This window comes from Canis lupus, chromosome 16, assembly GCF_003254725.2.
Source record: "Canis lupus dingo isolate Sandy chromosome 16, ASM325472v2, whole genome shotgun sequence".
Classification (NCBI taxonomy): Eukaryota; Metazoa; Chordata; class Mammalia; order Carnivora; family Canidae; genus Canis; species Canis lupus.
The window spans coordinates 36,801,140-36,873,228 of record NC_064258.1 but is presented as its reverse complement, the minus strand read 5'-3'; the positions used below and the strand labels follow the sequence as shown (position 1 = coordinate 36,873,228).

The 72,089-nt window shown below is 41.2% G+C and overlaps 2 long non-coding RNA genes and 1 other non-coding gene across 3 annotated transcripts; 1 reads left to right on the top strand and 2 right to left on the bottom strand.

Annotated features, from left to right (window-relative positions):
• Positions 1 to 21,731: 21,731 nt before the first annotated feature.
• LOC112664471 (uncharacterized) lies at positions 21,732 to 23,760 on the bottom strand. Its single transcript, XR_007402561.1, has 2 exons — positions 23,646 to 23,760; positions 21,732 to 21,927 (listed from the first exon to the last, which is right to left on the bottom strand). It is a non-coding gene; the product is annotated as an uncharacterized LOC112664471 (long non-coding RNA).
• Positions 23,761 to 31,058: 7,298 nt separating this feature from the next.
• On the top strand, positions 31,059 to 39,666 carry LOC125752610 (uncharacterized). The gene is made up of 3 exons (XR_007402560.1): positions 31,059 to 31,607; positions 31,742 to 31,881; positions 39,334 to 39,666. It is a non-coding gene; the product is annotated as an uncharacterized LOC125752610 (long non-coding RNA).
• On the bottom strand, positions 37,300 to 37,372 carry TRNAM-CAU (transfer RNA methionine (anticodon CAU)). Its single transcript has one exon. It is a non-coding gene; the product is annotated as a tRNA-Met (tRNA).
• Positions 39,667 to 72,089: the final 32,423 nt, after the last annotated feature.

Here is a 72,089-nt window from a genome sequence, read left to right as displayed (position 1 = left end):
TTATGTTCTCAATTATTATTTAATGACATGGGTAAGTGTCAATAATCAGTGAGAACTGAGGTCTGTGAAAAAAGCATGGATACAAACTATATATACATTATTTCCAATTTACTAAATAAATGTGTAGAAGTTAGCCTGGGAACAATACTGTGGCCTATTTCTGAGGGACATGGGAATTTTCATGATGGGTCAGATCCAAATTCAAAAGTCCAAGGATGGGGGATCCCTGAGTGGCGCAGCGGTTTAGTGCCTGCCTTTGGCCCAGGGAGCGATCCTAGAGACCTGGGATCGAATCCCACGTCAGGCTCCCGGTGCATGGAGCCTGCTTCTCCCTCTGCCTGTGTCTCTGCCTCTCTCTCTCTCTCTCTCTCTCTCTGTGACTATCATAAATAAAATTAAAAAAATAAAAAATTAAAAAAAAAATTTCAAAAGTCCAAGGATGCCCCAGGCCCCATTTCAGGAGGACAGAATTATCCTCCCTAATAAATGTCTTCCAAACAGTTTAGGTTTGTAACCACAGCAAAACAACTTCTTATTCTTGTGAAACTGTTTCAGTTTACAAAATTTTTCAGATATATTTTCTCTCTGGATCCTCAAAGCAGTCCTTTGAGGTTGGCCAAATAACATTATCTCCATTTTATAGATGAGAAGACAGAGGTTCAGAAAGTTGCAGAGCTGGCAAGTGATGGAGTTCCCAGCTTTACCATTACCCCTCCCTGTCTCCATTAGCCACTTTGTCTAGAGATGTGACTCATAAATGCCTTCCATCACTTTTGGCATTCATTTCTATTTCCGACATGTACTGCCTCTTGAGAAGGTGCTTGATTGCAGATAGCCTGCCCTATTTGTTCTCAGATTGCCTAGTTTCAGTGTCAATGGGTAGAAAATAGTTATATAATGTATGATTAGACATGAAGTATGATAAGGACGGGCCCGATCACACCAACCACCACCACCAGCAAACACGTTTGTAACCACCTTTTGCAGGACAGTAAGTTCAGTGTCAGGAAAAGCACCATTCAGGGCACTTCCCTGGGGTCAGGAGCATTTCTGGGGCAGCACTGAGAATCAAGTCATGAAGATATCCCAGCTAAAAGAGTCATAAGCAAAGGCTGAACATGGCCTCTGTATGAGGCCTATAGGAGGCATTTCCCACCCATAGTTATTCTGCTCCACCCTTTGGCTATCTAGGTCAGGCTTCTCAAGCCTCACTGTACAGATGAATCATTTGGGGATTTGGTTGAAACACAGACTGGTTCAGTAGAACTGAGACTTTGCATTTTTAGCAAATTCCCAGGTGACGCTGGTGCTGCTGGCCCAATCCAAACTTGAAGTAGCAGAATCTAGAAAACCACCAACTAGTGGGTTGAGACAGAGGTTCCACTTGATCCTCATTCCATAGGTTGCTCTTCTGTAGCTGAGTCAGTGAAAAACTCACTTCTGTGTTTCTTCCTCAGCCACTGTTCTGTGTATCATGAATATCATTCCCTTATACATAAACTCTTGATCTTGGCTCTTTATTATAATCACCTGGGAGGCTTTTTAAAACTTGATTCCCAGGTCACACATGAGTAAAACCAAATCAGAATCTCTGTGGGTGTGAGCAAAATGTTTAACCTCTTATTGGTTGGGTAATGAAGGCTGAGAAGATCCCCATAAATCTGGCTCCAAGCTATGCTGCTGACATTTTAAGTCTGGACCTGTCCTTTGCCTTTAAAGCTAACCTGAAAGTCGGCTGGAAAGAATTCCCTCAGAAGCCTATTTGCAAAGAAAAGTCACGTTGTCTGGAAACAGAGAAGGTAATTTCAAGGAGACACAGTGGAAGAAAGTCCATACAGTAGCTAAAGACTGAGTTTTTCCTTGATTTCTCTGAGATGGAATTATATCATAAGTTCATTCAGGATTTTACCTTTCACTTCTGTATCTTATAGACCTGTTCTTTGAATCATTTTTGAAGAAATGAATGCTTTTTTTCCTTTGAGAAGGTACAACACTTTAAGACAAAAATCCAACTAATAATCGAGATAATTAAATAATCACAACCCTTATCAGTACTGGAAGTGATGGCACCATGAAACCGGAGTTTCAAATAGATGAACTATTAAAAAAAGAAAAGCCTTTTTCCACTGCGTTGGCTCATTCAAGCAAACTAAAACAACTGAAACCACGTTATTACAAAAGCCAAACTGAGATGAAAAGAGTTTTAAAAAATATAAAAAATGATCTTCAGGGCACCTGAGTGGCTCAGTCAGTTAAGAGTCTGACTCTTGGTTTTGGCTCAAGTCATGATCTTAGGGTTGTAAGATAGAGCCCCACATCAGGCTCCACGCTCAGGACAGAGTCTGCTCTAGATTCTTTCTCTCTCTCCCAGCTTCTCTCCCTGCTCATGCTCTCTCTCTCTCTCTCTCTCTCAAACAAATAAAAATAAAATCTCTTTTAAAAATACATGATATTCATTACAGTTTTCAGTTTTTCATTCATCTTTTCAAGTATGAATGATTACTGGGATTATGATTCCTAGCAAAAACAAAACAAAACAAAATAACTCCTTTACTACAAATCAACTCATTTGTGATATATATTTTGAATTCCTGTAATTCATTTAAAACTTTTTATTCTTGGGGCATCCGGGTGGCTCAATGGTTGAGCATCTGCCTTTGGCTCAGGTCATAATCTTGGGGTCCTTGGGATCGAGTCTTGAATCAGGCTCACTGCAGGGAGACTGTCCCTCTCCCTATGTCTCTGCCTCTCTCTGTGTGTCTCTCATGAATAAATAAATAAAATCTTTAAATAAATAAACAAATAAAACTTTTTATTCTTATGATCCTCCAATATTTTCATAATGTCCTCATGGTATAGGTTGCTAGTACATTCGTCCTCACTCAACAGGAAAAAAAAAAAAAAAAAGAAAGCAAGACAGGGAAACAGCCACACCCAGGCTGAATAAAATAGCCTCATCTCAGGAAATTAGAGGAAGGTTCACAGTTCTGAGCCAATGTATTGTTCAGCCCACTGAGCATGTCTAGCAATGACATTCACCTGATACCTGAAAATTAAGTTTTCAGAACTGCCCCAGAACATTCATCCATACATTCATTCAGCAGGTATTTATTGAGGGCCTGTTTCAGGAATTATTCTTAGGTGCAAAATATGGAAGTCATGGCTCTTGGCATCAAGAACTTAGAGGCCATTGGAAGAAGTCAACTTATAAACAAAGAGCTATAAAGATGAACTCAGAAGCAGGAGTCAGGCAGATGAAGATCTGAATCCTACCTCTGCCACTTTCTTAGCTGTATGATCTTAAGTTCTTTACAGCCTCAGTTTTCACATCTATAAAACTGGGATAACAGTACCTATGTCAGAGGGTTGTTGTGTAGGGTCAATGAAATCTTCCATGTAAAGCCACCTAGCCCAGTGCCAGAAGTCAGGAATGTGAGGCCACGTGCAGTTCAGTGCAGCTCAGTGGTAGCACAAAGAGGAGAATTTGGTCTGACAGGGTGGACAGAGGAACTTCTGTTTCAGGACCTTATGAATATAAATAATACTGTGTTAAAGTCCATTAGCCAAGAACAGAGGGGGCATATATCTAGAGTAGCTCTGAAACCACAGAACATCCAACTTATGAAGGACAGAGATACCCAACTATCTGTGGGGCTGATATCAGAGAGACTCTTGATTAGCCTTAGCATGTGCAATAAGATTTGATTCTTCCTAACTGTCTCCTAGCATATTTCTCCTAGAAAATAGCATATATTTCCTGTATATGCATATCCTGTTACAAAATAGATATCATAATAAGGGTCTCATCAGAGTGTCATTACTGTCAAATAAGAAAATGCATGTGAAATTTTAAACAGAAAAAAAAAAAGAAATTTTAAACAGTAAAGCATTGTACAAAATACATGACTGCACTAATTATGCAAGACAAGACAAAGTGCTTTCTCCAAGAAGCACGCCAGGCAACCCTGGTTGTGGTGGCCCTGATAGCCTTTCCAGAGCCATCTAGCTGACCTCTGCTTTTCCCTGCCCCCAATTCCCCACCCCATCCAAAATGAGTCTAAAAAAATCAGTCTTCCCACCTAGGGGAACTGGGCACAGCTGATGAAAAAAAGGCCCTGAGAATAATGAGAAAATTGAGTGAGTAAGAAAGAATGAGTCAAGCAAATTCCACAGATGGTCAGAAGTTAGAAAGGTCTTAGTATGCAAGGACCCATCCCCCTGGAGAGAAAGGGAAAATATTCAAGGCAGATGGCACCTCCATTTGCCTCAGGAGGATGAGTCAAAGATTAGAAGATTAAAAATACACTTGCCCAGGGACGCCTGGGTGGCTTGGTTGGTTAAGCGTCTGATTCTTGATTTCGGCTCAGGTCATGATCTCAGGGTCATGAGACGGAGCAGCACACGGGGCTTCATGCTGGGCGTGGAGCCTGCTTAATTTTCTCTTTCTCCTTCTGCCCCCCTCCCTTCCCAGCATTCTCTCTCTCTCTCTTTCTCTCTCAAAAAAAATTAATTAATTAATAAAAATTAAAATACACTCACCTGAAAATGTAAGATGGGCAAATAATAGCCAGAGTTACAGTGAGCTAGGGCAGATGGGAACCCCAACCAAAGAGCATATGTTAAATGGCTCCAAAGCTAGTACTATGCCAGGACTCAAACACAGACTGGAATCAGAGAGTTGACAGCCCCCCATGCATGGACACTGTCATGTTTGCCGGCCCGCCAACTGAGTACCTGTGAGAAATCCACCATTCCATGAGTCCTGGTAAAGGGAGAGCCTAGGGTTTGGAGTTTGGAGCAAGCAGGAACAAAGCAACAGGAATCTGTTCCCTGCCCCAGTGCAGTAACATCCAGTGGCCAGTGGCAATAAGAGCGTGTCCTAACCAGCCTACCTCTTTGGCTTGGCCTTCGCAGAGCTTCTGGACATCAGCTGTCATCTGACCTGACATGGGGATCTTGCCTGCTCAAGGATTCAGATTCTAATAGCTGGCTGCTTGCTTCCTCGACCTTTCACCAGCACCCCTTCACCTCTAGAGGGCTTTTTTAGACATTTTTGTCTTGATCATTCCCCTGACCCCATGAAATTTTAATACCACAGATATTCAGTATATGTGTTTACATACTATGGCCCTTTCTAGAGCGTCTAAAGGCCATTATAATATCTAAGCTTTTGTTTGCTTGGCTAAAAATAATCTTCACCTGTTTTCTGGTGGCCACCTGTTTTCAAGATTGCCCCCCCCGCCAAAAAAAGACATGGAGCCCTTTCTGTTTCTGCTTGGACCAGAGTCAGTCGCATTTTGCAGCCATGAGCCCCATCTCTTTGCTGTTATACCCAAATACATAAAGTTAATGTTATTCTCATGTAACCTACATCAGAGCTTTATAGAATTCCATTAAAATTCAAAAATTTGGAAAAAATTAGTACTTAAAAAATGCCAATAACAGCTCCCCTCTATGTATATGTCCCAAGTATTTTACACACTAGCTAGTTCAATCCCCACACCACTCTTTGTACATATCACTAGCTCTGCTTTACAGATCAGGACCCGAGAGTTCAGGCAGGGCACTAACTGGGACAAGGTTACCCTGCTTGTCAGTGGCCTGAGGGAGAAGGTGGGCTTTATATGACAGTGCAGAATAAGACACACTCCCTGCTCATGTTGACTCACCGGGTTTGCTTAGGAGCTTGAAATGGAGTTCTGCTGGCAGAGCAATAGTTGTTTTAAAAATATTCATCGGTGGAGTGCCTAGGTGGCTTGGTGCATTGAGTGTGGGGCTCTTGATTTCAGCTCAGGTCCTGATCTCAGGGTGGTAGGGTCTAGCCTTTGTTCCACCCTCAACAGGAGTCTCCTTCTCTCCCTCTCCCTCTGCTTCTCCCTCATCTCTCTCTCTCTCTCTCTTCTCTTTCTCTAATAAATAAATAAATCTTTTTAAAAAAATATTCAGTTGCTTTACCATTTGCAGTCCTGTGGGTCTTACCTTCCCCTCTAATCAGTGTGAGATAGGGAAATGGTGTAGGGGTGAAATTTCATTCACTAAGTAGTACAGTGCATGTACCTGCCAAACAGAACAGATTGGGCATCAGCCAATCACAACAGCCCAGACATCAGCCAATTACAATAGTCCAGGCCAGGCACTGAAAAAGAAGAGTCCTGGTGGCCCCTGGTGTGCCCTCTCCTACCCTTGCCTCTTCCTCCTGAGGTAAAGGCCTGTGTGGGGCACATTCTGGGAGCTTAGGGCAGCAGCTAGTCAGCTACCACTGTGGAAGCATTTTATTTTATTTATTTATTCATGAGAGACACAGAGAGAGAGTCAGAGACACAGGCAGAGGGAGAAGCAGGCTCCATGCAGGGAGCCCGACGTGAGACTCGATTCCGGGTCTCCAGGATCACACCCTGGGCCAAAGGATCACTAAACCACTGAGCCACCCGGGCTGCCCACTGTGAAAGTATTTGAATATTTACCAGCCGATAGAGTCATACCTGGCATACATGGTTATGTGTGTATGTGGCATTTGTATGAGGACACTAGGAAAGTTACAGAAGCATGCAAAGAAAGTTAAGAGAAAGAAAGCAAATATTCAACCTCTAACTTCAAAATGGCATTCTGAAGTAAGGAGATAGACTTGAAAACCAAAATCTGTTGAGGGAGATTAGATTTTCTAAATGTCTTCCTCAATAATAGGGAGAACCCAGCAGCCCAGCCAGGGTGGCTCAGCAGGTTAGTGCTGCCTTCAGCCCAGGGTGTGATCCTGGAGACTTGGGATGGAGTCCCATATCAGGTTCCCTGCATGGGAACCTCTTCTCCCTCTTCTTGTGTCTCTGCCTGCTTCTCCCTCTGCTTGTGTCTCTGCCTCTCTCTCTGTGTCTCTCGTGAGTAAATAAAAGTCTTTAAAAAAAAGAAATAGGGAGAACCGAATCTACGGGACTCAGGGACTATGTTTCCTGGTGTCGAAAGTATCTGGGTTATGAAGGACATCGCCCTAGGGTAGGAGGACAGTAGCACCTACTGAGAGGAAAAGAGACCGAAGCCCAACCTGTCTGATCCAGAAGGGCTTGAGGAAGGGACAGGAGACAAAGGGAAAGCAAAGAAGGCAAAAGCCAGAATATTCATCCACACTTTACTCTTTTCACCTTACCTGCAGGTGGGGTATTTAGAAACATCAGTCTGAGTAAAGTAAAGGTTTTCTCTGCTTCCCCTGCCTTAGCCTTGGCATCTCTGAAATGGCCCAGGAGTAATACTCAGGAGATGGCCGTGGAAGAAAGGTAGATAAATAGCTTTGAGGCATTCCTCTTGCCTCTTCCCATGGTCTAAGGTGGCCCAGAGGGGATCCAGAAACTCTAGGGCTAGAGGCCTCACAGAGGCCTGGCATTAAGACAGAGAAGCTGATAAAGGCAGCATCTTTTAAGACGTGGAACAAATATTCAGAATCATGGGTGGTGGGTGTAGTTCCTTGTGGACATGGATGAAGATCACTCAAAGGAGAACAAGCAGAGGCTATTTATCAGAGCTTGCTGTAGCAAGAAGTCAGCTACCGTCACTTGCGTTTTTGCAAAGCCTAGAAGACAAACCTAGGAGTGGGGAAGTTTTATAGTGGGGGAAAAAGGGAAGGCTTCAAGTATTCCCTAATTGGAAGCTGTGAGCTTGGGGATGCCGTAGGCAGACGAACTAGAAGAAAGGCATCACATGTGATTGGCTAGGAGTCCACATTTGGCTTTCTCTGGTCGGTCCTAAGTTGGAAGCAGAGACAAAAATTAGAGAAGCTGTCAGTTATTAATCAAGCCCTGGCCATTTGGGGCGGATTCTTTAGGAAGCTTTTTTTTTTTTTTTTTTTACATATTCTTTTTAATTGGAGTTCAATTTGTCAACATATAGCATAACACCCAGTGATCCCATCAAGTGCCCCCCTCAGTGCCCGTCACCCAGTCACCCCCACCCTCCACCCACCTCCCTTTCCACCACCCCTTGTTCGTTTCCCAGGGTTAGGAGTCTTTCATGTTCTGTCTCCCTTTCTGATATTTCCCACTCAGTTTTCTCCTTTCCCCTTTATTCCCTTTCACTATTTTTTATATTCACCAAATGAATGAGACCATATAATGTTTGTCCTTCTCTGATTGACTTATTTCACTCAGCATAATACCCTCCAGTTCCATCCATGGAAGCTTTTTTTTTTGCCTCCTGGATTATTATTAGAGATAGCAGTCTGACCTCCTTCAAGTCTGACTTCTAGCAGACTGGCTTCCTGGGCTGATTATTATATATAGGAAGTTTCCTGGGTGGTTCGTTGCAGGTGGTGGGTCAGAACTCTATTTTTATAAATGGCCTGGCCATTGTCCATTTGTGTGTTCTGTCTCTCAGCCTCAACTCTGAAAGGCACATAGGACCAGTCATGTCTTCTGGTCATGAGTTTGGATGAGCAGTAATCCACCTCTCCCCAGCAGAGATCAGTGAAGAGACAGTGGAAGAGAGAACACCCCTCTTTAGCCAATATAAGACTATCATGTGGAACAGTTCCTTTTCAGAGAGGGAAACACCATAGGGTTGGCAAAATTGTTACAGAGACTCTGCAGAGGACAGACCACCCCTCTGCATGCCCCTCCACCTCTGCCCACCACCCCCTTTCAGCCATTGGGGTCCTGCTGTTTGCCTGCCTCTTTTAGCCCAAAGGAAGGACTGATGTTGGTCATTTGTACTTTTTTTTTAAGACTTTATTTATTTATTCATGAGAGACACACAGAAAGAAGCAGAGACACAGGCAGAGGGAGAAGCAGGCTCCCTGCAAGGAGCCCAATGCAAGACCCAATCCTGGACCCCAGGATCATGTCCAGAGCCAAAGGCAGATGCTCAACCCCTGAGCCACTCAGGCATCCTGGTCGTTTGTATTTTATTTCAAATTAGGGTAGGCATTGTCCTTAATAATTATCTATATACTGTTTACTATTTGTTATTTTATAATTATTATTTAGTTATGAAACAGGAAGTTTGTTGTTTTTATTTGTTTTTTAAACAGGAGGTTTTATATCATTTTAAAGCTATGGGTCTTTTTTCAGAGCTCCTGAAATCATCATACACAAGCAATCATCAGGCTCCTTGCTAATTTATTGGGTTGACCCTTATGAAATTGCTGATATTCAATAGTATTTGTCCCACAAAATAGCAATTGCACAGAATCCAACTGAAAAACAAACTAGTGTCATGAGTCTTACTTCTAGGAACCTACTGGGTAACTAGAAAATACTTTTAAAAAATCATAAGACCAATTTAAAATGTTCACTTTTACTTAAGAAAATTGCCGATATGTTGCATCCCTTCCCCCTTCAAAAACACACACAATGGTGACTGACTGCTCCTATTATTTGCTGAAAGTGTGGAGGGAGAAACTAAAAGCACATCCCTTTCTAATTCAGCAGCAGGACTTAACCATTACAGGGGAACAATTTTCTGAACCATATTTTACTTCTTTCATTTATCCACTCTGGAGTAGGAACCTTTTTTTAGGCCTCAGAGTGATACATTTGAATTTCTCTTCAGGATGTGATAATGAATAAAATTAAATGTAATCTCCTCTGCAGAGAGCTGGCGAAGGGAAGGCAGAGGGAGGTTGGAAACCGCGTTGTTAGCCTGTAAAGAAATATAGATGCCAATATTAAGTAAACCACAAGTAGTTACACGTTCCTCCCTGGCTATCAATTAAGGGGAAGCCATCACAACTCCCTGATGTTGAAAAGTGGGCTTGTCATTGATTTTCTAATGTGCTGGTGGAAATTTTGTCAGCCACTGTCAATTTAAAGCCCCATGTAATTACACTTCTTGCAAGAGAGATTCTGATTGTATTTTCTGTGCCAAAGCCTTGTCCCCAAATACTGTTTCATGGTAAATCAAAGGGAAGGCTGCAGCAATTGGTATCACAAGGACCACATAAAGCTCCCTGAAGAATTTTTCTTTAATTAATGAATTAGACACTATATCCCTCCGATGGAGACCATCTCAGTCATTTCTCTTTCCTACTGGAGTGAAAACCTTTCACATGTGGGACAAGTTCAAGGTCAGGGAGTACTGTCAGTGAAATTCCTGAAGCAAAAGAGCTGTCTGCGAGATTACATCACATTTTTCTTTATAGATAATAAGGATACTCCGTTGACATAATGATGAAGTTTCGATTTCTCTGGACCCTGATTGTTTCAGAGATCACACTTAGCATAGACTACCATTTCTTCCACTCCCTTGATATTTAAAAGCAGTCTTATGATGTATTAGGTTGTTAGTTTTCCTAATTTCTCTTACATTGTGAATCCAGTGAGAAAAGCCATGTGCTCCACCCCAGAGCACCCATTTCAACGCTGGCCGTAATACATATCTGTTGAGTAATAAGTGGATCTTCACCTACACAAGTAGGACTCCATGCAAGTCTAAGAACCCAGGATAGACCACAAGTTAGCACTGTTGCTGAAAGGTATTGATTTGAACCCTGAATTCAAATTCTAGGCATTAAAGTTTGATATTTTTCTCACGATAATGGGGGATGTTGAGAAGCAAGTAGGAAGAAAGCCATTCTATGCATGGACATTAAAGAGAAGCACACAGGGGCCTCAGCCAAGGTTAGATGATTTTCAAGTGCAAGAGCCAAAGGAAAGCAGATAACTAGCACAGTCTCCTGTGTCCTCAGAAAGGAGCCCTGGGGTTCTGGCCTTTCTATGTCTCTCCCACTCACAATGCCTGCTGTGTGCTACAAAACGGATTTTGCTCTGGCCCCTTGGCAAGATCTCTGCACTCTGAATTCTCTAATAATGTCTCTACAAGATTTCTGTACACCAAAAAAATATAAAACCAAAGATATCACAGGAACAGTTAGAAAAACCTCACCCTCAGCTTCACCTCTGGGGGCCAAACATTCATTTTGAGAGTTTGGTGCTGAAAAAAAAAAAAAAAAAAAAAATCATGTAAATCAAAAACAAAACAAACAAAGCCAGCCCCTTGATTCTTTGTTCCTGTTTGTTCTCTTTGTTTGAAATGAAAATTTCACCTTGGAAATTGGGAACAAAGCAAATGGCCAGAAAACATAAAATTCTACACACACACACACGCACAGCCCCCCACCCCCCGGCCCCGTCTGCTTCTGGCACTGAGCCTCCCTCCACTGCCCATTGCTGCATCTGCCAGATAACCCATTACAGGCATAAAAACCTCCAAACCCTGGCAAATACATCATTCTGAAAGCTGGGGCTTCCCGAGGGTAACTTCAGAGATTATCAGTCAGGCAGAAATGTTAACATCCATTTTCCCATCGTTGTGAAGGCTTTTGTTGATGCAGGGTTTGTGTGTGTGTGTGTGTGTGTGTGTGTGTGTCTGTGTTTTCTTTGCAGGAAAGGCACAATGCCCTGCATTATGGGAACATTTTATGCAAAGCAGTTAGACTGTGTGAAGCTGCTCTGTGTTGGTCACTGTCCCCCAAGTAAACACCCATTCTGGAGGGATTGGAGTCCAGTGCAGTCACCTCACATTAAAGGGTTGACACGCCTTGTCTCCACTCCCAGGTGAAAGGATCAGGCTTTGAGCCAACTGAGCTCCCGGTGGTGGCCCAGGCAAGGGGAGGCTCTACCCAACAGCAGGCAAGGGAAGCTTCCCCATCTCCACTCCTGAGACTGAAAAGCAGATGAGACCCTGGGTCAGTTGAACACTAGGAATCACGGGATTTCTGAGCTAGCAGCAACATCTCAATTCATCTACTTTTGTTCACAGAAAAACTGAAGCCTAAAAAGGGGATGGGGCTTGTCCAAGGCCAGAGGGCCCATTCATAGTGAATCAGAATCTAGACTGACTGGGCCGCATACAGTCTATAATCGTTCCTTTCCTTAATTAGTAAAAATACTAAGGCTGGATCCCTGTGCAGGGTTCTGAAGAGCTAATAGTAAATAAGCTACAACCTATGCCTGCAAAAGACACTCACAGTCCAGAAGGGGAGGCAGAAGTAAAGGGATGCATTGAACAACCTCAATGCCTCATATCAGGGAAGTGGTTAAATCAATTGTGGTACACCCATACTGTGGAATAATAGGCCATTGTGAAAGCAGTCCTAGGCAGAGCTACAGTACTGGTGTGGAAAGATCTCTAGGTGGTATTGCTAGGTGAAAAAAGCAAAGTCTGTGTTTTTCAAATGTAAAATGAAAGGTTTAAATTTTATCAGTTGTTTTTCCAGCCTTTTAAAAAATTATAGTAAAGTACATATAACATAAAATTTACCATTTGAGCCATTTTTAAGTATACAAACCAATGGTATTAAGCATATTCACATTATTGTGCAACCATCACCACTATCCATCTCCAGAACTTGTTTCATCTCCCCAGATAGAAACTTTGTACCCATTAAACATTAATGCCCCATTTCCCCTCATTGTAGCCCCTGGAAACCACCATTCTAGTTTCTGCCTCTATAAATTTTTTTTTTTAAGATTTTATGTATTTATTTGAGAGAGAGAAAATACAAATGGGGAGGGACAGAAGGAGAGAATCTCAAGCAAACTCCACACTGAGTGCAGAGCCCAACGTGGGGCTCAATCTCACAACCCTGAGACCATGACCTGAGCCAAAATCAAAAGTCCAATGCCCAACTAACTGAGCTACCCAAACATCCCTGTCTCTCTGAATTTGACTACTCTAGGTGCCTCATATAAGTGGGACCATAAGTATTTGTCCCTTTGTGACTGGCTTATTTCACTTGACATAATGTATTCAAGGTTCATCCAAGGTTGTAGCATGTGTCAGAATTTCACTCCTTTTTAAGGCTGGATACTATTCCATTGTACACACATTCCACATGTTATCTAGTCATCTGTCAACACTTTGGGTTGCTTCTACCTCTTGGCTATTGTGAATAATGCTGTAATGAACACGGATGCACAAATATCTCTTCAAGTCTCTGCTCAAATTATTTTGGTTATACACCCAGATGTGGAATTGCTGGATCATATGGTAATTCTATTTTTAACTTTTTGAGGAATCTTTGTACTGTTTTCCAGAGTGGCTGCACCATTTTACATTCCTACCAACAGTGCACAAGGGTTCCAGTCTCTTAAAGTCCTTGCCAACACTTATTATTTTCTGTTTTTCATGTTGTCATAGCCATTCTAATGGATGTGAAGTGATATTTTACTGTAGTTTTGATTTGCATTTCCCTAGTGATTGTTGATGTTCAGCATCCTTTCATATGCAAATTGGCAACTTTTAGATCTTCTTTGGTGAAATGTCTGTTCAGGTCTTTTGTCCATATTTTAATTGGGTTAATTATTCTTTTGTTGTTGAAGTCCAACCTTTTAAAAAACTGTGGAAACTACTATCTTTAATGAAATTGTGTATCTAAGCCCAATATACAACATAGGAAAAGACAGTGCAACTCTGGTTGGTTTGGATTAATGTGGAAGGCCTAGAGCTCTCCACCTTTCTAGGAGATTCTCGTCCTGACTCTGCCCCTTCCGTCCCACTGGCACCTCCCACCAGCAGGAGATGGCCTCTGGGACACCTCCATGCAAACCTCAGTGCTCACAGAACTGAGAAAGTTTGAAAACCACTAGACTAGATAACCTCTAGGTTATCTCTCAGTTAACAGGCTGTGTTTATGTGGAAAAACTGCCAAAGTTTAATTTACATAAGAGAAGAAGCTATTTAAAGTAAGGGAACTTTCACCAATACTTACTTTTTCAGAGGGTTTGATGTGATGTTAACTTCCTGCCAGGAAGACAGGAAGTTTATCTCATAGGTCAGATTGATCCAATATTTTTATGAAACTCTGTGAAGGTTTTATTCATGTGTTACCATCCAGTAGTGAATCTGAATCCATATCCTATCCTTTGGAGCATAATGCTTGGGTAAGTCTGTTTGCAAAGTTCTTAGAAAATAATACACTCCTAGAAGTATCCCTGTAGTACATGGATGGCAGATTTTTCTTAATTTCTTCTCCCTTCCCTATATTCACTCTTTCTCCCCTTGCAATATGACTTTGGGGCTCCCTCCGTTAAGACGTAGAGTCTGTTTTTCCATTCCTATGTCTAGGCTGGCCTTGTCATTTGCTTTGATCAAAAGAAAGAAGTGGAGACTATGTTGGATCAGTTCTGAAATTCATTTCTACTCTTATTCTTAGAATCTTGTCCAGAGACCATGAAAACAAGTCTGACCTAACCTGATAATGAGAAACAAGTGGTTCTATTACCTTGTTGCCCCAGTAAACATCCATCCAATGGCCACACATGTCACTAAAGCATCCTAACCAATCTAGCCCAAGCTGCCCTACCCACTGACACAGATATATGAGGGAGCCCAGTACAGATCAATAGAATTGCCCAATTGGCACAGAGCCCCATGAGTACAGATGAATGTTCCTTGTTCGACATTGCTGAGATATTGGGCGGTTTATTACATGGTGATACCTAACTGATATTATCATCAACTGCTTCTTATAATAAAACCTAAAGTGACAGAGATGATGGTGCAGGAGAGATAGTAATTCTGAGACTCTTTTGAATCCCCTACAACCTAAATCTTTCTCTTAGTTTCTTACTCTTTCGCTATCCAAAAGAAAACACTACAAGTTGAGTTCAAGAGAATTTCTGCAAACTACAAAAGGACCTGGAGAAAATGTTGCATTTCAAAATTCTCAGAGAAGGATAGAAACAAGTATTTGCACCTACCAAGGAAGCATGGAGGGGAGGGATTTGGTCCCCTAATGCTATGTTCTTGCATTTGATAAGCCACATTTGTATATGATATCCTTAAGCTTCACCAACATCATCTGTAGTCATTTCAGAAACAACATGCATTTGTTTCTATTTGACTATAAAATGCTAAAAACAAAACCAAAAAAGTAAGCAGAATAACATTATATCTAATGCTCTTTCCACATTAGAGAGCAGAGGGTCACAGCTGAATCCCAATTATGTGCTATCCCTGCAAAAGGGACTGAGAATCCTGAAATATGTCCTCTCTGTGGAGCAAACAAGGGGCTAGCCTCCTCTGTGTCAGGAGTCGCCCTGCAGTCATTACCATGGTTAATTACAGGCCAACTCTCCCCAGCGTCAGATGTTCATGACAGCTCAGCCTTCTGGCTCCCATCTTCCCAAAGGCTGGGAGGTCTTTTTGAGAGAGCTAAGCAGGAAAGAAGGAAAATGAGACTAATTTATGCAAATGTATGCCACATAAATCAGATTGTGTCTGCCAGATAGTACAAATCTCAGACTTTCCCACTCGGCACAGAGAGTTCCAGACACATCAGTTCTTTAGTTTGGTGGCAGCGCACCTGGGTCACCAACTAGGTTTTGCCACAGCAATTTGTTTCTTTACCTTCAAAGAATAAACAAGCACCATTCAGTCTAACATACAACTTAAATAAGTAAATCCATAAAGGGAGCTTCAGTGTCTGGAATGCACCAGACCTGCAGAAAGTCAGAACATTTTAACTTAAGATAAAGTAGAATAAGAAAGAATTTTAAAGAAGAGTTTGAAAAAGGAGATGAAAGCTTGGTCAACATTGACAAATATCTCAGGGATGTGGGAGATCAGAGAAACCCAAAAGAAGCAATTATTTTTTGCAAACTTTGTGAGCTCAGTGGCAGCAGAATAATGGTGATGGGAGCCCAATGAGAGTAGCTTTAGGAATGAGCAGGAATTGAGTAAAGATAGTGGGTGTGTTTATAGGAAATTGAGGTAGGAGAGATAAGAAATGCAGATGTGGTTTAAGGGGCAGGAGAGGTCAAGGAAAGGATTGTTTTTGGTTAGCAGGATAATGAATTGCAGAAGCATGACTAACCCAGAGCAGCTAGCAGAGATTAGCTGCACCAGAGAGAATAAGGGCAGAATATTGTCCCAAAATAGGCAAAAAGAGACAGGATTCAGACTGTGTTTAAGATAGAACAGGTTTAAAACTTATACTTCAGGTGTTTAAATGTGCAACTTTTATCTCCTTGTCTGTCATGGAACCTAATTTAGCTTATTAGCCATTTCAACTCAGGATCTTTGTTACTTTTAGTGGGATTCTGATACTCCCCCATCAACCAGCAGAGTGTAGAGCTACCAATTCTCAGGCAACCTCTAGTCATCAAACTCCAACCATTTCCCTTTCATCCTCCCTTTTAGGCCAGCTGTGGAAACTTTCATGGCCATTCCTAGTGGAGCAGATGCTGCTCTTTGAGTTTGGGGTAAGACATACTTATAGTCTTAATGCTTTTATTATTTAAAAATACCAAAAATAACTAACTATGAATTCACTCAAGAAACTACAGCAGAAACCCCTAAATAAATAAAGAGTAGGCTAGAAATAGACATTAGTTTAAAAAAAAAAAAAAAGGGCAGCCATTATGTTCACTATTAATTCTCATGGTCTTCCCTCAAATCCCACTCAGTAACTCTGGAGGCCCTCATCCTTCCTCTTCTAGAAAGGCACGTCTCTGTTGGCATCTCATCAACTGTCATGGCATGTCAGTAACTGTAGAGTGCCTGAGATCTTACTCTCCTTGCAAGCTAACAAGTTAACCCAACCTAGTTGGCAGAAGACATGAAACTCCTGGGTCAGAGACAAAGAACTTTATTACAGCAATAGCAATAGCTAGAGCATTAGTATGTTCTTGCTCCGATTCTCCAAATCCCAAATTCCAGAGTGACATGAAGAGAGCCAGGTGTCCCCTTCACATGCCAGTGGATTGAGTTATGAGAGAGGAACCCTGAGTTTAGGGCCAAATCTTTTATCATGGGCAGTAAGCATGCCTGCCATTTGTTCTGTAGGGAGATATTATCTCTATCTTTCAAAACTGTTTCCTGTACAAACAGCCTGGAAAACATATTCTAGAACAAATGCAGCCAGTGCCTCTGCTTAGAAACTGTAAAGAACTGCAAAAAATCCATGGAGAAGTGTCTCCTACCAGAGTGGGTCCCTTCTGTAGTTTTCAGTAAACCTATAGAATGTTTCCAATTATATTGTTTCATCATTTCACTAAGAACTGGGGAGAAAGAAAGAGCCAAGTGTGTGTTTGGAATGTCATCTTTGTCTCTAAAATCCTAAAATTTGCCTGAAACTTGCTATAACCATGTTTTGCTCTCATAACAAGAAAATTAAACTTAATTTATTTTAAAAAGAAATTGTTTTCATTATGTATATGATAGACTTTGACATGTTATTCAGGTTTTACCATTTCTTTCATTCTGTGTAGTTGTGATTGCATTTTATCCACATGGCCCTAGTGAACATTACCCACCATGTCTACTGCTAGAGGTGGAGGTTGAGAGAAGTGGCCTCTGAGATTAGAAATGTCATATGAAAATATAGTAGCCTTGCCAGTCATGTTATGGGAACTACTGTGTCAGCTATCCCCATTCGAACCAAAATTCTATAGGAGGAGAAAAGTTTCTCTCAGACAGTAGAAGAGTAGCACTGATTTCTGGAGATGGAGAAAGGCAAATCTCTGCTTTGCTCAAGCTACCCTTTCACATTTCTAATATGGCAAAATTTTGACTTAAAGAAAAAAAGTGTGGGACACCTGGGTAGCTAAAGTCAGATAAGCATCTGTGTTTGGCTCAGGTCATGATCCTGGAGTCTCAGGATTGAGCCCTTCATCAGGCTTCTTGCTCAGTGGAGAGTCTGCTTGTCCCTCTCCCTCTGCTCTTCCCCTCACTCATGCTCTCTCTCTTTCTCACTTTCTCTCAAATAAATAAATAAAATCTTTTTTAAAAAATTTAAAGAGAAAAAGTGGTTACGTCTCCATCATTCCTTCCAAAACCATCTTCAATGGTTACTTCTCCAACATACCCGGAATGTTAGTTTCTCTTAGTTCCCATATCCAACCCTCCTTTTTTTTTTTTTTTCTATATCGTTTTAGTTGGCCTTATCTATTCCAGGGAAAACAATTACCTTAGAGATTACTAGTGTACCAATGTAGCTGTTCCCCAGAACAAGAGACCCATATATTGATTTTCCCAAGTCACTCCTAGATCAGATGATATACCAGGGTTTAGGTTGGTTTTATGATTTGCTAAAGGTTATGTCATATAGCCCTCTCTTAGATAAGAGGAATTAATCTTTTATGTATGAACTTTGGCACACAATGGGCCTTTCATAAATATTTATTGAATGAGTGAATGAGCTAGATAAGAAATAAGGGACCTAGGATGATAATGGTTAATGACCATGTCTTTACTTGTATATAGTGCTTTTATATAGTATAATTGGCAATGAACTGTCCTCATACACATAAATATCACTGCTCCACTATTAATGCAGTTCTTTCCTCCCATGCTGGTGATGATTTGTAGTAAGTGATCTACCATTATTCTTTTGTCTGGTCCTCCTTGTAAAATGAATGGCACATACCAGTGGCCCAATAATGGAAGCTTCTACCTCCATGCTTCTTTCTTCTTAAGGTTTCCTTATACCTCTCACTCTTACTCTCCTTACACATACCAATTCAGTGGAGGACAGGGTAGTCTGGTTATGAAATTAACTCTGTTATATGAGGACTGAAATCCAGACCTCATGTGTATAATGCTTGTAACCAGTGGAGAGATGATAAATCTTTGTACTGTTAGCTAAATGTTCAGCTTTACATTATCTACAATAGCCAAATATTGGAATCAGCCCAAGTGTCTAACAACTGATTCGTGGATAAAGAAGATGTGGCATATATACACAAAGGAATATTACTCACCCATAAAAAGAATGAAATCTTGCCATTTGAAAGGACATGGATAGAGCTAGAAAGTATTATGTTAAGTGAAATAAGTCAGAGAAAGACAAATACCATGTGATTTCACTCACATGTGGAATTTAAGAAATGAAACAAAGAGCAAAGGGGGAAGAAAGAGAGAAGCAAATGAAGAAACAGACTCTTAACTATCTATAGGCAACAAACTGATGGTTATCAGAGGTGGGGGGGGGAGGGATGGGTGAGATAGGTGATAGGGATTAAGGAGGGCACTTGTGATGAGCACCAGGTGATGTATGGAGGTGTTGAATCACTATATTGTACAGCTGAAACTAATATTACCCTGTGTGTTAACTGGAATTTAAATAAAAACTTTTTTAAAAGAAAAAAAATTTTTTTAAAGTCAAACTCATAGAGATATAGAATAATGGTGGTTGTTAGGGACTGGGGGTAGGGGAAATTGAGAGCTTTGGTCAGTGGTAAAAACTTTCAGTTCAAAGATGATGGCTTCTGGAGATCTAATGTGCAAAGTGATGGCTATAGCTAACAATGCTTATTATAAACTTGAAAGCTGTTAGGAGTCTAGATCTGAAATGTTTTAACCAATAAAATAATGGAAATCATGTGGAAAAAAAACAGCTTGAATGAACATGCTTTGGGAAGGGGCTCCCAGAGCTAGACAGGTAAGTAACTTTTTTACTTACAGTGAAATTTTTGAGCTTTATATGCATCATCAATTGTAAGGAAAATCTTGAAATATCACTGCAACCACCTCGATTTTCTTAATGTGTCTATCATATATCAGGCAGAGGGGAGGGGTTAGGTGGCAGAGAATGTAATGAAATTGAAGCATGCATGCAATGTTTGCATCTTCTGCCTCAGAAGTCTGTGTCTCTTTTGGCCAAAATTACTCTCAGAAAATATGAGTCCCCTGTAGTCAGCTTAAAGGCTTCCTGGAATGTCATGACTAAAAATGAATCAAATTCCTGGCTAATTTCCTTCAAGACAAGACAATACAAGATGATATTACCCTGCTTGCTTCTGCCTGGAGCTCCTCCTATCTAAAAATAAATAAGCATCTTTAACATGAAAGAAATCCTAAGCCTTTAAAGAAATCTTGACTTCACTGGTTACATGAAACTCTTGTGTGCATACAATAGGCTATATTTGTCCTCACTTTGTCATGGTTTTAGGCGCTTCTAGGCATAACAAAGAGACATCTTGCTTAAATTACTAAGGTTCTGTGCTTTTAGGAGACACTGGAATTAGGAACAAGGCACCTCAGCCAGACTCTCCCCATTCCCTGTGAGCATGCTCGCAGCCTCCAGACAAGCCAGCTACTCCAAATGAATTTCAATTATTTGAGAAACTAAGTTGGGTTGATTGCCACCTCTTCACTGTTTTGTGCTCAAGCCTTAATTGTGAGGTTTACCTTTTCTTTTTCTATTTCATTTTTCTATATTTTATAGAAATATAAAAATACAGAAAACATTTTCTGTGTGTGTGTGTATATATATATATAATACATATTTTTCTATAGTTGTATATATTAATGAATTCTTCCTTCAATTAATTTGTCATTCATTTTGGGAAGCAAGTTCGTAAATGTATCAAAAGTCATAAACTGTTCAAAGCTTTCCTCCCGGTAAATCCATGCTTGAGAATCTTTCCTAAACAAAGCACCCTAAACATCTAAAACTTTATTATAGTATGATGACATTGAAAAGGAGCCAAATGTTCAAGAAGAAGGTTCTAATTAAATAAAGCATAATCATATTTACAAAGGGTTTTTAATAATATTGGCAAATGTCTGTTATTCTATTAACTCAAAAACTGGATGCAAAATTATATTTTCATATAATCATAGTATACACAGTGCAAGCACAGTCCTGACACATAGTAAGCATTTCATAAATATTTATGAAATGAATAAAGGAATGAATCACAATTATGTTGAAAAGATTCTTGTGTAGAAAAAGAGACTGAAAAAAAAAAAAAAGAAAGAAAAAGAGACCGAAGCAATATTTACACCCTGATATGGTTGTCTTTAGATGATGGAGCTAGGCATGATTTTTTTTTTCTGTATCTTAAAAGTTATAATTTTTAAAAAAGTTATTATAGTTAACACCTAGTGTTTTCATAACAGGAAAATTAAAATTCATTTTATAAAAGAAACATGTTCAAGAACATATTCTGAAAAGTTTAATACAGAGGAGAAATTCAGCTATATATTTAGGCTTTCATTATCTTACAATTTTAAATGAATATGGTCTATAACTTTCCTATCTAAAGTAGTATTTCAGATACTAGTTGAGAAATATACATGACATGATGTCATTTATTCTTTATCATCATAATCAAACTACCCTTTATTGAGTACCTAATTTGAATCAGGTGCCAAGATAACATTGTACACCATTGTTGTGTGGGTCTCAGCCTATTAATAGTGATGCCATCAGCTCAAAATGCTTGAGACACTCCCTTGGGCCCATACTGCCTATAGCATAGCAGCCCCGACTGACACTTTCCACCAGAGCCAATGATGTGGCTGGACTGGTTCTTGTGGTTCTTATCATGATCACAGACACACCCAAGCAAAAACTGTCAGGAAACTGCGAAGAACAAGATTTATTACATACAGCTCCTGGAGAGTACATGGCATGCCCAAAGGCCACACAACAAGGTCACAGGTAGAAGGGAACGCAAACCAGCATCCTGTCTTTTTTAGGGTTAAGGGAGAGGTGCCTAGGGTTTCTAGGTCTCACTCTTTATTTGCAAATTTAAAGCATAAGAGCAGGAATTAGGGAGCGAGAAGAAGAGAGGGTCACTCAAGTAATCAGTTATCCAGGTTAGTTACCCAGGGCTTTCTAACAGGGCAGCTTCTTGGAGGCTGGGGGCGGGGACCGGGGTCAGAAGTGGCCTGGTTAATTATCTAGATGTTTGGCTAGTAGCTGTGTCCTGCAGCTGGCAGTGTGTTTATTCAGGATGGGTGTCTTGGAAATGGATGCTGTGGCAATCAAAAGTTTAATGTCAGGCATTTCACAGCAACCATTTGATTTCATTTTATTTTTATTTTATTCCTTCATTTAAAACATTTTTTGAGGGGAACCTGGGTGGCTCAGTCGGTTGAGTGTCTGCCTTCGGCTCAGGTCATGATCCCAGGGTCCTGGGATGGAGCTCCATGTTGGGATCCCTGCTTGGCCCAGAGTCTGCTTCTCCTTCTGCCTCCTGTTCCCCCGCCTGTGCTCTATGTCAAATAAATACATAAAATCTTAAAATAAGTAAGTAAATAAATAAATAAAACCTTTTTTTGAGCACCTACTAAACACAAGACACTGTTTTAAACACAAGAATATAAAGTTGAAAACAAAGAACCTTTACCGTAAAGGAAACTATAAAGACATTTGACCGTCTTCAAGGACAGCAGTGCTATGTGTACATAGCAGACATTTGTAAGGGAAGAAAGCCCTTCCCTATTAGAGGAAGGGCTAATGACTAAGCTGAAACGGTAGGCATAAAGCAAAGGCCCTATAGCCTCCAGGCTGGAGGGAGAGAAGGCAAGTCTGGGACTGGAACGACCTAGCTCTTTCAGAAACCACTGGTTGGGTTTCACCAGGTTCCCAAAATTCCCTAACACAGACATTCTAAACATTTTCCATTTTCTAACATATATATGTTTTTGTATTTTCATGCCATCTTACCAACAACATGCTTTTTTACGATCTTTGCTTCCCGTCTAGTAATTCTGTAAACTTCAGTGCATATTCTTAAATGGCTATAAAACACCTGATCTTTTTGAGAATAAAAATGGCCCAGAAACTTGCTTCCATGATGATGGAAAACCCTGACTTTAGACCTTGCTGACAGGTCCCTATTAGATATTTAAACCAAATGGCTCCCTTAAATTAAGGGCCTGGGAGGGAAAAAGGTGGAAGACAAGTGTTTCTGCAGATTCTATCAAACACTGGAGTATAAAGGACCGTCGTTAACTTCTTGAGACCTGAGTTTATATTGACTGCAAAATACATCTATTATTCATCATAGAATTTATTAGTGATAGAATGACACTACCTAACATTTTAAAGAACTATCTGAATGCGAGGCCTCTTCAAAATTCTTTACACAAATTGCCTCCATTAACCACCATACCAACCCCACAGGACAAAAGTTCTTCTAATCCTCATTTTACCAATGGCTAATTGTGAAAATTCCATTCATGTTAACTATTTTCATTAGTCATTTGCTGCCTGCAGTAAACAAAACCAGACATACTATAACAGCTTCTAAAGAAGTGATTTGGTTGCAGGTCAGCTCCAATTTTCTGTTTAAATACTATGGATTCTCCTCAAATTATCAGAATGCACCAGCTCTTAGTTAAGCACTTACACATGGCAAATATAACACACCTTAGGCTAAGGACAAATTAATTGCATTTTAATATACTTACAAAGAATTCTGCCTACAAATACACTATAATAAAAATATTCTTCAATGATCTAGCTTAAAAGGACATGGATCTAAGGAAGTGACCTGAATTTATTTAAATAAGTGCAAAAGGAGGTGGAGGGCATTTCAGAAGGGTTTCCACCACTCCTGTTTGCATAGATTTTACCTGGAGGCCATCCAGTTACTAACTCCGGGCTGTTTTCAGGAACTGCCAGGTACACAGGGTTTAGTCATCTCCTTCTTCCTATTAACTTGATTAAAATGGTTTCCAGGATGAATAAACAAACTCAGGAAGCTGCTATCGTATTATAAGTCACGATACCCACAACTTTGCCATCTAAATAGATAATGTATCTAAGTCACATATTTCTATGAGATGAATTTTAATAGTCCTAACAGAATGGAATTTTTAAGGAGTAGAATCCCCTTTCGGAGTATTACAAACCCTTGAGACCTCCTCCAGTTTATCCTACAGGTAGAGGAAAAAATAATACAGCTCTAAGGGTGCTTAAGCCTTACCCAGAGAATTGCAAGTTCAACAGACAGACAGGAAACTGAAGCCTGGAACTGTAGGAGTCAGTCTGCTATGGAATGAATGGCTGACCAGCTTTGCTTCTTCTTGATTCTCTTCACAATACAGTAATTGATGAAGGAGAATCAGAATCCTAAACTCCCGTAGCAACGTCCTTCTAGAATACTATACTAGCTGGTAGGAGACAGAAGATGGAAAGAGGATGTGGAGGCTTCAAACTTGGGCCTGAGAAGGACTTCTGAACAGTTATCTATTCAAAATCAGAAGCCATTTTTCATGGGCGAGTGGGAAAAAAAAAAAAAAAAAGATACTGGCCTCTTTTTGTTGTTGTTTTTTACAGAATATATGTTCTTAAAGAAGGGATAGGAAATAATAAAACCCACATATGTCAGTGAGGCCTTCTTCTGTCCCCTTGAGCGCAAGAGTTTTTAAAGATGTGTCTACCCCACCTCTAATCAATGAAAACAAAAGAAGTACAATAAAATCTATTTGAGAAATCCTAATAGAACTTTAAAAACATCTTTCCTTTGGGGTGCCTGGGTGGCTCCGTCAGTTGAGCGTCCCACTCTTGGTTTTTGGCTCAGATCATGATCTCATGGGTTGTGGGATCAAGCTCTGAGTTAGGCTCCATGCTCAGTGTGGAGTCTGCATGAGATTCTCCGCCTCTGCCCCCCATGCACAGTGCAGAGACTCTCTTTCAAATAAATGAATAAATCTTTAAAATATCTTTCTTTTTTATAATTTCATTTACTAGGCCTACCTTAAATACCAGGCTAATACATTTGCTGGCCAATAACTAGTAGAATAATGATCACAGGACTTAAGCTGTCCCTTGATATAGGAGCTGGCTGCCTCTACAGATCCTGAGGGATTTGTTGATTGATTAGTGAGTTAAGAAAACTGGTCAGTTCTCAGACTTTTTCACTAAAACAGTAAAATGAAGAAAAACAAATTGGGATTAAAAATCTATTCGCTTTGAAAAGGGATGTGTGCCAGCTACATGCTCCTCACAATGAACTTGTATTGAGTAACTATGGGCAAGACATAGCTGGCCTAAGGCCATTAGACAGATTGTGTCAAGGCCCAGTGTGAGAGGGAGCTGGCCAACCAAATAGTGATGAGAGAAAAGAACAAATACACCATGATGGAGGCAAATGGCAGAGACAGTCCTATACCACAATGAGCTATGGGGCATCGCAATGAGGCATCGCAATGAGGAAGCGTATTCTTACCTTCAAGTTGCTTGTGGGACTTACATGACCTGAGAGAGTTTAGATCCACTTCCTAGCCCCACAAGAAGGGCAAATGAGGTCTAAGTCTGGAACTCATTGTCCCATAACTGCTTAGCGTTTATAGCACCTACAGGTGGTCAATTTGAGGAAAAAAATGGCTAAAAGGGCACTTGTTAGTATATATTATAATAAAATAGGTAGCTGTTAGACGGTGGAGGAGGGTCAGGAATGTAGGCTTCCAACTGAGAAGGTACTTGGGGACAGAAAAACGAAGCAAGCCACTCCATACTGTTAACAGAGTTTTATTCAGTGCCACTGTTGGGTGGACAGAAGACCCATGGCAACTGACTATCTGCCGCACCAGGGCCTCAAGCCTTTTATGGAGCAAAGGGCAGGGTGGTGAGGTCACAGAGTAGTTACCTAAAATGGCGCTGTCTGTATACCAGTCATCTCTACTACTTACCTAAAGTAGGACCTTCTTTGTGCCACTTTAGGGAAGATCAGAACAAGCCTTCCCGTATTCCAGTCAGGACATTCGCTAACCTGTACAGGGCCTGGAACAAGTAGCTCTGAGGGATGTCGTTGCACAGGCAGGAACAAGATGGAGGGCCAAAGTTGGAGTCTGTGTGGCCAGCACTCCTACCAAAGCACTAATTGAGACCTTACCTTGTGTGACATATAATCCTAAACTCTTTAAATATATTTTATTTAGCCCCCATAATAATCCTACAAGGTACATACCATTGTCATTTCCATCGCGAGGATGAGTCAACTGAGCCACAGAGACATTAACTTATGTATCACAACTAGCATGATCTCCTTCAAAATCTGCTCTCTAGATGCTCCAACTGCTCTGCATATAATTAAGAATAATGAATACCTAACATGATTAAAATGATAGTATCACAAAGCATCTTATATAACCCAAGGTCTTCTAAGCTTCTTCATACTACTATTTTAAGTAATATTAAATAAAAGAATGTTCTAACACAATCAGAAAAGTCCGATCATCTTCAGATGTTCCTGATCATGGAATTTGAATGATGGTCAAACTACTAATAATATGTGAAAATATGCAGAGGAAGAAGTCAAGGATTGAGGTGTGATTTACTTTTTCCTTAGACAGCCAAGGTAATCTGACAAAACAAAACCACCTAAACTACAAGTCAAGACGTCTGACAAGCTCTTCCTGGCTCCTCTAAAATACAATTTTGGCAGCAACTTTTGACAGGACATCAATTCAAATACATAAATAGAAGGTCACGGATTATTACAAAGAGGACAACGCTGAGCTCAGATATTTCCTATTTAGATCTAAAATAACTAAAAAGTTGTGGTCCCTTTGAAAATGTATGCCTCGTGTGCTCTTAACTTCTCTCTCCATGTCCCTCTGTGAGAAAGCAAATAGCAAGGCGACCCAACCCAATGCGTTGGGGCAGAAGTATTCCTGGTAGAAGGGACGATGACACAAAAGGCTCATGGAAAGAGTATGCATGAAGTTCGAAACTTCAATTGTGGGGTGCAGCTGGCGAGCAGTGTCTGAGAAAGGGTGTGGAAAGTGGAAGCAGAGGTGGCTGTGCGGGATTTTACTCTAGGGCAAGAGGAAGTTATTGAAACATTTCAGTAAATGGTAAGTGCATCGACTATTTCCCAGGCCTGGGTTAGAAGATTCATACAATCATGTTTGCAAAGTCCATCTGCCACCTTTAGACAGGAGTATGAAGGAAATCTCTTCTTCCAGATGGTAAGTGCAAAACATCATCCATAAGGTCTTCAGGAAAGAAACTCCTAGATCTCCTTTTAATTGTGAAGGTGTTCACAGACGTTTCCTCGTGGCAAATCCCAAGAAGCCCAAGTCACAGATCAAAGCTCCATATGTTTTAAACAGCAAATCTCAATTTTGGTAGAATTTCACTTCAAACATGCTTTTGCTCTGTAAAGTGGCAAAACCATCACCTGCTTATGAATTAATTCTTCTGGAACACCTCAAGTCTACCCAGGTAACAACCAACCAGGGTTCACAAACCACCCTCAGTGACTGACTTCCAAGACACACAGCAGCCCTCATCCATGTAGACCCCTGTAACCAGTTAAAGCTATAGCAGCTACTGAGCCCCTGAGAGAAACATGGAAAAATCCACTGTAGGAAAACCCAGTTCCAGGACCCAGTGCATCATGCTGCAACATGCCTAGGTAATCACTACTTTGCCAACAAGGACACACAATACATACACATAGATCTTCATCTTTCTTTATCTCCTTCTAGCCTAAGGACAATGATGGATGATTATGGCCATCTCTCTCTCTCTCTCTCTGGAACTTGAAATCACTATGCCTATTCATCCATTCAGCATATTTTATTGAGCTTCTGCTCTGTTCTGGGCACTATGTTGGGCATCAGAAAAGAGAAATTAATAAAACCTAACCCCTGCCTTTGAATTGCTCACAGTGAGATGGAAAAAGGCAGGTTTAAAATGTATACATAATTGTGACGTAGAGTCAGGCCTAGGAGCATTGGAACATACAAGGCTTTATTTCAAACTATGTGGTCTATGTTATCCCCAGAACCAGGGTCAGAATGAAGAATAAACAGGAATTCCCAGCCGCAAATTCCCTACCAAACAATCCCTTTTACCCAGGACAACAGTTAATCTCTAATAGGAAAACAGGAAGCATCCTATTCAAAATCCTGGCTGAAGGATGCAGGCTGAATATTCATTAGGATGGGGGTGGAAGGGGGGCAGGAGTGAACAAACAGCAGGGAGCCAGAAACACCCATGGCAGGAGAATTTCTCAAACTGCTGAGATGTGTTTCCTAGACAGCCTTCCCGGAGGAGGGATGTTGAAATTTTCTTATGGTGAAACTGAATACGACAACATAACTAGTGTAGATAACAAAATGTTCTTTAGTTCTTGATATGGTCAGTTCACAAACTCTGGATACATTTTCACATTAAGGCCCGTGACAGTAAAAGCATCGCTTGCTTTCTGTACTGTCACCTGAAGTCAAATTAAGGAGTTTAGAAGCCATATGAAATGATAATTATGATGTAGTGCAGCCAGGGAAGCTAACAAAAAGGAGCACATTTTCTTCTTGCTCGTTCTGTTGCTGCAATTAAGCCACTGCTTTCCTGGTTCTGATAAATGCCCTCATTGGGCTCGGCTGAATGGTTGGTGGACAGGTCAGCCTAGAGGCCACCTGCCAGAGAGGGGATCATATATATACAGTAGTGCTATAAACCTGGGACAGTGAAATAGCTCTAGGAGAATGAATGGCTATCTTCTTCTCTCCCCTCTCCAAAAAAGGAAAGAAGAAATGCATATTGGCAGCATAATTAACCATCAGCCTCCTTTCTGAATTGAGACATCATCACTGAATGCAGCTCCTCAAAGGGACAGCTAGGGAAATTTTAAAGGTGACCTAAAAAGGGGGTTTTATTATAAGAACTGAAAAAAAAAACTTGCTGGCAATATTTAAGTAGAAGCTAAAAGCATTCGGCTGTGCCGCATAAAGGAAATCAGTGTTCTCTATTAGCTAAATTTGAGGTCATTTGCGTTTGCTTTCCCAGCCCCTGAGAATTTATAAAATCAGACAACCCAATTCTTTCAGAGTGAGTCACAGCCTTCTCACCTTCCTTCCCCTCCTCCCCCACCCCCCCACTCCACCTCCAGCCTCGCATCCTCTAGCTCACACACACTCCGTGGAACTGGGCAAGATTGGTCCTTTGTATTCATGCTCTTTCTCCCACAGCTTCCTGGAGAACCGGGCTGGGGCGGGGGTGGCAGCGGGCTGACTCCCCACACTGCCAATCTGACGGCAGAGCCTCTGAGGTGTGTGCAGAGAGCACCCAGCTTCAGTAAGGGGGGGGGGGGGTCCCTAGGAGCCAAATGATACCACATATTCTAGGGTCAGCTTCCTTTCCTCCCCCCAAAACACAGGTGAAGCCTTGAGGGGTAAAGAGGAGTCACAGAAAAGCAGATCCTGCGGGAGGGAAGGGCATGGTACGGTACTTGGTAAGGTGGGCAAGGCTAGAAAAGGGAATTTTGATTTAGGTTGATTTGATTCAATTCGATCCAATTTGATTTGATTTGAGAATATAGGTCTCCTGTTTTTTTGTGTGTGAATTTCTTTCAAGTTGCCCAAGCTCATTTCCTTCTAACCACTCTACCTGACCTCCCCACCGCCGCACACGTGCCCTTCCTGAAGAAGAAGGGACAAAACCTTTGGGAGGAAGGCTCAAATGGTCACCTACCCTTATAGCCAGGGGTTCTCGCCCCGGAAAATGAATATACAGACAAGCTGTTTGCAAAAAAACCTTCAGATGTGGCTCACCCCCATGGTCTGCTTCTTCAAGTCAGAAAGAGACCACATAGCTCCCCAGAGGAGCTGCCACCCGGCCCCTTCTTTGCGTGACCTCAGCAGGCCACACCTGCTGCCTCCAAAATCTGAACCAACCTCTTTCCATGCCTCAGACCCAACCACTTGTGTTGCTTGATCATTTTGCCCTTTATAAAGCACGGCCATATACTTTATGCCTTTGGAACCCTCTGGAACTTGGTGTGATTTGTCGTCCCATTTAGAGATGAGACACAGGCAACCATCTTGCCAGAGGTTGTACCCCTAGCAAGAGGGACCTGGGATTCCAACTGCATTCTCTTGACTATAGCCTGCCATACTTTGCAGCTTATTGTTAGGTTCCCTATGTTGAATCCCTTGTGACTAGGCCCATAAAATGAGTTTCTGATCCAGGTATTTGCCCAAGAATTTGGGAACCCAGGGAGTTCCACAATCAGAGTGAAAATCCTTTTTTTTTTTTTTTTAATTCAAAACATTCTTTGGCATTGCATAGCATGAAAATAAATACTTTAGTGTACACACCCTTCTCTATTGGCAGATTTCACATAAAGGGGTCCTTCAACATTCTTGTGAGACTTGGCTCAGCCTTACTCTTCAAGGGCTCCCATCTGTACTCCATCTCCAAGAACAGGGCATCCCAAAGGCCAAAACACTAAGGTGGTTGGGAGCATGGGATGTGAGGTTAGCGGATGGCAGACAATTAGCACGTTACCAGAGTTAACTTTGCCCAGCTTCATCTTTTTTTTTTTTTTAAGGGTTTCACAAGAAAGCAATTTCAAACAAATCATTTCATCTCCCTGGGATACAGTCTTTCCATCTATAAAATAGGCATGACCTGCCTGGCCTCTCTGTAGAAAGCAGAGGCTTAAGGAAGACAAGGAGTGCTTCCAAGGTCAGAAGGCTTCCGAGCTCCTCGGAGATGGCGAGTGCAGTTAGTGTCGTAGGGCTGCCTTAACAAAAGACGACAAACTGAGTGCCTTCAACAACAGGAGTGTATTGTTTCACAGTTCTGGGGGCTATAATCAGAGATCAGGTTATCAGAAGACCATGGTTCCTCTGAAGGCTTTGATCCAGGAAGGATCTGATCCAGGCTTTTCTTCTGGATCCTGGTAGTTCCTTGGCTTGTGGCAGCATAAGTCCAACGTTCACGTGGTGTTCTATGTGTGCGTGTGTCTATCTTCTCGCATGGCCCCTTTTCATAAGGGCACTAGTCATACTGGATTCGAAACCCACCCTGTTCCAGTGTGACCTCAGGACTTTAACTTACAAACTGGAGGGGGTACAACGAAATCCATAACCGTGAGCCATCCTACAGCTGCCCTAGAGGGCAGTCCTGTGTTTACATGGCCCTGTCCGTTACCAGTCATGGTTCTCAGGAGTTCCAGTTCTGTAGGAGGGGAGGAAAGAAACAAACGACTTGCACCTGCTCGTAGAGTGTATGGCTGTGGCCCTGCCAGTGTTAAAGTAGGAGTCCAAGAGCTGTTCTGCGGCTCCGAGTCACCTGGGGGCAGGGGAAGGGCTGGTAACCAAAGGCCACCATGTGGCCTTACAAGACAGTTGGCTTCGATGGCTGATGGTCACGTCACAGGTCGGGCAGGGTGTGACATCAAGAGGTTTGCAGGGTCACAGTGAGAATGTGACACAGGCCTTCTGAGGACTCTGGCAGATGGCCTCAGCTCTTGGCCTTTGCCGTGTTTGGGGGCGGCCGCTCAGGCTGACAGTGCCCTTCGAACAGATTCCTGGAGGCTGACTCACCTACGGCTCAGGCACGCACGCTCAAGCGCCAGCTTTTCATTTCTGCTGAAGGTTGCTTCTTTCCAGCAGCCAAAATGCTCTAGTTGCTGTCAAGAGCCCAAAAACTTAACATCCTAACGTGAATTAAATGACGCTGAATGAGCTTGAAGTCCGGTGAAGCCTGATGCCTTCGCGTCCCTTGACCCACCACAGTCAAGGCCTCTCTGCTGGGGAACCCGGATGAGGGTGCCTCTCTCCGCCGGCCGCTCTGGGTCAACACGGCCCAGCTCTGCCCCTGCGGGCCTTTCTCTGTCCCCTGGGCTGGCTGCTGCCTGATGCTCGCATGTCTTTCTCCACAGAAGCTGCTATCAAGTTTTGTGAGGGATCATCCAAATGTCCCCAAGGGAGCCCAGAGAGGGAAGGGGGAGTGGAGACTACAAATGTGTAGTCTCCAGGGGGTGAATGAGATCCTCTTTTTATGTGTCTGAGAAAATGAAGAAAGCTTCCTCTTTCTCCCCACCTTCACCAGCCCCCCAAAATCCTCCGTCTTTTCAGAAAATCTACCTCAGTGGGTCGTGTACCTGAGGATAAACACAACAGCCAGGGAGATCTGCTCCAGCATCCAGGTAGGTCAGAGGCCAGAGAAACTCTGGGGACCCACCTAAGATGAGGATACTTTAGTTCAGTTGCACACTCTTCTCCCCTTCTCTCTCTCTCTCTCTCTCTCTCTCTCTCTCTCTCTCTCTCTCCTGGACTCCAGAAGGCCCTTCCGGGTTTAAGCTGCCATCCATCGCAAAGCTGGAATGTTGGAGCCCCCTATGTGTAAGGCGACGCTAAGACTATTCTCTGAAGAAAAGTTCCTGCCTGCCAGGATTTGAGAGAACATCAAGAATTAATTCGGTAATTCTACTCCTCAGAACATACTTATGGAAGCGCATCCCATACACCCACACTGTACACACACAGACACACACAAAGGTGGTGCTCGCTGGAGCTTTGCTTATGGAAAAATTAAAAACCTAAGGCCAAGCATTAGGAAATGATATTAAAATGTATGTTTTCTCTGTACAACGAAATATGAATCAGCTGATTTAAAACACATTCTTGCAGATTTGGCAATGTCTTTGGAAATTGCCCACAAAATAATTATTAAAAGAAAAAATAGGCTATGAGACTGTATTAAAATAACGTTTCTAGAAGGTTAATGGGATTTATCCTTAAGTTTTAGCGTATGAGTGTTTTAGTTTTCTTCTTTAGGCTCTCTTTTACTTTCTCTTTTTCTTTTTCTTTTTTTTTTTCTTTAGGCTCTTCTGTTTTCTAAGTTTTCTTTAGGCTCTTCTAATTTTCTAAGTTTTCTATTTAGTTTTCTTCTTTAGGCTCTTTTTTTTTTTTTCCTTTTCTTTTTTCTTTAGGCTTTTCTATATTTTCTAAGTTTTCTATAATGAATATGTGTTATATTTATAAACAGAAAAAAACAGTAATGGATGCATTAAAAAGAATCCATGTCTTGTTCTTTTCCCTATACCTTCCCACTCCGACCCTGGCTTTCTGAGGTGCAAATTCCTGACTTCTTCCTTTGGCCTCCTAAAAACTTTAGTTTCAGTGCTGGATCTGATAGGTAGCCCAGGTCAACCTTGCTTTTCTTCACTAAGACAAGTTGCTCTGGCAAAATTCTTCTCCTCATCTCTCTTCCCACTGCCCTTGACTCTCCTGACTCCAAAACAGAGAATCCTCCCAGAGGCCTCAAGTCACAACCTGATCTTTGTTCAGGAACCTGCAAAGTTCCTGAATCCTGCAAGGTTCCCTTTGTCCAGGCCAGGGTTAAATTTCACCAGCGAAAGCAAGCAAAGGAGGGAGGGAGACACAGAGAGAAAGGGGTGGGGGACAGAAGTTGACTGATCTGCCATTCGGCCTCCTTGGGTGGAATTTGTCCAGTTCAGACAGGATGAATGAGGAACGCAGGCCCATTCCTTCACACATGTTTAGAACCCTGACCCTGAGCTGAACATTCCATTTATCCTCTTCGTGGGCTGAACAGATGAAATTGCTTTAGCTGAAGAAAGTGGCATGAATTTACTTATGTATTAGATTCCCAGGGTTCATCCATCATACGGACCTTTGGATCCACTGGAATCGTGAGACAAGTACATGTTGGAGCAGACAAATGAGCATGGGACACTCGTGCCTCCAGGTGGACAGGGCGGGCAGCGCGGCCCCCCCATCCGTGCCAGAGGGTTCAGGGGCTGGGGAGCTGGGCTGCTCCCCTTCCTCCCCTGTATGGCAGATTGTTTAGCAATGCACCCGAGATCCCCCAGCTGGAGAGAGGAAAGGCTGGGCACTGGGACTCGGCTTTCTGTCTCACCACTGCTGCGAGACCAGGGCTGGAGGCTCTGAGCTGAGCTTCACCGTCCTCACATCTCCAACCAAGAGGACAGTGTGAGACTCGTTAAAATAGCCATCCTGAAGGCAGTTCTTCATATTCTTCTTTCGTCTCTGCCCATGAACCCTGCACACATACCCCTCCCTGCCCTTCCTCCTACATATAATAAGCCATTTAACAAAGAACTTGGCTTTGTTTCATCTCGTACCTGTTCCAAGACATCTTAGGCTGAAATGCCACAAGGCCCAGCTCTGATAAATGTTACTATTAAACCGCTCTCCCTCCCAGCACCAAACTCTCCTCCAGACCTCAGAAGGCCTCCCCATCCCTGGCCACAAGGCTCTCCAGTCCCCCAGTCTCACACCCCCACGATGGCTGCCTTCCTCCCTTGCCTACCCCCCTTGCCAGACGGAGGCAATGTATTAACGTGTCCCCACCTGAGACAAAGAAAGGAGCCTTTGTTATACCTGCAAGATCCTAAATATTATCATCATTTAATTACTGCCATTCTCCCAAGCCAACTTCTTGGCAGCGGCTGCTCCTTCAGTTAAATAGGCTTTTAAGTTTTCCCAGGGAGGCTGCATCAGAGGTAATTTGTGAATGGAGACTAATTTGGGGTGTTGCTGCTGGTATAAAGAGGTGGCTCCAAGGTAACAGAGCCTTAAAAGACAAACCGAGGAAAGGTTAAGCATTTCCTTCAGGCACAGATCATCTTTTGGAAAGGGCCAGGCCAGTACTTTTAGATCCATCTTGGGCACAAACCAGTGAACTGCATTATTAATTGGCTCAGATTCAATTCTTTTTCTTTTTTCTTTTTTTTCTTTTTTACCACAAGGAGAGCTGAGTCACATTCACTATGCCTTTGGTTGCCAGGAATTGTTCTCTTGGTTGTGTGCTCAGGCAAAAGGACAACTTTACCTCATTAGCCAGGAGTGTCTGCTTGACCCTCAAAGGTGTCAGAAGCTTTCAAATTCTAAAATGTCACTCCATCTACAAAAAGTACAAAGTATTCCACACCTGAAAGGATGACATTCCAGGCAAAAATGGCCCGGACTTTGGAAATGGGAACCCTGGTTTGCTGCCACCATTAATGTGACTATAGGAACTCAGACGCAGCTCATACCACCTGGACAACTCTAATTTTATTTGGTTAGGTCACAGCCCTGCCATTTCCTTATGATATGATCATGGAACATTGCTGATTATGAGTTGCTTTAATGCTCCCAGCTGGAGCAGTTCTTCAGTGGTACTCATTTTTGGCCACCTAGTTTGGAAAGAAAATCAGCACAATCAGATCAATGAGATCATTGAACATTCCCGATGTTGGCAGATTGGAGCAAATGAACACCCACTTGCCCAGCTTTTCTCTCGGTCCTAATATTATTATTATTATTATTATTATTATTATTGGGGCATAAATGATGTATAACATTGTGTAAATTTAAGGTGCACAACACGTTGACTTTATACATTTGTATATTGCAATGTGATTACCACCATAGCATTAACTACACCTCTATATGTCACATAATTATTCTCTTGTGGTGAGAACAATTAAGGTCTTAGAGTCTTAGCAACTTTGAAGTTCATAATATAATATTGATGACTGTAATCTCCCTGCCACCCATTAGATCTCCAGTAATTATTTATCTACTAATTGCAAGATTATACCATTATACGACATCCCCCAGAGTCCCCCAGACCTACACCCTGCTAACTAACCACCATTCTGCTCAAGTTTACCTTTTAATTTTTTTCCAAATTTATCTTTTTAAAATTCCACATATAAGTGATATCATACAGTATTTGTCTTTTTCTAACTTATCTGACTTAACATTATGCCCTCAAGGTCCATCCATGTTGTAGCAAATTGCCGTATTTCTTTCTTTATCACAACTGGATAATATTCCATTGTGTGTGTTCCAATGGAACATATAGTATTCTGGGATCCCTGGGTGGCGCAGCGGTTTGGCGCCTGCCTTTGGCCCAGGGCGCGATCCTGGAGACCTGGGATCGAATCCCATGTCGGGCTCCCAGTGAATGGAGCCTGCTTCTCCCTCTGCCTATGTCTCTGCCTTTCTCTCTCTCTCTCTCTCTCTCTGACAATCATAAATAAATAAAAATTAAAAAAAAAAGAACATACAGTATTCTGATCTCAAAGTTAAGGGTAATTGTACCTTGCAAGTTCAATCATCAGAAATCATTTTTAAAGCACCATTTTCTTCCAAACTCTAGAATACCTAATGAAATTACAGTAACAAGAAAACATATGACGAGGTCAGGGGAAAGTGATCAAATTTGAACTTGGGTAAACTCTGCAGACAGAAATGAATGATGATATGGCCACAAAGGGAAAAAAAGGGTGGGGGTTGGGGGGGAGAGAATACACATCACCATAGTGGCAAAACATTTTTTTATTTTTTAAAAAGACAAGATAGGTAGCTTATCTATTATCTCAATTTTTACCTCTATAAAAGATATATATCAATCCATCCATCACATGCATTTTTCCATTATCAGACCCAAAGTGACATTCTTTGTAAATATATTAGGTAAATATCGAAAAGTGGGACCCCTGGATGGCTCAGCGGTTGAGTGTCTGCCTTTGGCTCAGGGCGTGATCCCGGAGTTCTGGGATGGAGTCCCACATCGGGCTTCCTGCATGGAGCCTGCTTCTCCCTCTGCCTGTGTCTCTGCCTCTCTCTCTCTCATGAATAAATAAATAAATAAATAAATAAATAAATAAATAAATAAATAAAGGAAAGTGTTCCTTTGGAACGTGTTCAGGTGGAGGTGAGAGCAGTGTAGCAGACATAAAGAAAAGTAGGATGAGTCAAGAAGAGGCTTTAGGGGTTACCTGGGTGGCTCAGGTTGTGATGCCGGGGTCCTGGGATCAAGTCCTACATCAGGCTCCTCGCTGCAGAGAGCCTGTTTCTCCCTCTGCCTGTGTCTCTGCCTCCCTCTCTGTGTCTCTCATGAATAAATAAATACAATTTGGAAAAAAAAAGAGACTTTAGGAGTGTGAAGGAACATTACCAGAAATTATACCTTATAAGGCCCTGGCGAGAGAAGTGAAGTGGAAGGTTGAGAGCCCCCTGCTTAGAGAATTGCCCCACTCAGAGTCCTTAATGTTTGATTTATTTCATCTTGACATTACCTTCTTTGTTCTGGTATTGAAAACAGGGTGTGGTGGAGGGACTCTTCGCACACCCCCTGGTGAGGGATCACATGCATTTGTGTTCAGTGAAACTTTCTGGTCGCAATGTGTCTGTGTCAGCAATCAGGTGCTTTGCGGGGATCCTACAGTGTCTATGTCATCATTCTCTTTTTGAAAAGACTTGCAATTCCTAGACAATGATGCCACACCCTGTCATCTCTGGGCAATGCAGGTGACACTGTTCTAAAGGAAAAATCCCCCAGTGCTTCTCTGTGGTCCTTCTTCTTACACTGAGAACAGTAATTATTAGACCATTCACTACTTGCCAAAATCTGGACGAAGTATCTTACATTTACCATGATATATCAGTATCATTCATTGTGTTTAACCAACCTTGCCAGTTAGGTGTTATTATTCCCATTTTACAAATAAGGAATGAGCCTCTAATGTTAAGACAAAACAGGACAAAAACTGTCCCAGGTCACTGGTAAGAAGTAGCAGACCTGAGATTTGGAGCTGTTTGTTTTTAATTCAAAACTCCCACTTTTTTTTTTTTTTTTTTTAATTCTTGGGAGAGCAGACAACTTCCTTTTGGCTGTGGTTTGCATTCTTTTTGTTTCAAATGAGGTTGAATGATCATCGTGTAGATTTAGGCATTTACCCACAGATGCCTCTGTGGGGAGCATGTTTGTATCTGCCTGGCCTCACGGGGCCTCTAAGAACCTTGACTGAAAGTTTTTATTTTCTTCAAATACCCTTTTATAGCACTCCAAAATAACTGTGCCCTCTCTGAGGATCGAACTCAGGACCTTCAGATTATGAGACTGACGCGCTGCCCACTGCGCTAAGAGGGCTGTGGTGCTATCCTTCAATGTGAATAATAAAAGTAAACTCCTTAAAGAGAAAGGTATCTGTTCATCTTTGCAGTTTAGTCCAATGATTGAATGGATTTGGAATAGCATCAAAAATGCTCTTTTCCTGCATCTCCTCCCACAGCAGTATTCTTAAGTAATCTAGAAGATAACTTAGCAAATGATATATGTACTTTGGAAAAACAAAAAGACCCCATTATGCTAATTATAGCCCATATGCAAAGGAGCCAAAATGTATTAGGCTCATCTAAAAGAGTAAGTGTGTCAACATATTCACAAAAATTAAATGCTTGTCAGCTCTGGCACCACTATCATTTCTTCCTTGGGTATTGGAAGTTTATCCATTCTAGAAAAATCAGAGTCAAAGTGTAGAAGGTTGAGTTGAAAAATTATTGAACCAGACTTCTGAGTGAAAATAAAGTAATGAGCACATCTACCTGTGGCCACTCCTTCCTGAAGCCTCATGAAATAATAAAAGGATTTTGAAAGACATAAGTGCAAAAGACAGAGGAAGAAAGAGAGCAACAAACTTGGAAGCTGGAAAGCAATGTCATGGAAACCCTGTCTTACTTTGTAGAAACTTCCAGAAACTCAAGAGCTAGTAGCACCAGATGTTTCTGAAAGTGGAAGTAAATATGGAACTAAAGACAGAAAATTGGTCTAGTTGGGTTGTTGAAAAAATAGTGAGGCCCTCAGGTGGCCTCCCCAGATCCAAGCACCAGGCAGATCTTCCTGTCCTCACCAGAAGACTGGAAGCATATTCTCTAAAGGGTAAAATAGAAGAAGTTCTCTGGACAAGTAACACCAGATCTACTGAGGGTGGGGAGTCACACTGAAAAGAGGGTCACATACCAGAGTAGAACTTCCCTAGCCTTTTCCCCTGGTTGGCTCTCAAAATACTAGAAATCAGGATTTGACCTTGGCTTAAAAGTTCATTCTTTGTGGAATATGACCAGCTGAAGAGAGGGAGGAAAAACTAAGAGTACTAACATCAGGAATCTTCTCCAAGAAAATAGTGCACCAAGATCACCCTACAAGGAAGATAACCCATGAGCTCAGAGCTCTGGCAATCAGCCGTTTAGTACTTCATGCATAAACATGAGCAGAAAGTCAAGGATCACCAGCCATTTGAGGAAATGATATAAAATAAAATACAAAGGGATGCCTGGGTGGCTCAGTGGTTGAGCATCTGCCTTAGACTCAGGGCATGATCCCTAGGTCCTGGGATCAAGTCCCACATCAGACTCCGTGCAGGGAGTCTGCTTTTCCCTCTGCCTGTGTCTCTGCCTCTCTCTGTGTGTCTCTTATGAATAAATAAATAAAATCTTTTTAAAAAATACAAGGAGTTAACCTGTATTTTAGAGGAACCTGGAAGAAATTAAGATTATATGGGGGTAAGAAAAAAGTATTTAATTAATATTCTTGGAGATATAAGGTATATTAGATCCATAAAGCAAGAATAGATGAACAAAATGAACATTTGGGATACATAAATTGCATTTTATTCTTACAATAGAGTTACATAAGGCAATGAGACTAAATAATTATTGTTGTGTATTGTGATGGATCTCACAAACATGATGTTGAAATTAAAGAAGCCAGACACAAAAAAAGTATATATTCTGTGATTCCACCTACATAATAACGTTCACCAAAAAAAGGCTACAAGTGTTAAAATTCAGCATGATGAATGGAGAAGATCTTTTCATTTTCGAATACAAAAATAAAATAGGTTTTATACAAAGGATCAGGAGTCAGAGTGATATTGAATTTTCAACAGCAAGTGGAAGCTCCAAGATAATAAAGCTATGCCTTCAAATTTCTGAAGAAAAGTGTTGTCCATATCCTGCTAAATTTTCAATTAACTATGAAGTTACATTAATGACATTTCAAATATATAAGATCTTTAAATTCTTACCTTTCTTTTACCTTTTTCACGCAAGCCCTGAGAAGCTAGATACACCAGAAATATACCCAGGAAAAAGGACCCAAGAGATCCAGGAAATAGATGCACCGATGGAAGAAAGAAGTAATTGCAAGTCCCAAGATGGTGGCCAAGGGGGAGCCCAAGGCAACGAATTCGCAGCAAGCCTAGAGAGCATAGGTATGGTGATGTCCTCAAGATTTACTGACATAATATAGAAAGAGGAGACTTACACAATTAGGGAAAGTTTGGGACTAATATATGTATATTAGATATATGTACTATTGTAAGTATATATAGTTAAATTCCATATGTATGATATTGTAACTAATATATTATGCACATTATGAAACAAAATATACATTAAAAAGGATGAAATAAAAATAAATATAAATAAGAATTCTATTGATTTCTCCCCTCAATATCGGACACATCTCTACCTGCACCCCACAATGCCCATAATACAAGGTGCCTTGAGGAAATAGGCCATAGAAAAGGTAAAAGTTGACACTTGGGAGAGAAGATGAAACACTGGTAAATGCCAGCCTCCACTGTGGTGAGTCCTGCCCGGCACCACAAGCTGGGCCCAGCCAGCAGGAAGTCCTAGACCCTCAAAGGGCCTGCATCAGAGACTCAAAAACTCTCAGAAAAAAGTAAATGCCCTTTAAGACCATCTGAGCTATAGTTCTCAGTTTACCAATGAGAATAATTTACGCTTTAGAATCTTGCCTATCTACTTCTAAATCCAATTAACATATCTACATTTTATGGCTATACCCAAATGAATCTATGAAAAGCAAATATAAAGAATTTTTTTAATTTTTAAATAATCTCTAACCCAACATGGGGCTTGAACTTATAACCTCAAGAGTAAGAGTCACAGGTTCTACCTACTGAGCCAGCCGGGCACCTTGCAGATGTAAAGAAATCATGTGTTTCATTTCCTGTCCACATTGTCTTCTACTGCTTCACTGGACTGCCAACTCTCCTGTTTGCCGTGATCCAGAATAGGAGGTTTCTCCTAATCAATGCCTCTGCAGTTCCTATGCAGGCTCTGAGCCGGAGCTGGGCAGTTTCTTCAGAAAATATCTGAAATATTTTTGAAGAGCTTCACAGACCCCTTGTTATCTAACAAATAGGCCAAACATATGACTTGCAGGCATGTTTTCATTTTCTGTTCCATCAAAGAAAAATAAAAAACAGACTTTTCCGAAATGCTTATGTCTTATTAGGATATTTTTAAAGTAAATGGCTTTAGTCATAAATGTTAGAGGCAATCTGCCTAAAACAGAGGTATATCTAAGTGGCTAGATTTAATAAATCCAATTTACAAACTGAACTCATTGACCATAATTGTTTGCAACAGTTGGCTCTAAACACAGAGATTAGCATAATTGTGATTACAGCTCCTATTAGCATTTATAAATATAATTAGAGCCAAGTATTGGGCCGTGTTGGAAAGATGCCACTGAGGGACGCCTGGGTGGCTCAGCGGTTGAGCGTCTGCCTTTGGTTCAGGGTGAGATCCCAGAGGTCTGGGATCCAGTCCCACGTCGAGCTTCCTGCATGGAGCCTGCTTCTCCCTCTGCCTATGTCTCTGCCTCTCTCTCTGCATCTCTCATGAATAAATAAATAAAATCTTTTTAAAAAGAAAGAAAGGAAAGACACCACTGAAATTTCTCTTGTGAAGACATGAGAAGCACATATTCCTCCACCAGGAGGCAGCATCATGATTAAGGGATGGATTGGTTCTGTGACCTTTAACCTCTCAGTGTCTCATCATTCCCCCCCACACCCCGCCCCAAATCAGCATTCAATCTGCATGGTAAAGAGTATGTGTTGAGGAATTCCATTCAAGATGGAGTTAAAAGGACAGATTTTGCTTGCTGCTTGAAAGAAACAGACACACAAACAAAAAGCAAAATATAGGGATCCCTGGGTGGCGCAGCGGTTTGGCGCCTGCCTTTAGCCCAGGGCGCGATCCTGGAGACCCGGGATTGAATCCCACGTCTGGCTCCTGGTGCATGGAGCCTGCTTCTCCCTCCTCCTGTGTCTCTGCCTCTCTCTCTCTCTCTGACTATCATAAATAAATAAAAAATTTAAAAAAAAAAAGAAAGCAAAATATATCTATTATACAACAGTCTTCAAAACACTAGCTATCAGGCAATGGAGGCCAGTGATCTCTGAAAGACAGGAAATGAATTTGGAGAGCTCTACTCTTGCCCCAACTTACTACCTTGAGAGAGTCTCCAAGCTGTGGTGTAGGAAGGGGGAACCCAGGCAGAGCTAGTGGATTTCCCAAGGTGAGGAGATGCTGGTGAGCCTGCAGCTAGAACGTACAGACAGACCGCCAGACCAGAGACAGTGGCACTGAGAGAGGATACTGGCAGTTCGGAGGAGGTCCCCCTGAGCGTCCAGCAGAATTCTCATCCTTACACATAGTCGAACATAGTACCCAGTGCTGGAAAAAGAATCTGATCGGATCAGGTGAAAGTACCTGGTTCTCACAGGGCCAAGGACCCAGCTTGTTCCTACAGTCAGCCTGGAAAACGATCAGACGTTTTAGGAGCATGAGCAGAATACTCATGAAGGTTGTGCCTCAGGAGCAGGAAATATTTAGACCCAGACCAAACACTGACCCAGATCCACCTCATAAATCAGAAAATAGATCTGAAGAGCTCAAACTATTTCCTTTTTTTTTTTTAATAAAGATTTTATTTATTTATTCATGAGAGACACAAAGAGAGAGACAGAGACACAGGCAGAGGGAGAAACAGGCTCCATGCAGGGAGCCCAATGTGGGACTTGATTTGGGACCTCGGGATCACACCCTGAGCCAAAGGCAAACAACCGCTGAGTCACCCAGGCGTCCCGAGCTCAAACTATTTCCAAGTAATTTAATGGCATCCCAGGGCAAAGCTCAAGAATGGCTATAGGAAAACAAAATATCTCACATCCAAAGAAGGTAATAACACATGGGAAAAAAAAAAAAAAAGCACATGGCTGGCATTTTCAAAGTATAAGGAAAATGTAACCCATAATGGGAAGAATAATCAGTCAATCAAAACTGACTCAGAACTGATATAAATATTAGGATATTAGCTATTAGACAAGAATATTAAAACAGTGGTTATAACTGTATTTCATATATTAAGAAAATTAAGGATAGACATAAAGAATGTTTTCAGTAAAGCACACCCAAATTAAACTTCTACAGATGGAAACTGTAACATCTGAAATGGAAAAGTAACTGATGGGATTAATAGTAGATTAGAGTTTGCATAAGAAGACATTTGTAAACTTGAGGGGTGCCTGGGTGACTCAGTGAGATACGCATCCAACTCTTGGTCTCAGCTCAGGTCTTGATCTCAGGATCATGAATTCAAGCCCCACATTGAGTCCACACTGAGTGTGGAGCCTACTATAAAGAAAGAAAGAAACAAAGGAAGGAGGGAAGGAGGAAGGAAAGAAGAGAGGCAGGGAGGAAGGCAGGGATGGAGGGAGGAAGGTAGGGAGGGAGGAAGGAGATATTTGTAAACTTACATGGCAATAGTAACTATGCAAAATAAAACCCAAAGAGAAAAAATTCTGAAAAAAATGAAGAATATCAGGTGGCCTAATATATGTGTAATTGGAGTTGCTAAAAGAGAGAAGAGGGAAAGAGAGATGATGGAACAAATATTTGAAGAAATAAGGCCAAAAATATTCCTGATTTAATTAAAATTATAAACTCACAGATCCAAGAAGCTCAACCAACCCCCAAGCAAAACAAACATAAAGAAAACTACATCAAGACCTATCATAAGCAAATTGCTAAAGAAACCAGTGATAAATGGAATTTTTTAAAACATCCAGAGACAGGGATAAGATGTTACATAAAGAGACACAAAGATAGGGGTGAGAGCAGATTTTTCATCAGAAACAACATAGGCAAGGAGATATCTTTAAAATACTGAAAGACAAAACTGTCAAACTAGAAGTTTACATTAGACAAGAATATCTTTCAAAAACAAAGGTGAAATAAAGATGTTTTTAGACAGACAAAAACTGAAAGAATTTACCAGCAAACCCACACTATAGGAAATTTTAAAGAAAGTCTTTTGGGCAGAAGGACAATAATACCACATGAAAATATAGATCTACATAAATGAATAAAAAACACCAGAAATGGTAAATATATGATTTTTTTCCAGTTAAACCCCTTTATATGATAATTGATTGTTTAAACAAAAATTGTAACAATGTATTGTGGGGCTTTTGATATAGGTAAAATATATGATGACAATAGCATAACAACCAGAAGGAGGAGATGAAAATAATCTATTCTATGGTTCTTACATGCATGAAGTGGTAGATAATCAGTTGACAATAGTGATAAGTTAGAGCTGTACTACCTTATACACTGTACACACTATATTTTAGCAGCCATTAAAATAACAAAACAGAGATTTATAGCTAAGAAGCCAACAAAGGAAGGTGGATGGAAGTACACACGCACAAAAAAAAAAAAAAAAAAGTTAATCCAAAAGATGGCCAAAAGTAAGACAAAGTGAATGAAGAACACATGGAACAGATAAAAACAAGTAGCAAGATAAGAAACTAAACTTAACCATATCAATAATCACATTAAGTGTAAATTATCTAAACATCTCTGATTAAAAGACAGAGATTGTCACATTGAATAAAAAAATCAAGTTGCAAATGTATGCTCTCCATAAGAAATGTGCTGTAAGTATAAAGACACAGGGCAGCCCGGGTGGCTCAGCAGTTTAGCGCTGCCCTTGGCCCAGGGTATGATCCTAGAGACCTGGGATTGAGTCCCATGTTGGGCTCCCTGGTGGAGCCTGCTTCTCCCTCTGCCTGTCTCTCTCTCTCTCTCTCTCTCTCTCTCTCTGTGTGTGTCTCTCATGAATGGGTAAATAAAATCTTTTAAAAAATTAAAGAATTGGGATCCCTGGGTGGCGCAGCGGTTTGGCGCCTGCCTTTGGCCCAGGGCGTGATCCTGGAGACCCGGGATCGAATCCCACATCGGGCTCCCGGTGCATGGAGCCTGCTTCTCCCTCTGCCTGTGTCTCTGCCTCTCTCTCTTTCTCTCTGTGTGACTATCATAAATAAATAAAAATTAAAAAAAAAAAAAAATTAAAGAATTAAAAAAATAAAGACACGGTCAAAAGTGAAATGGTAGGAGATGACACTATGCTAACACAAACGAAATCGGGCGTGGTAATATAAATAACAGAAGCATATAATAATAGAACTTCAAACTACACAAAGCAAAAATTGACAGAACTACAAAGAGCAATAAATAAACCCAAAATCATAGTCCAAAGTGTCAATAACTATCTCTCAATAATTGGTAGGGCAAGTAGAAAGAAAACTGGCAAGCATGTAGATTAAAAAGTCACTATTAACCAACTTGATATAATTGACATTTATAAATGTGATAGTGTGTGAACAAATAGCACAATGAAGAAGTCGTCTTTCCTTATTTTTTTTTAAAGAGTTTATGAGGACATTTATAAATGTCCACCTAACAATAGCAAGATCCACATTATTTTTAAGTGAACACAGATCATTTACCAAAATAGACCATATACCAGACTATAAAACAAATTATAATACATTTTTATGTCTAAGTTATGCAAAGTATATTCTCTAATCACAGTGGAATTAAAGTAAAAATAACTTGAGGAAATAATCTCTGGAAAACCACAAACTTTTCCCTAATGGAAACTAAATAATACACTAACAAATACTAAATGGATTTAAGAAGAAATTAAAAAGATATTAGAAAATATTTTCAGTGAAGTGAAATGAACATATCAGAATTTGTAAAATGCTCTTAAAGCAGTTCTTAGGGGAAATTTATAGTATGAAATACTATATATTTAATCAGTTACCTCAAATTCTACCTTAAGAAAGTAGAAAAATGAAAACCAATGAAAATTTATGAGTGTTTGAGCTTGCTTAACACGCATTTTTTATGATCGTTGCTTTAAAGTCCTTTTCAGTAAATTCCAATATTGTATCATCTTATCCTTGGTATCTGTTGATTGTTGATTCCCATTTGAGTGGTTTTTGTAGTTCTTTAATTGTCAAGTAATTTTGCTTTGTGTCCTGGACATTCTGAGTATTATGCCATGAGACAATTTTATTGTCTTACTGACAAATCTGCTAATTTGACAGTACTTAGAATTATGCGTTCCTCCCCAACCTACCTGCTGATTTCTTTTTCAGAGTTCTCAAACAGTTGTTCTTGCATTCTGTCCAGGTTTTATAGTTGAGTTCAGTGGAAAATAAAGGGAGATGTGTGATAATTTCATTGGATCCAAGGACGTCTAAGATAGGTCCCAAGATTCCTGCTCCTCGTATAGATGCCCTTCATAATCCCCTTTTCTTGGGTGTGAGTAGGGTTCATAAATATGATGGGATATCACTCCCATGATTATTGACTTAATTTTTTAAATTTTCATATAGTCCCATAGTTCTTTGTATTTCTCTCTTTTTTTAACGTAAACCCCAGGCCCATTGTGGGACTTAAACTCACAACCTCAAGATCAAGGGTCACGTGCTCTACCAACTGAGCAACCAAGCTCCCAGATTGTGTTATTTTATATAGCAGTGGGATTTTGCAGATGTAATAAGGTTCCTAATCAGTTGACTTTGGATTAATGAAAAGAGATGATTAGATCAGGATGTTCATTCAATTAGATGAGCCCTTAAAAGCAGTCAGAGAGGTTCACAGCCAGATAGGCTCTCTAGCTAACCTTGAAGATGCAGCTAAAATGCAGCAGAATTCTGCAAAGCTGTGAGGAAATGAATTCTGCCAAGAGCATATGAACTAAAAGGAAGTCCTCAAGCCTCAGATGAGACCACATCCCAGCTGCCACTTTAATTGCAAAATAAATCTTGTGAGATCCTGAGCAGAGGATTCTGTTGAGCTCTGCCTGGACTTCTGACTTAGAGGAAACTGAAACTGTGACACAGTAGGTAATGTTGTTTTGAGCCTCTGAGTTTGTGATAATTTGTTAACACTGGAAAAGTCTAGGGGCACCTGAGTGACTCAGATGCTTGAGCGTCTGTCTTTGGCTCAGGGTGTGATCCTGGGATCCTGGGATCAAGTCCCGCATCAGACTCCCCACAGGGAGCCTGTTTCTCCTTCTGTTTCTCTCTCTCTCTCTCTCTGTGTCTCTCATGAATAAATAAATAAAATCTTTTAAAGAAAAAATCTAATATACTTTCTCTTACCCGCAACAGTGTTGGAAACAAAGTGCAGGCACTCTATGAGCAAATGTTATTCCAAAAGTGTTGATTATTTCTCAATATGTTTTTTAGAAAACAAAGTTCTTTGTTGATTTGTCTTCCTCTGACTTCCCAATATAGTACTGGAGAAATATCTCAACATTTCAGATCTATTCCATAATCAACTTTCTAGCAGCATTCTATGTAGCAATTCATCTATGTGTGATCATAAGCAGCTTTGTTACTTTCATTTCCTTCACTCTTGGCTCATCAAGCTCATTGAGTTTTAGGAAGAAAAGTTAATCTTATTAAATTATTGTGTTAATTATTACCACATGAATCACCCAACAGGGACAAATAGCAAACCTGGTATAATTAGTAAACTAGAAATAACCATTTGTAGCCATCCATGAAATGTGCCAAGTTCAAGTCACCATGAACTGACAGGCTTTCCCTCTCCTCACCGAAATTTAACAGTTGTTAAAAAAAAAAAAAAAAAAAAAAAAAGCATGATCTCCTGGTAAGAGATGAAAGTAGTTGTATCCAGCTAAACCACGTATGGGGACTTGGGACACAGAAACAAGACAGCATATCTTTTGGGATACTCCTTGAGAAAAAAAAAAATTTAATCGAATATTTGGGAAACACGAAATACAAACAGGCCCCTTTTAGAGATTTACAACACTTAGTAAAGATAATCCACCTGTTTGACTTGGTTTATGCCACAATTTCCCCAATTTATCAGCTATGTGTCCTGTCCAGATTTTATGGTTGAGTTCAGTGAGAAGCAAACAGAGATGTGTGCTTAATTCACGTGGTAGGTAGAATTATTTCTTTGACTCAGTTTTTAATCCCTAGAAACCTCAAATGTTTTTGCATGGAAAGTATTTTTGGGAAATGTGGATCTACAGATTTAAATCGATTGTGTTTTTATTTATCCTGTCCCCTCCTTCTGATGATATTCCACTCTAGGCCAAGTGTTGGATAACACGAATTGGTGAGAAAAATTCCTAGCATAACTACCCTCAAATAGAAATTGCTGCCCCGACCTCACTTCAAGCTGGTGTACAGCACTAATACTCTTGAGATAAAATGCATCCTCTGTAACTCAAAACTTTCAGGCATCACTGATCAGTCACGGCTTATCACACCAAAGCATTCAACAGACATTTGCTAGGACCCGACATTGTGCTAGGCTTGGTGCGTTACTAGCATGCCAGCAGGACCCTGGCTTTGCAAGTTCAAAGAAAGTGTGGCCCTAACCCATGGGACCCCCAGAAGCTCCAAGGGAAGAGGATGAGAAGCCAGGCTGGAAATTGACATTCAGCCTCAATACAGAGAACCTCAAACAAGGCGATAGGATGAGAGCTGCCCTGACCACGCAAGCAGGGCCTTGGATGGGACTCCGGGTAGAGAACTCACCCCAAAACAAATTTATAGCAGACATTAGGTTAAACCAACCCCTGAAGGAAATTTCTTCAAATTAAAAGGGGGGAGGGGTGGAGAGTAGGAAAAAAGGGAATGTAAGGAATGGAAAGAACAAATTACTTTTCATTTTACATTGATTCTAAGATGCGCATTTTTTTCATATTTTAACAACTCTAAACTCTGAAATTGGAATATATCTTCTGATCCAAAGCATCTTACAATGCTGTCCTCCAGGCATCAACACGACCCAGTTGTCACTACCTACATGTGCCAACTTGTTCATAGCTGTTGCTGTTGTCATCACTTCAATGGGATTATATGCATTGTTGGTACTACATGTGCTGGGTTTAATTGCCGTGTAAAATGTCTTCAGAAAGATTACACCATGATTCAATACTGAAAGGAAAACTTACGTGTATTCAAAAAGGCAAGAGGACAAAGCAGTGGGGCAGAAATTTGTTATTTGCAAAGTGAATATTCATAAGAGGAGAAATGCTTGCAATTCCATTATTTCTTGCAAAACAAACCAAGCGCTTACACATGCTACCCACCCACCCCCACCTCTCCCCCCTGTGGCCTGACTGAGCAGCATCACCTGGGAGACTGTTGGAAATACCGAATCTCAGGCTCTACCTTAAACCTACCAAATCTGGATCTGCATTTTAGCAAAATCCCCAGGTGACTGCCCGTGAAAGTTGGAGAGCATTGCGTCCAAGGACATACTGTGAAGCTCAGTTTCACTGAATTACTGAGATACACGCAAAAGAATGCTCATCAGAAGCCAAGCAGCGCAGCTGAAGGTGGGGAGATTGTCAAGTCCTTCGGATCAATGAAAGAAATTTCAACACAAGGAGAGGCATGTGTGACCATTTCATTCACAGGCAGGGCTGTCATTAAGGCACCATGTCACAGCCTCATTGGCAGGTTTTTTTCTCTCTTTGTGGTACATAGGAGAGTGGGATGACTTCAAATGGGGGGGCATTTTAGGTTCTATTAAATGTGGCAAGTAATGCTTCTCCAGGGGCATGTAAGAAATTACAATAAAGGCATTTCCTTCGGTGAGGGGGACCTGGCAGGCCCCAGAACAAGGATAATGGAAATAGAAACCCAAGAGAGAAATCTGAACCTGGCAGGGGAAGTGAGAGACTGAGGTCTGAGCGGTGTTGCTGGGTGTGAGCCATCCCACCTGCGCGCTCCCGTGGCTGTGCCTTCCAGGCTGTGTACGATCCTCCAACTAATGACAAAATGACATTTGACTCCTTATCCTGTCAAGTAATATTTATATCCATTATTTTGTGCTTTTTCTTTCATGACTCTTATTATATGTTAGCCCCTTATCATCTCCTTGAGTCTGACAGCAATCCCTGGGGAGCGGCCGCATGAGCTGGAAGTGTGAAGTTTGGGTGACATTGTCTTTTCTGGGGTAGAGACAAGGAAAATGAGTCCAACATTGCCCCATTGGTATATAGCAGAATTGGGATTCGAACCTCAGGCTTCTGACTATACTTTGGAAGTTCTAACAGGAAAGCAGGTATTGGGGCACCTGGGTGGCTCAGTGGTTGAGGGTTGAGCATCTGCCTTCTGCCCAGGGCATGATCCCGGGGTCCTGGGATCAAGTCCCGCATCAGGCTCCCTGCGGGGAGCCTGTTTCTCCCTCTGCCTTGTCTCTGCCTCTCTTTCTGTGTCTCTCATGAATAAAATAAAATCTTTAAAAAAAAAAAAAAGGAAAGCAGATATTGCTGGCATTTTGTGCAAGAAAAAACAGGCTCTGGAAGTTCAAGTGATTCTCCCACACATGAAACTGTCAGGCTTGGGAGCTATAACCCCGTTATCCTGGCGTCTAACTGAACTGCTATTTCTTCTAATCCTGACTCCTTGGCACGATCTCCTTAGTGATTAATGATTTGAAGAGCTTTTTGTTATGGCTATTAAGTAAATAGCTTAATAATTATGTTAACTTGGGCAGCCCTGGTGGCTCAGCGGTTTAGCACTCCCTTTAGCCCAGGGTGTGATCCTGGAGACCCAGGATCGAGTCCCACGTCAGGCTCCCTGCATGGCGCCTGCTTCTCCCTCTGCCTGTGTCTCTGCCTCTCTCTCTCTCTCTATGTCTCTCATGCATAAATAAATAAAATCTTAAAAAAAGTAATTATTATGTTAACTTCACTAAAGGGCATAGGGATTATTTGAAAATACTGAAGGTAGTCACCAGGGAGGTGTATCACTCACGTGTATCTTTGAGAGCACATAATGCAAAGAGTGTGGCTGGGGCATAGCCCACACCTGCCACACCTTCGATCACCTGCAGCTTCCACGCCAAAGCCCTGTCACCTCCCACCTGATCCCAGAAAGCGACCGAACAGGGCAGGGGTACTAGAGCCAGGCCGTTCCTGCCCAGTGTAGGAATCCTCTGCTGGTCTGTCTTTGTGCTGGGACTGCCCAGCAGCCTGGCCAAGACCCGCAGAGAGGCGACGCACACTAAGGGTCCCACCCACTCCTCTCATAGTGTCAGACCTGCCTTAAGGTGTGGAGGTCGTCTCCGTCTGCTCCTGCCTCCTGCCTCACACATCCCTCCTCCACACATCTCCCTCCAACAATTCTCTTGTATGTGTACTTCCGCTTTGGCACCTGGATAAGGACACTGCATCTTAAAAGGAAACTTCATAAACGAGTATGGTTGTGTGCTACCCACAGTAGTGAAGACCATTTTATCTGTATTCCTCAATTTACTTTTCAATTCTTCTGATTTTTTTTCTCTACTTTATTGAGAAATCTTTTTTTTTCTCCCCACATTTTTTTCTTTGAAACCATTGGTAGACAGTGATTGTAAAAGCCTATGGAAAATAAAGGTGTAGAGAGATAATAAAAGAAAAAAGGGAATAAAATTCTGTGACTCCAGAACGCAGGGTTATTCTAGTATTTTTTAAATTGTTAATTTTGAAATCATTATAGATGTTCACGGAGTTGGAAGACATAATACAGAGAGATATTGTGCATCTTTTACCAAACTTCTGCTGGTGATAACATCTTCCAAACCTATCATACAGTATCACAACCAGGATACTGACATTTATACAGTCAGGACATAGAACATTTCTACCTCAAGGACCTCTGTGGCCCTTTCACAGCCACACCTCCGACCCACCTGCTCCCACCTCAAAAATGTTAATGGACTCATGAAATTATGGAGTTTTCGAGGATTGTTTTTTTTTTTCCACTCAGCATTTCTCTAGAGATCCACCTACATTGTTATGTATATCACCGTTTTGTTCCTTTTTACTGGTGAGTAGTATTCCGTGGCACACACACAGCATCATTTGCTTAACCATTCATGCATTGAAAGACATCTGGGTAGATCCAGTTTTCTGCAATCACAAACAAAGCTTACTATAAACATTTATCTACAATCTTTTATGAACATAAGTCTTTATTTATCTGAGATAAATGTCCCGAAGCACAATTGCTCAGTCATATGGTAGCCGCATGGCAAGCTTTTTAAGGAACTGCCAAACTGTTATCCAAAATGGATGTACCATTTTACATTACATTATACATTACATTCCATTTACATTTTACAAAATGTAGATTTTGTCAGTGAACAAGTGACCCAGTTTCTCTACATCTTTACAAGCATTGGGCATTGTCAGGATTCCAGGTTTGGCCATTCTAATAGAGTAATGGTATTTCACGGTTGTTCTCATCTGCATTTCCCTGATGATATAAGATATGGAGCATTTTTTTTTCAGGTGCTTATTTGTCATCTATTGATCTCTCTTTTTTTAAGATTTATTTATTTGAGATAGAGCACAGAGGGGGAGGGAGAGAGAGTCTGAAGCAGCCCCCATGCTGAGAACAGAGCCAACATTGGGCTCCAGCAGGACCCCCAAATCATGACCTGAGCCAAAACGAGAATCAGATGCTAAATCGACTGTGCCACCCAGGCACCCTCCTATCTGTGCATCTTCTAAAGTCTCTGGACCATTTTTTAATCTGGTTGTTTGTTTGCTTTTCCTCTGTTGAGTTTTGAGAGTTTGAAAATATATTTTAGATGCCACTTTTTCGCCATAGGTATGATTTGCAAATATTTTCTCCTGGACGGCAGCTTGTCTTTTCACCTTCTTAACATTTTGCTGAAGTTCAGTTTGTCAGTATATCCCTTTATGGGTCATACTTTCTTTGTCATGTCTAAGAATTAGACCGTACTTAGACCTAGGTCCTAAGCATTTTCTCATATTTTTCTCTAAAGCCTTCGCAATTTTACATTTTACATTAGGCCTATGATCCCTCTTAAGTTAATGTGTTTGTATGGAGTGTGAGACTGAACATTGAGGTTATTTATTTTTCAGCCCATGGAGATCCAATTGCTCTGGCACCATCTTTTCAAAAAGCTGTCTACTCCCTGTTGAATATGCGCTTTTTGTCAGAAATCAGTGGGCATATTCATGTGTGTCTGTTCCTGCCTTCTCTCTCCTGCTGCCTGCTGATCTCTGTGTCTGTCTCTCTGCCATTACTACAGTTTTGATTATTGTTGCTATAAAGTGTGACTCAAATTTGGGTAGGTGGTTTCCTTCTACTTTATCCTTTTTCGAAGTTGTTTTAGATAGTTTTGTTCCTTTGCCTTTCCATGTAAATTTTAGAATAAAATTTAGTTGTCACCCACAAAAGTTTTATCTTGCTATGACTTTGTTTGCAACTGTGTTGAACCTGTAAACCAATTTGGAGGTATTCACATGTTTATGGTATTTCTCCTTCCAATCTATGAACCTAGTATATCTCTCCATTTATTTATACCTTCTTTGCATTTTTTTAAGTAGGCTCCACACCCAGTGTGGAGCCCAACACGAGACTTGAACTTACTACCCTGAGATCAAGAGTTGCATGCTCAACCAACTGAGCCACCCAGGCACCCCTACCTTCTTTGCCTTTTTATTAGCACTTGTCTTTAGCATACAAGTCTTATACATGTTTTGCTAGATTTCTGCCTATTTTCCTGTCCTTTTTTTTTTTTTTAGCTAATGATAATAGTATTGTGTTTTTAATGTCAGTGTCCACCTGTTCATTGTTAGTATGCAGAAATACAATTGCTTTGTGTATTGTGAACTTATATTGGTAAACTTGCCACACTCACTCATTAGTTTTAGGAGTATTTCGTAGATTTGGAGGGATAGTCTATGCTAGACTTTCTAGCACTATGTTGAGTAAGATACATGAAAACCAACATTCTTGCTTTGTTGTTTCTTTCCTCCTGATTTTCCAAATTTTATCATTTCTTTCATGTTTGGAAAACTTCCTTTAGCCGTTCTTTGAAGGGTAAGTCTTCATTTATCTTTCAAAAATCAGAGCAGAGCCATGGCCATTTCTTTACATATTGTTGTAGCTCCTTTCCGACTGGAATGGCACAGCTGAATAGTTGGAGGGAATGTTTGTCAAGTCCTCTTCCACCTTGTGGGCCTCCCCAAATTACAGGCATTGAGGGCCTCAATGTAAGGCTTCTGTTTCTTCACAGAGATATTCCATACCCCTAACACTTCTTCCCTTCCCACATTTGCTAAGCTGGAAAGTTTCTTGCAACTCCCTGAACACCTATCTTGGAATTGAAGAGAGAGACTACTACAGAATCTCGGCTCAGGTCATCCCACTGCCCACATGTCCTGGGTGCTGTGCCTGGCAGCAAACAGACTCTCATCCTCTCAGCAGTAGGATGAAAAGTGGTTTCCTAAAGATGTCAGGTCCTAATCTCTGGAGCCCACAAAAGTTACTTATATGGCAAGGCTTTGCAGATGTAGTTAAGGATCTTGAAATGGAGAGATTACCCTGGATTATGTGGGTGGATCCCAAATACAAATATACATTTCCCTATTAGAGAGAGGCCGGAGGAGATCCTGCACGCGAGGAGAAAAAGGTGTTGTGACCATGAGGCAGAGACTGTGGAGATGTGGCCACAGGCCACCAAATGCCACAGAATGGAGGACAACCCTGCCAGACTTCAGACTTCCTGCTTTCAGACCGTAAGAGAATAAACCTCTGTGAGAATTTGTTGTGCCAGCTACAGGGAACTAATAAACTCTTCTTTGACTTGTCTGTGCAGAAGCTAGTTGTCAAGTTTGTAATATAAATTGAGCCGTTGTCAGCTGACCAAGTAACAGTGAGGGGAGGCAGTCATGATGTCTCTCACCAAAAATGTTTTCCACACACTCTACTTCTAGAGTGCTCTGTAGAAGTAGAGAAGCATAGGAAGCTACACATTCTGTGGCACCTTATCCTGAAAGCTAAGTAGTGTTTTGTTCTCATCTTTACAGAGGGGTTAGTGGTGGCTCAGAGTTCAGTCCCTCGAGTACCAGAAGTGACAAAGCCCGTGATAGATTTGCCCTGATATTTAGACCCCAATCTCAAGCCATTTCACAAGGATGACACTTTGTCTCTTTTAAGGAAGCCACAGCAAACTCTGATAGGGGCACTGCTGGTAGATCACTCCTCACCTTCTTCATCCCTCACCCCTTACCCCCAGTTAGGTGACAAAAGACAGCATCGCTGGCCAATGTATTTTACTCCTTGAGATTTGCTGACACCTGCTGACAAAGAAAAGAATAGCACACAGTAGAGCAGTTTTGTAAAAAGGCCACTGAGGAGCCCTGCAAAGCCAGAGACCAGAGGCCAACGTCAAGCTCACCGCAGAAGACAATGAAGATAAAAGCAGAGAGCACTAGACAAAGGCCCCAGGAGCTCTGAGCCTGCCCACTGGTCTTGGGCCAAGCAGGTAGAGCCATAGGACTCCCGGCTGTGCCTTATAAACACTAAGGCCTGAGCGGTGGTCTGACTCCAAACCTCCCAGTTGCTGTGCCCTGGGCAGCATGTAACAGGTGATTAATTTCTTGCAAGGCAAGGAGTAAACTCACTGAGTGACCCTTAGCAGATTACTGCAGTTCCTTGCCTCTGCTTTCCTGTAGCACTCATATGAGACACATTCTAGAGCTATCCTAACTCTTACTGATACAGGTATGTTTAGACTAATAACCACCATAAGTGCAAACACACAAACACCATCCCACGTGCCATCAGGTCTAAAGGCAACCATCACGTCTGGGCATTTAAGACAACAAAATACCACTTTGTTCCGTTAGGTGGAGCCAGAGGTTAGCTGAAGCATATCCTGGGCCTTAAGGATTTTCCACAGCTTGGCAGTTTTAAATTTGGTGGGATCAGTGAACAAGGCTTTAGGGAGCCCATATCCATCCTCATTTTTATGTCCCCCACATCAGTCATCCTTTTATGCATAACTTACTTTCCCACCAAAAGCACGCCACCGTGCATAGATCAGAGCTCTGACACCACCACTGCCCCCCCTACACTTCCCCCCACCCCACCCTACCATCACCACTGCACCTTGGCTCCCTCCTGGTTACCCTCATCTAGTCTTAGCCCTAAAATTGGCAAATCATGTATCAAAATACCAAAATGTTCCACCTCACAGATGCTGCTTCTTCCTCAACAGTACTGACCAAACAAACAAACAAAAAACAAGGAAAGAAACCAATGTTTATTGAGTACGTGCTTTATTTCAGACATTTTCACATGCCATCACAGATGACTGGATAAACAAAATGAACCAGATTCCTAAAATGGAATACTATTCATAAAAAGGAATAACATTTTGATTTATGCTACAATATGGATGAACCTTGCAAAGATGTTTGGTGAAATAAGCTACACACAGAAGACAAATATAATATGATTAAGCTTACAGGATGATACCTAGAATTGGCAGCTTGATAGAGCTAGAAAGTAGAATAGAGGTGACCTGGAATCAGGGGTGAGGGGAATTATTGTTTAATGGGTACAATTGTGCTGAGATGACGAAAAGCTTTGAAGATACATAGTGATTGCACAATGTTGTGAATATACTTAATGCTACTGAATGGTACACTTATAAATAGTTAAAATGATAAATATCATATTGTGTATAATATGTGTATTTACACAATTTTTAAAAACAGCTACTTTTGTGCCTGCCTTACCTAGTAGATTGCAACTCCCCAAAGGACCAGATTTTACTCCTTTTGATATCATCAACCCCAAGCCTAGAACATGGAGACCAAGCCTGATACATGGAGACCACAATGAAGGGCATCATGATAAAAACATACAAAGAGAAATCATAGATTTCTAATTCATCCCCCCAGAAAGGACAGGAGAAGTCAAAACTATTGAATGTTTACTGTTTATTAGCATTTAAAAGTTTCACTCACTTCACACAAATGACACGAGCATATCCTCTGTGCCAGGCACCAGGAATGTATCATGAAAAGGATGGATTTCTCTGTCCTCACAGAGTGTGTATGGTATGGATAGGAGACATGCCACTGACATGTAAAGAGATAAGTAAGAAATACACCGTCAGGTGTGGCTGAGTTCTGAGAAGAGAGTAAAACGGGGTAATGGGAAGCATTGGAATGGGTGGAAGATGCCTTTTGCCTGTCACATCAGGGACAGCATCCAAGAAGGAAACCTCTAAGACCTAATCATAAGGAGGGAGCACATGACAATCCTGGGAAGACAGTTCCTGGCAGGGAAGAGAAGGTGCAGAGGTGCGAAGGGAGGAAGAACAGGACAGGCTAGAGAGACAGAAACGTGGTCAGAGAAGCTGGATCAGGATGGATGAGGAGGAAATGCTAAAGAATCAGGTGAAGAACAAGTTAGGTCATATCAGAACTCCAGGGTGGGCCAAGGAGTTTGTATTCTCTTCTAGTGGCAATAAGAGGTTTCAAGCAGGAGGGTGATGTTATCTGATTCATACTTTCAGAAGGTAACTCTCATTTCTGTATAGATAATGGACTATCAGGGGACAAGACGCCAGGTGAACCCAGGTGAGTAATCATGGTGGTTTGCGTTACAATTTTGGCCATGGAGATGGTAAGTGGATGGATTCAAGATACATTTTGTACTCTCAGTTCTTCCCATCACATTATAGTACAGATATTGGTGTCTTCATCTTATGCACGAGAAAACTGAAAACAGAAAAGTGCATTTCCCATCCGCCAAAAAACTTTAAATTAACAAACAGCAAATACTAATGTTATGTAAGACCCGAATTATTTCCGCTAGGCCCGGTCACCTCCCATTGAGATACAAAAAAGCAAAGGTTAAGTACCTTCGTTTTCCGGCTCAGCACAATGACTCAGTTACATGCCAAGAAGTATAAATGGCTACGTTTTTATCTTCCTGTTATTTGTTGACTTGGAATCATTCATTAAATACAGAAAAGTTTTTGTCACATTTTATTTTTTTTTTAAGATTTTATTTATTTATTCATGAGAGACACAGAGAGAGAGAGAGAGGCAGAGACACAGGCAGAGGGATAATCAGGCTCCATGCAGGGAGCCGGACATGGGACTTGACCCCAGGTCTCCAGGATCACGCCCTGGGCCAAAGGCAGTGCTAAGCCGCTGAGCCACATGGGCTGCCCCTGCTGAGCCACCTGGGGTGCCCTTTTGTCACATTTTAATCAGTATGCGATGTTTGCCTTGATCAAGCTTAAATTCAGTTTCCAAGCTGGCAGTCCTCCTAGCTTTACCTCTTAAATCTTTTGTAGGAAATGACATAGTCTTTAAGGCATCAGAAAGTTTCTTGTTTTATTCCTCTTTTAATTCTTTGTTTTTTTAAGATATTATTTATTTACTTACAAGAGACAGAGAGGCAGAGACACAAGCAGAGAGAGAAGCAGGCTCCCACGGAGAGCCGATGTGGGAGTCGATCCCAGGACCCAGGATCACACCCTGAGCCAAAGACAGATGCTCAACCACTGAGCCACCCAGGAGCCCCTCCTCTTTTAATTCTTCAAAATAGTAACCTTAGTTATACTCAAGATTTCAAGGCTTACCAAGGCTTGCAGAGTCAAATATCGTCTTTAGCCATGACAGATTTCCCTTAAAAAGACAGAAAAGCAATTGCCCTTTTTGCTGAGATGAAAATTTGTTTGTTTATATAGCATCCACTGTATATCAGATATGGTGTTAGATGTGGCTGGAGGAAGACACAAAGTTTACGGTGCTCCTGCGGTGGTGTGAAGGGGTGCCCCGGGAGACTCTTATAAGAATGAGGCCGAAGGGATCCCTGGGTGGCGCAGCGGTTTGGCGCCTGCCTTTGGCCCAGGGCGCGATCCTGGAGACCCGGGATCGAATCCCACATCGGGCTCCCGGTGCATGGAGCCTGCTTCTCCCTCTGCCTTTGTTTCTGGCTCTCTCTGTCTCTCAGTCTTTCATGAATAAATAAATAAATAAAATCTTTAAAAAAAAAAAAGAATGAGGCCAAAGACTTTGCCTGAGTTGTAATGGCAGAAATACATAGTGACCTATCAGTATGAACTGAGCAGACTCTATTCTTGAATTGATATGCAGAAAAAAGATCCACTACACACCCTGAAGGCAGTAGCATTTTCACTTATTTGGAATTTTTCCCAGAATTAGTTTTTTTCCTAAGAAAAAAACTCTTATATTAAATATCATAGAAGTATAATTATATATAGCACAGCATATAAACTACATGTATTATGTAACTATATTTCTATTAAATAGTTTTAATTTTAGATAACAAACTTAATCAGCCCTTCTTGGGAAGATGCCACAGTTTACCGGGGTTGGAATTCTACTTGGCCGTGACTGCCAAGTGAGATGCCTCTCGGCTGCTGGTCGGGGGTGGGTCGGGGCACTTTTCCAATTGCTCTGTACCAGTCACTAGCACGAGTGATACTAGCAGAGACAGGGTGTGATCGCCAGGAGTGGCTTTACACAACTTGTGCTTAAAGAGTGATTTTGACCAACGTCCATTTGGCCGGCTCTGTGGGAGGCCGTGCACGGGGAGCAGGGGTGCTTGGCACCGTGTTTCTGATGTGTTCCCACCTCACTCTGGCATCCTGGGCCTCTTCCTCACTCCCCTGCTCCTTTGTCTCTGCTCTGTCCTGAACTCTTTTTTTTCTTTCAGCTCAAGTCAAATGGTCAACATCTATAAAGTAAAGATTCTAGGAGGGATAACAACATAATTCAGGGCCAGCAATGGGATGAAATGCCTTGTTGTCTTGGTGGAGAATCTGAGAACACTGGGAAGCCCCGCAGTGGAAACAGGCTCCCAGTAGAAGGCAGCCTTCAGAGACAACCTTAGATTTCCTTTACTATTTTCTTTTTTTTTTTTTTTAATTTTTCCATTACTTTATATAAAAAGAAATTAAGGGTGAAGCATGAAATTGTACAAATGCCCATTTTTGGGCATCAGTTTTGGAATTATGCCTGTAAAGATCAAACTTTGTGTTGGACTTCAAGTTAATTTTTCTGTATGTAATTTTATATGAAAAAAGTTTCTTTTTCTTTCCTTTTTTTTTTTTTTTTTTAATTACATGGTTGGAAAAAGACTGAATTTTAAAGTGAGCTCCAAAGAGAATGGTAAAACCCTCAAGATGAGGGATTTGGGATAAACATGTTCTTAGGATTAATGTTGGTTTTCTCACTCATTGGAAAACATATTTTGAAGTATTTGGTTTGGTGTGTTAGGTTTTTTATTTTTTTTAATTTTTTTAAAATTTAAATTCAATTTGCCAACATACAGTATAACACCCAGTGCTCATCCCATCAGGTGCCCTCCTTATTGCCCATCACCCAGTTACCGCACCCCCTGACACTGGCCTCCCCTTCCACAACTGTTTGTTTGTTTCCCAGAGTGGGGAGTCTCTCATGATTTGTCTCCTCTAATTTTTCCTCACTCAGTTTCCCTCTTTTCCCTTATAATCCCTTTCACTATTTCTTATATTCCACATATGAGTGAAATCATCTGATGATTGTCCTTCTCCGATTGACTTATATATATACAGTGGAATATTACTCAGCCATCAGAAAGAACAAATATCCACCATTTGCTTTGATGTGGATGGAACTGGAGGGTATTATACCGAGTGAAACAACCTTAGATTTCTTCACAAAAGTGCCCTATTTGGGAATTCCACTTCCATGTGGACTGGAAGCATAACTGAGTGTTGCTATGGGTTGAACTGTGTCTCTCCCACCTCCCACCAAAGATATGCTGAAGTCTTAAACCCCAGTATCTCAAAATGTGACTTTATTTAGAAATAGGGTTCTTGCAGATGTAATGAAGTCATACTGGAGTGGGATAGACCCTGAGTGCAATATGACTGCTGTCCTTATAGAAGGAGGGATATTTGGACACAGACACGCAGGCAGAAAGCTACACGATGATGGAAGTCATGCTATCACAAGCCAAGGAACAGTGGGGCCACCAGAAGATGGAAGACACACAGAAGGATCCTTCCCTTAGCCTCAGAGAAAGCAGAATCTTGCCAACATTTTGTTTTCAGACTTCTGGCCTCCAGAACCTTTAGCAAATACATTTCTGTTGTTTTAAGGCACTCAGTTTGTATTACGTTGTAGCCCTAGGAAACTAACTTAAGTGTTAACTGAAAAATAACTCCAAATGCCAGCATTGTACAAGAGCAGGACAAGAAGTAAAGGGAGGGTGGTGGGTTCATAAACTAGCTTCACAATAACCTTGTATTTCTTATTTTAGGGAGATATTCATAATCCGCTTCTTTTCCACTGGTCTATTTGCCAGGTCAGATGGGAAAATGCACTTTTGTGATTGTGGGGTATTCTGAGCCTTTGCTCCTAACTCTGAGAACTCTGAGAATTCATGTAGAGTCCAAGGTACTTTGGTTTTAATAAGAAAGAAAACTTGGGACTCCTGGGTGTCTCAGTGGTTGAGCATCTGCCTTTGGTTCAGGTCATGATCTCGGGGTCCTGGGATCGTGTCCCACAATGGGGTCCCCGCAGGGACCCTGCTTCTCCCTCTGCCTGTGTCTCTGCCTCTCTCTGTCTCAGTGTCTCTCATGAAGAAATAAATAAACAAATTTTTTAAAAGAAGAAAAGAAAGAAAAAAGAAAAAAAAAAAAGAAAACTCGAGCTAACCTGAACCATACAACAGATCAAGTCTGACATGCTTCCAAAGCTCTTTTCGAACACGGCTTTCTATCATCGCATAAAAAAGCTGAGTGACAAACTCAAGTCATGATTTTTCTCAGTGGATTTTTTTTTCACTTTGTCTTGTGTAGCCTGGAGGTGGGTGATGGATGATGGTGGCAGAACAGGTTCTACAGCAACGACTGGCATCTATTGTGCTCAAGCTTTGAAGCCTCTGCCAAATACAGAATGTGGAAACATCACCTTTAACCCCCTGTTACAAAAGCCATAAAATGAGTTGGTGTGAGCTCAGGACTTTGCACCATGCAGGCACACAGTAGGCACCCAGAAAATGCAAACCATTATTGTTTCTTCATAAAAGATATATAATCTCAATTTTATATTCAGAACAGTTGCTGAAATTGGCCAAACTCTTGAACTCTACCTATAATCGGAAATTCTACTTCCAGAATAATAAAGTTTTCATGTATCCTGTTGTTTTGAGGCTCAATGAATGGGGATGAAAATGTTCTCAATCTGAGCTTCCAGATGCTTCAAGGAGATGTTTGGAGAAGGGCAGAGTTAATTTCCTCCACCTCCCCACCTCCTGGGGGTGATAGTGGACCAACCCTGCAGAGCACGGACGGGAAGGATGTCCCAGTGTCTATTACTTCACTGTATATGGGAAGATGGGAAAAGAATATTGAGAGAGGAAACAGAAGTGGATAAATATGAGCTATGGGTATAAAGGTGAAAGTAGAGTGTGGGAGATAGGAAAACTGACAGCTCCATACTCTTCAAAAAAAAATTTTTTTTGTTATGTTAGTCACTTTTATTTTCAAGTGGGTTGGCCTGTATTCTACTCAATTTCACTCTAAATATTAGAATGGTATATTTCAGCCTCAAAATAAAATGTATACTTTTTATTGCTGTTTACAGAAAGCAACACTAAAAATCTAGAGGACTATACATTGACGGCAAGATCACCCAAACAGGTGAAAAGCTACTAAGGAGGCACTGAGCTAGCTTAAAGAAAAGGCATCACATCTCACCCTGATCCCTATCAGACCTCTGGATCTTGGAATCCTTTTTTTTTTATTCATTTTTACTTTTTATATTTTAATGCCATTATAGTAACGTACAGTGCTGTTTAGTTTCACGTATACAATATGATGATCCAGCAATTCTCTGCATCACTCAGTGCTCATCCTGATGAGTGTCTCTTCATCCCCATCACCTATCTCACCCAACTCCCCACCCACCTCCCCTTTGGTAGCCATCACATCATTCTCTATGGCTAAGAGTGTGTTTTTTGGTTTGTCTCTTTTTTTTCTTCATTTTGTTTCTTTTTTTTTTTTTTTTAATTTATTTACGATAGTCATACAGAGAGAGAGAGAGGCAGAGACATAGGCAGAGGGAGAAGCAGGCTCCATGCACCGGGAGCCCGATGTGGGATTCGATCCCAGGTCTCCAGGATCGCGCTCTGGGCCAAAGGCAGGCGCTAAACCGCTGCGCCACCCAGGGATCCCCATTTTGTTTCTTAAATTCTACATATGAGTGAAATAATATGGTATTTGTCTTTCTCTGACTGATTGATTTCACTTAACATTACACTGCCTACATCCATCCATGTCATTACAAATGGCAAGATTTTATTCTCTTTTATGGCTGAATAATATTCTGTTGTGTATGTATCCCACCTCTTCTTTAGGTGTTTTATATTTACCTATCAATGAGCACTTGGGTTGCTTCCATAATTTTGCTGTTGTAAATAATGCTGCTATAAATCTAGGGGCATAAGTAACCCTTGAATTAGTGTTTTCGTATCCTTTGGGAAGGACCCAGCAGTGCAACTACTGGATCATAAGATAGTTCTATTTTTATCGTTTGAAGGAACCTATTTTCCACAATGGCCGCACCAGTTTGCATTCCCACCAACAGTGCAAGTGGGTTCTTTTTTATCCAAATCTTCACCAACACTTGTTTCTTGTGGGTCTTTTTGTTTTTTGTTTTTGGTTTTTTTTAGCCATTTCATGTGAGGTGATGACCTCATTGTGGTTTTGGTTTATGTTTCCCTGATGATGAGTGATGTTGAGCATATAGTATCTTTTTTTTTTTTTTTTTTAATTTCCAAAGTATCCAAAGGCAAATTCACTCGCACTCACATCCACAAGCCCTAGCCCTCTTCCTTCACCAACACCCAAGAGTAACGAGTCCCCATCTTAACTCTTGGATGTGGTTTTCGCCATTCATCCAGACACCAGGCTAAACACCACCCCCGCCCTTCCCTCACCATGTTATTTTTGCTTTTCTCTTCTTCAGTCCACTATCACTTCTGTCCAAATCTAACATGTGTCACTTGAAGCATTATAATAAACAGCCTCCTAGCCAGTCCCCTGCCTCCTACTTCTCTCTGTTCTGCTCGAGAAATGGCTCAAAACCAAGTGAGAACATGGCATTGCCTTGCTTTACAACCACGGTACTTCTCTCGCCTGCAGAATGAAGCTGCTGCTCAGCAGGGCAAGTTCTTTCAGAGCATGCCTTAGTCATCTCCTGGTTGGGCCGATGCTGCTGGTGGTCATGAAATCGCACACCCACACATTTATACAAACACACATTTGCTGATTATCAAGAGCCATTTGGTGGTTTTGCTCCTACCGGTTCCTCTGTCTGGCCCCCCTTTTAGCTGCCTGGTGAAGTCTCACCTCCCAAGGACCTAGTTCACCCCATGTCCTCTCACTGGCTTTCCTCAAGCCACCCCTTACCCCCTCCTATCCAGGAAGGGAGCTCACCACCCTATGTGATGGGCAGGCATTGTTCCTCCTGGGTAACCCCCCCCCCCGCCCCCGCTGCCACCACCAATAACCAGTAGAATCACTGTGTGGGCCTAGGATGGGATGGTAGGGGCTAGGGCTGGATGATGCTACTCAAGAAAAATCCAATAAATAAGAGAACATCTTTTTAAAGTGACAAAAATGAAACCAAATTAAATGAATAAGGAGTCACTGAAATGAGAAGAATGGAGCACGTGTGACAATGTGTACATATTTTTAACACAAAATGTGACGAGGTGATTTCAGGTCCTTCTTTATTTTCAGGTGGCTTGGCGTGACATTTTGCCCAATCTTATTTTAAGCACTATATAATACAATATAGCCTTAAAAAAAAAAAAAGAACCATTTATTTCCATATTCACCAGGAACAAGTAATTTGTCAGGTGCTCAGAAAACAATCTGATTTCCTTAATAGTGTTGACAGTGCAACTTTTGAATGAGGATGTGGATAAGTAAAAAAGAAAAACATTTGATACATTGTTTCCTTTTTATCTACAGGGATAAACAGATTAGCTAGACTACAGACAGGAATTTTAAAACTCCCAGGAAACACATTTCCTTAGTTACATAATTAAACAATGAGAAACACTTGAGTCTGGGCCACATTCCAAAGGCTGAGATTCAGATACACTGTCAAGAAGTTCAAGGGCATGGTTTGATGACAAACAGGACTGTGCTGAAGCAGATCGGGGTGAATTCATAAGGCCTCTTCTTCTATCTTCTGCCCAGAAGAAAATCAATCCGTTCATTTCACAAATGCAGATTATCTCCAAAAGTCATGTTGGGAACTTTGTTCATCTATCTATTAGGAGAAAATTAACCAGCAGTAAAATCTATGTCCTACTGAAAAGAAAACAGCAGAAAAGAGACAAAGTGTAAATCCTGAACCATCTAGCAAAATATTACAAGAGTTGTCCTTTTAACTCTACAGACCCTAGCTGGAACTTCTTGCCACAAGGATGGCGAAAAGTTAGATTGGGGGAGGTCAATCCAAAATGGACTGGAAGATGGGGGTCCCTGGGTGGCTCAGTCGGTTGAGTGTCTGACTCTTGATCTCAGCTCAGGTCTTGATCTCAGGGTTGTGAGTTCAGGTCCTGCATTGGGCTCCATGATGCCTACCTAAAAATCAGGGAAATACATACATACATACATACAAAAGGGCTTGGAAGAATGAGGTCCATAACAGGATAAAGGCAAACCAAATCAAGTCCTACCACAGGGCTGGAGAGTGCTCACTGTTTCCCAGACATAGTGGCACTTAGCCATTTCTGGGCCTTGGTTCTCTCTGCCTCTGCTTGGAATGTCGTTTCCCCACCTCCTCTGGCTCACACATCTTACTAGCCTTTTCTGACCCAGAGCAAATGCATGCCTGCGACCCTTCCATGTTCACCCCATGTCCCCAGACGTGGTGCTCTATGGACATCTTTCTTACAGTGTTTATCTCTCTGAGTCCACAACTGTTTACTTATAATACTATGTCTCCCTCTAAACTAAGCCAGTCTATCTTTCTGTCACCAGCACTAGGCTCAGGGACCACAGAAATGTGTGGTGAAAGAACGAAAAAATTAACATAGCAGTGGGAACTAAGTTTCTGGACACAAGCATGTTGATGTCACCTCTCATTAACCTCCCTAATCCTAGCTTCCAGGACCCCCTTGTCATAAGGAAATACAATGAAATGATTTCTAAAATAACTACAACTCTAAGATTCTTTGGCCATGTCCTTCAATATCAGGGAATTATCTCCGCATAATAAGCCACCCCAAGAATGAATGACTTATTATTATTTATTCTTTCTCTGCAGTTTGATTAGTGGTCTTGGCTGAGCTCACTCGTGCAACTGCATTCAGCTGGCCTGGATGCAGAGCTAAGAGGGACTCACATGTCAGGGGCCTTGGTACTGACTGGGTGCTTTGGTTCCCTCCCAAGCCTCTCACCCACCACCCACTAGACTAACAAACTTACTTGGACAGGCTCTGCTGAACAAGCGAGGATCAAGCCTCCCTTATATCCTCCGTGCTACTATCCATGCACCAGGGTAAGTCACATGACCAAGCCTAGTCAATGTGAAAGGGAGCTCCTTTGTAGTCATTTATTTTCTTTTCTATTTTTTTTAAGGTTTTATTATTTTTTATTCATGAGAAACACAGAGAGAGAAGCGGAGACATAGGCAGAGGGAGAAGCAGGCCCCATGCAGGGAGCCCCGTGCAGGATTTGATCCCCAGACCCCAGGATCTCATCCTGAGTCCAAGGCAGATGCTCAACCATTGAACCACCCAGGTGCCCCTGATTTATATCTTCGAGACTGAAAGTACTGAATCAGTTGGCCTTTGCTGCATGAAAATTATATCAAAAGTCCATGGCTTGCAACAATAACAGCTCATTATTTCTTTTGATTCTGTGGCTTGGCAGGGTGGTACTTCTGGTCTTGCTGCTGACATCCGGGGCTGGGGGCTGAGCTCCCTGCAGGAAGCCTGCTTCTCCCTCTGCCTATGTTTCTGCCTCTCTCTGTGTCTCTCATGAATAAATAAATAAAATCTTGTAAAAAAAATCCTCTAAAATATTTTACAATGGATTTTAAAGTAGCCAAATCTGTCACCAGGATGTCATTTCTTACCAATGTCCTCCCTTACTTTTACCTGCCTTATCATGCAGTTCAAAATTCACATACTTTATAGAGCTCTCTCAAGAAACTTCCTCTTCTCCTAACCGTTTATAGATAAGCACTCCTGCCTCTAGGACATGAGTTTTATTGCTCCTGCAATAAGCAACTTTTTACAGGCGATGTGACTAACAAGTGGCCCCACCAGGAATTCTGAATCCTAGGTCATTACTTCTCCTGGGTGTCTTCCAGCTGACTAATCCTCCACAGACAGCCTCCTCCCAGGGGGATCAGCAGGTATTCCCCCAGCAAAAGAGGGAGCACATCTTTCAATTAATTAAATCTGTTATTTATAGCAGAGCCAGCGGCCAAGTAACATCATAACTAGAATTGTTTATGAATTGTAACTCTAATAAAATCAATTGTCCAAGAAATTTAAGATATATTTAAATCAAAAACACAAATAACATGTGGCTGGGGTCTGATAATAGCATAGCATATCAACTGGCCATCCTACGAATCACGCAGAAAGATTCCAATTCTGATGTGGTCACCTGCTTTTGATTCACTGTCTTCCTCATTATACCAACTATATTTTGTACTTCCTCACCAAGTGTCATTCCAATTTAGAATTTACATTTGTAGGGATCCCTGGGTGGCGCAGTGGTTTGGCGCCTGCCTTTGGCCCAGGGCGCGATCCTGGAGACACGGGATCGAATCCCACGTCGGGCTCCTGGTGCATGCAGCCTGCTTCTCCCTCTGCCTGTGTCTCTGCCTCTCTCTCTCTCTCTCTGTGTGTGTGACTATCATAAATAAATAAAAATTAAAAAAAAAAGATTTTAGAATTTACATTTGTATTGCCCAATTATATATAAGCTTTCTACTTTCAGAAATGTTCTATTGTATTTCCAGGGATGCCTGGGTGGCTCAGCAGTTGAGCATCTGCCTTCAGCTCAGGGTGTGATCCCTGAGTCCTGGGATCAAGTCCTGCATCGGGCTCCCTGCAGGGAGCTTGCTTCTCCCTCTGCCTATGTCTTTATAAAAAAATTTTTTCAGTGAATGAGAAAATATATATATATTTTTATATTTTATTTATTTATTCATGAGAGACAGAGAGAAAGAGAGGCAGAGACACAGGCAGAGGGAGAAGCAGGCTCCCTGCAGGGAGCCCGATGCAGGACTCGATCCCAGACCCTAGGATCATGACCTGCACCAAAGGCAGATGCTCAACTGCTGAGCCACCCAGGCATCCCAAGAAAATATATTTTTAATCAGCTTTAGCATTCTGTATCAAAATTGGCCAGAATCAACTTATAATATTTTTATGGATCTCCTTCTGCAAAACTAACTGTATATTAAAGTGTGTAGGTTTTCAATACTTGAATTTGATTTACTTAACAAATAACTGAAATGTAAAGATAAACAGAGCAAGAGCTAAGGATTCACGTTATTGTTAATGCTACATTGGTTTGTAGACTGGACACATTTGTTTTAATGCCACTGCATCAGGTGTTGGCTCTTTTTCTTATATCCTATAGCTATAGAAAAGCTATAGAAAGCGTTAGTGCCTCCCTTTATCCCAGGGTGTGATCCTGGAGTCCCAGGATCGAGTCCCACATCGGGCTCCCTGCAAGGAGCCTGCTTCTCCTTCTGCCTGTGTCTCTGCCCCTCTCTCTCTCTCTCTCTCTCTCTCTCTGTGTGTGTGTGTGTGTGTGTCTCTCATGAATAAATAAACAAAATCTTTTAAAAAAAGATAGACACACCTAGATACTGCCTTTTATTTCAAGTCACTACACACTATCAACATGAATACACTACTCTCTGCTATACTCTTGAGACTTACAGGTTCCCATCTTTATTATATTTTGGAAACATTATAAAGGTTAACTCATTCATCTTTTTTTTTAGCAAGCTCCATCCCCAGCTTGGAGCCCAATGCAGGGCTCGAACTCACAACCCTGAGATCAAGACCTGGGCTGAGATCAAGAGTCGGACACTCAATCAACTGAACCACCCAGACGCCCCACTCATTCATCTTTATAACAATCTGGTTGAGTAGAAACTAACTGCTCCATTTTATACTTAAAGAGAAAAGCTAAGATTCTGAGAGCTGAACTTGCCCAAAGGCAAAGTGTGGCAGAGCCAGGCTTCCATTCACATCTGCTCAGCTTCAAAGCAGACACTAACTACCTTCTCTCCACAGGTCTGAAAGTCACTTCTCCTCGCTGCACCTCTGAATTCACATCAGGAAAATAAGGAGGTTGGAGCCCACCTTCCCACGGGCCTTCCAGCCCCAACATGTGTTTCTATGGACACACCATGGTGGGCTTGCCCGTTTCTCTGTTGCTGGGTTTTGTCTGGGTCTTTCTGGTGTGGAACAGGGTCAGGAACTAAAGTGAGCCTGTTCAGTCATTAACATTATATGTTGTTATTGATTCAGGTGAACAGAAAAACTGATAACATGCCTGACCGATGGCACCAAACTTCGTGCAAACAACTGACAAGTTTTACGAGTTTAACAGGTTCTGTTTTGAATTCCTTCCACAAACTGGAGGTGGAGAACAATGCTGGCCTGGTGAGAAAGTGGTCTTTCTCAGAAACTCCAGCTTAGAAATTGCTCTGTGTTATGACATTCATTTGCTAGCTACCTGACTAACCAAATCCTACACCAACCGGATGGTGAGTAATGCACATTTCTGCAGGTTTCGATATGATGTGCTTGTGAAATCACTATCCAGATGTTAGGGATGTAAAACCCCTCTGTTTTGCACACTCAGATCCTTTCAGTGAAATTCTCCACCACCACCCCCGACGCCCCCCCACCCACCGCCCGGTCTCTATTGATGTGAAACATAACTGTGAACAGGAGCAAGACAAGACAAAGAACTTTCCAGCCATCTGCACTGTTTTCTCCTCTTAGCAATGACTGGCAGAGAATGAAAATGTGCAACTGTCCAGACACAGGGGATTGATTATCTTCGCTCTGAAAAGAAGAAGGGAGATACTTTTTCTTATACTCCTTTTTCATTAACAAGTCCAAGGGATCCGTCAAGCAAAACAACTGCTTGCTACATTTATTAACTTTTACTCTGTCCCAATAAATTAAATCCTATAGGATGGGGCAATAGTTTCCTTTAAAGGCACTATACTTTTGATATCTTTAGGCTAAAACTTCCCCCTTTAATCTAATTTAAAATTCCTGATTGAATCTATGGACTAGGAGTATACAGTTTTTGCCCATTACTAGGTTAAAGGCATTTCTCATATGTATTCAGACATAGCATAATACGGTAAACACAACATTGGGTCATTCATAGAATTGTATTACCTGTTTAGTAACCACAAGGAAGTGTCTTGAGAGTTCTAGGAAGAAAAAGAGAGAATATTTTTCTTGATATTCTTAAGTGTACAGTGTTCACCATGATATTTAAAGTTACCTTCCCACAGAAGAAATAACGTAAAAATGAGAAAATGAGATGTATGGTCACTCTGTTAGAAGTAAGTTGGATAATTAGATAGACAGGGCCAGGGCCCCAACAAGAAAATATGGAGTCAGCACAGCTAAAATCAAACAGCACTGACGTCCTATTTTTAGCTCAGACAGGACCCTGCTAGCATTCTGCTTTGCAGCCTTTGCAGAAATGACTTCTGCAAAATATTCTAAAATAAGGCAATCAACCGCGAGGTGTTTGTCACTATCACTGGCAAGGGGCGGTGAAGACCTAAGCCCCCAGATGTCAGAAAAAAAAAAAAAAAAAAAGGACCGTCAGCACGTGTCTAATACATAGACAGGTACAGGACTAAAGCCCTGATCGGCAGGACTCAGCACACCTGATGGCTTGTGATAGCTCCTTAAAAAAGCTCATAAAACCCCCTAAACTTAGAAACTCCGAGGGCAACCCACTCAGGTCCCCTTCCTCTCCAGGAGCTTTACACTTTTGTTCAATAAACTTTGCTTTGCTGCCCACCACTCTTCTTCTGGTCTCCCTCATTATTCTTGGAAGCGGCAGGACCAAGAAACACAGGCACTAAATTTTGAGGCTCATGACTGATTGAAGTGTTGAATTTTGCCCTTGCTATTTGTTGCTATACAGTGTTTCTGTATCATGTATAAACATGAAAAATATTTGGAAATATAGAAAAATAGCACCCAATTTTCTTCCTGGGATAAGTGCATATCATTTCTTGTGCGTGCATTTCTGTGAACAAGTCAATGTTACATCACAACAGAATTCAGCTGTTTCACTTTCACTTAAGACTGGGCCTAGTTGTGGCCATAGAAGATGGTGCATTCACAATTGTGAAAGAGATAGTTGTGTCATAAGAATATGGAACTTGGCTTTCAAAGTCAGAAAAACGGAGGAACTTAACTGACCGTGAACTTTCAAAAGTCATGTTTTTCAAATTTAAAAAAGTCTACAGGAAAGAAATTTTGAAAATTTATGAAAGCTCAAAGAAAATGAAAAGCAATCGTAAATCACACATATCACATCGGGAGCAGCTAACATTTTAGTATATCTCCTTCTAGTACTTTCCAATACACACATATATAATCTCTTTAACATAATTGGTTTCATACTGCAATACTATTTTAGAATCTGTTTATTGTTAAGGGTAGTCAGTGAATACCCTTGTAGTTAAGGTCCTTCCATATCCTCAGTTTATTTCCTTGGAGAACATACCTAGAACATTAGTTCATAAATCGAAGAGACAGCACATGTCTAAGGCTTTTAAAAAACAAACTGTAACATCACTACAATAAACAGACTATTTACTTTCCCTCCAGTAATGACTTTGTCCCCAACTCTAGCCAAAATTCAGTAGCATTTTTCCCCCTTCACTGGTTCCAGTTTAAGAAAACTGGTTCCCCTATGTTTGATTTTGGATTTATGTGAATAAAGGAGTCACTTAATTGATCACGTTTGAATATACTTATTAGATATTTATTTTCTTCTGTGACTGGGCATTTTCTTTCCCATTTTTCACTCTAGTATTGTGTTTTTATTGATTTGCCATATAGATATGACTGCTTTTCTGCCACAAAAACTAAAAAGATTTGTCCAAATTTTGAGACATTATTAAATTAAAAATGTTAAGTTTCCATATAGTTAAGTTTATCAAGCTTTTTCTCTATAATTGTCATCTTTGATGTTTTGCTTAGAAAGCCTTTCCACAGACTAATATTTACTCCCCCTCTACCTCCTTTCACTTCTTTCAGGATTCATCTTTATATGAAACTAAGTAATCCAACCTAGACTTTTTTCCTTTGTTTTTTTACATATTTTGTGATGTAGAAACTTATATTTTTTTTCTTCCTCCAAAGCTCAGCAGTTGCCATAACACTATGCCTTTCTCTACAAGTTGAAATCCCACTTTATCATATTTATAAGTTTGTACATAACTAGGGTCTCTTTTTGGCCTTGACTGTATTTTGCTAATCCACCATCCTATTCTAGTGCTAATTCCACACTATTGAATTATTAATTACAGCTTCAAATCACATTTTTTTTTATTTTCGACATTCTAGGTTTATTGAAATAAATTCACACATAGTAAAAGGAAACATTTATAGCTATAAAGTAGACAAACACAATTATGTAAGCCACTGCACAATTATGTTACAGAATTTTTTCATCACCTAAAAAACTACCTTGCAACATCTTGTCAATTCCTTCTACCAACCCCAACCTCTGAAAACTACTTACCTAATCTCTGT